The sequence below is a fragment of the Sceloporus undulatus genome, chromosome 2, assembly GCF_019175285.1.
Source record: "Sceloporus undulatus isolate JIND9_A2432 ecotype Alabama chromosome 2, SceUnd_v1.1, whole genome shotgun sequence".
Classification (NCBI taxonomy): domain Eukaryota; kingdom Metazoa; phylum Chordata; class Lepidosauria; order Squamata; family Phrynosomatidae; genus Sceloporus; species Sceloporus undulatus.
In genome coordinates this window covers 266,887,150-266,959,238 of record NC_056523.1, presented here as the reverse complement: position 1 = coordinate 266,959,238, position 72,089 = coordinate 266,887,150, and the positions used below count along the sequence as shown (strand labels likewise).

At 40.0% G+C, this 72,089-nt stretch overlaps 1 long non-coding RNA gene across 3 annotated transcripts; it reads left to right on the top strand.

Annotated features, from left to right (window-relative positions):
- The first annotated feature begins 24,041 nt into the window (after window positions 1-24,041).
- Window positions 24,042-57,580, top strand: LOC121923956. 3 transcript variants are annotated; one of them, XR_006102497.1, is made up of 5 exons: window positions 24,042-24,357; window positions 25,921-26,031; window positions 27,875-27,945; window positions 53,937-54,159; window positions 57,217-57,580. It is a non-coding gene; the product is annotated as an uncharacterized LOC121923956 (long non-coding RNA). The 3 variants fall into 3 exon arrangements; XR_006102496.1 differs by lacking the exon at window positions 25,921-26,031 and having other exon boundaries at window positions 24,042-24,337; XR_006102495.1 differs by lacking the exon at window positions 25,921-26,031.
- The last annotated feature ends 14,509 nt before the right edge of the window (window positions 57,581-72,089 follow it).

Below are 72,089 nucleotides of genomic sequence, written 5' to 3'. Positions count from 1 at the left end.
ATTTTTTAAAGAAAAATTAAAAAGAATAATTAAAAGATTTATTTAATTTTAAAATTTTATCATTTAAAAAGAGAGGTCTGTTTCTCCTCCCACTCCTCCCATCTTTTCCACTGAGCTCCAGAATTTTACTGGGACTCAGGCAAACATTACAACCTGCTTTTGCCAAAAGGCAGATATTTGGGAAGCATTGGTGTCACCTACCCCCTTAGGATGTCAACTTGTGTGGTCTATATCTCCCGCATCCCCCTAATGATTCCACAGTGTATAAAGAATTTGTAAAACCCAGTTTTAGTCAATAATTTGTAAGAAAGAAGCACAGAGAAAAGTTCTTACATTAATAATTATTTACACATCACTGGGATGGTGCAAACTGGACTAACCCACAGCAAAACTGTAAATATCAAGCTGTAAATTTCCAGTTTTATCAGTGTATCAGCCCCTGAAAAAAATCTGTGTATTTTATCTGTCTTTTGATTTTATAGGATAGGGACCTGAGACTGAAGAGTCACTTCCTAAAAGCAATTAAGCAAGAAAATTTGTAGATGACTGATGGAGAATATTAGCCCAGATTCAGATCTAATGATTCATACTCTGGCTCATATGGATTCTCATGATTATTTATGTATGATCTGTGTTTGTATGTGTGTAATTTTAAATAAATATTTATAAATGCTCATATATGTCTAGTATATGACTTGAGCAGGGCTTGGAAATGTTACCTATTTGGACTATAACTTCCAGAATTCCCTGTAACTTGTTTGGTTTTCCAAGTTCTGAGTTTAAGAATTGGAAGTTTTGTTGCAATGCTTTGTCCAATGAACTAGTGTGCCACATTTTACTTCTGAACTTGTGAAATTCTCTAAAATACTAAATAGGAAAAAAGTGTGCTGATAGAATCAGTGTGTTGGACCTCTGTAGAGTGATGGTGATTCAAATTTCTTCTCAGCTATGAAGCATATTTGAGTGGTTTTAGGAAAAGCAATTGCTAGTTCCAGCCAGAGTAGATCTGTTGAATCTGTTGCTCAGTGATAAGTCAACACGTACATGAATCCTATTGATCTAGTGGGTTTTAAGTCACTGTTCCTATACGCCAGTCTTAGAAAAGAATCGGCCAAAAAGAAGAAGAAGCCGCTACCGCTACCAAAATAATATTTCTAACAAATGAGGAATTTTTTCTGTCAATGTACCATTTCTGAAAATATTTTTCCACCCAGCATAAATTTTAAATAAATACATAAATAATGGGTACAGTCCATAGCAAATTTCACCAATGTACTTCCATTGAACTAGGGTTGCCATATTCCAGTTCTGCAAATCTGGGCAGCCTATTTTGCACAACAGGCAAGTTATGCATATTAATTGTGGCATTGCTTATCTATCTGGTAGGTTTCTGTATATACTGGAACCATGTATATACTAAGCACTGATCTCAGAGAGACAGTATTGTGTAACTGGAATTGAAATCTTTTTGATCATAAAGCTTACTTGCTGACCTTTGGCCTTTTGCTACCTCTCAGCCAAACCTATCTTACCTGGAAGTTATGGGGATAATTGGTGAGAGAACATCCGTGTAAAATTGGCCAGGTACATTGCTGGTGAAGTTCTAGGTGGCACTTCTTCATACGTATGAATTGCTGCTCTTAAAAACACAATGATCTTCTCTTACCCTGTTGCAACTTAATGTGAAAATAGGATATACTGTAACTGTCCTATGTGACTGAATCTGAAAGGCCTTCTTTGGCTAAAGAAAAATACATACAGTGGTGCCTCGGGTTACGAAATTAATTCGTTCCGTGGCACCGTTCGTAACCCGAAAAGCCTTCGTAAGCCGAATTGCCATAGGCGCTAATGGGGAAAAGCCGCGATTCCGTGCGAAAAAGCCGAAAAAAGCACCAAAAGTTTTTTCGTAACCCGAAAAAACATTCGTAACCCGGAACAATGTTTTCCTATGGGATTTTTTCGTATCCCGAAAATTTCGTAACCTGGGTATTTCGTATCCCGAGGTACCACTGTACAGTATTTTGAAATAAGTGCCTACACAGTGTGGCAAACATGTTTTGTTCTCTTAACAGCAGTTTCTCCTCCCATTTGATTTGAATCTATTCTATGTCCACCACTCTACTGAGCTATTGTAAACTTCTTCTTGTGCTGCTATATAATGGATAACAGGGAAACAAACACCACCACAATGAGGAATGGTACTTTTTGCCTAAATAAATAAATATATACATCTACATGTATGTATATAAGTCAAAGGCACAATGAAAAGAGGAAGATTACAATATAGATAGATTCATTCAAAAAAGGAAACCATGGCCCTGAGTCTGCAAGACCTGAGTGTGGTATTTCATAACTGGGACTCATGGAAATTTCTCATCCATAGATTCTCTATACATCAACACTGACTTGAGTCAAATGACAATAGTAAGTCTCTCTCTCTGCGTGTATACATATTATGTGTGTGTGTGTGTGTGAGCGCATGCATGCAAACATATACATAAAAATACAGATATTTCTGTGCATATTTGCTATGCACATGCACTTAGCCAGAATATCTATTTTACTTAGTAAGGCATATGTCTGAGCATGCAATTTTAATCACTATACTGCAGTGACAGTCATATTGCGCTCCAAATTTTTTGGACTACAAGTCCCATCTTACCCCATCATTGCCTATGTTGGCAAGAGCTGTTGAGAGGTACAGGGTCCATGAAATTCCTTGCTATACCATAAGCTCTTGCTAGCAAATTAAGGGTGGCAGTGGTGGAACAGCTAAGCCCTCTCTTAGTTTTAAGGCTGTATTTGGCTCCTATCTTAGACTGATGTGATTTAGGTTGCATCTGCATTGCAGAAATAATCCAGATAGATACCACTCTTAGGTCCCATTCACACTGAGAAATAACCCGGTGTGGAAACCAGGTTATTTCCATAAATTTGTCACAATTGAATCTCTGTGGCATTTTGTCCCAATTCCCATTCACACTTGAGAATGGGATAAAATGCCACAAAGAGATTCAATTCAGGCAGGGAAAGAGGAAAAGGAGGGAGGACAAGGAGGATGTCGGCAAGTGCGGGGGGAGGAAGAGGAAGGAGGACAGACATGACCTCCATTTTCAAAACAATCCCATATGATCCAAATATCTTTGGTAGTGAGTTCTCACTACCAAAGATATGGATCATTGAGGCGAAATCAAAAAGATGGGGTAGCTGACCAGGTGCAAACTGCACTGGGTCAAGTGTGGCTTTTGGCAGCCCCCCCCCCCCCCAAACTGCACACAATTGGGGAGAGTGTGAACACCATGGAAATAACCCAGTTTCCACACTGGGTTATTTCTTAGTGTGAACAACCCCTTTACTACCATGGCTCAATGCTATGGAATTCTGGGAGATGTAGTTTTGTGAGACATTTGTGAGAGATTTAGCCTTCTCTGTCAGAGGGTCTGGTGCATCAGCAAACTACAGTTCCCAGAACTCCATAGCATTGAGCCATGGCAGTTAAAGTGATGTCAACCTGGATTTCTGCAGTGAGGATGGAACCCTAGCATATTTGGTGACCGCTGGCAACTAAAAGACTATGTACTTTTTGCCTTCTATCTAGATTCCGAAGGAATAGAGACATACTTGTGTTTTCTTTTTTTTAAAATGAAAATTCAGAATCCAGGCCTGCTAATATTCCAAACAGATACTGGATAGAAAGCTTAGAATCCCAATAAAATCCAGCCAAACCCTATGGAACCCCAATGAATTGAATGGGAGCTGCAAGATTGCTTGTGGCTCTTATTTATTTCTGTGCAAGTGGTCCGGGAGCGTTCCCAAATGGAATTAACCTTCTTATTAGTCTCTTACTTGTCTCACAAGATCTCTGCTTTAAAGCAAACTTGTCAGTTTGTTTAATCTTAAGGCTGCTTTTTTCATTCTTTTCACTTGCTTGTTTATTTAGCACATCTTGTATTGACAAAGTGTTTCATTTTCTTCCTTTAACACTTTGCTTCAGTAGCCTGTAAAAATACATCTGGGAGTGAAACTCATGATAGCCATCAACGTTATCCCAGGAATGTTATCTCTCTCATATATATATATATATATATTACTTAAAGGAAGAATACATGCGAAAAGTGATATTTGTACAGCTTGGTATCCCCTGATTGAGGTGCTCTGCCAAAGAGGTTAGCAGTTTGTGCGTTATAACGGGAAAGAAATGAACATACAGAGCTGTGGGCACAGCTGTCTGGAGATTATTCATCTGACAGCACTGGATTATTCAGATGACAGGACTGAATTTGGATGCATCTGCACTGCAGAATAATCTGGTTTGACACCACTTTAGCTGCCATGGCTCAGTGCTATGGAGTTCTGGGAACTCTACTTTGTTGTGGCACCAGAGCTCATTTAATTTATACCCCACCTTTCTCCTTGCATAAGACCCAAGGCAGCTACTTAAACATCTAGAAACTGTACTGTATTTGGATATAGTATATATTTTAGAAATCTTGGGGTGAATCTACACTCTATAAACAATAAAGTTTGACATGACTTTCACTGCCTTGGCTCCATCTGACAGAATTCTAGGATTTGTAGTTTGCTGTGGCACCCACACTCTTCAGCAGAGAAGGCTAAAAACCTTGTAAAACTACAAACCCTAGGTTTCCATAGGCTGGAGCTACAACACATTGGTGTCAACCTGCATTACTTCTTCAGTGTAAATGCACCCTCAAAGATTTTTTAGGTATAAACTGGCCCAGAGATTTTAAATGTGTCTTTGTTTCCAGCACAGAGAGGCCTGCAGAATTCCTAGCTCTAATATGTGGGAGCAAGAAAATGTGTGGACCTGTTGATATACATCCAGCAGTAACAGGGACTTTAATATTAATTTAAAAGATAGGTTTGTAATTGTTTTTCCATATTTAAAGTTATTTCCCTAATGTTATGCTTGAGCAGCCAAATCTACAGGAGTATCTAGTGTCAGGTAGAAGGCTGCTTTGTAATAATTAAACTAAGCAGTCGGCCTGTATTTTATGCTGCATGCATACTTGATTTTTCCAGGCCCAATGGAAGAAATCAATGAGACTGTGGTTTTACTACCTTTGCATAGAGATAGCTCCTGTCAGTGTGGTCTCCACTGTAATTATTTATTTCTCTCTGTGTTTGAAGATCCAATGGGAAATTGATCCATGGCTTTGCATCAGTGCATCCACAATATAAAAATGCTGTTTAACTGTTAAAATTCCTTTAAAAAAAACCAAAGCAAAAGCCCAAACAACCAACTTGCATCATTTCACTATAACTTTAGAATGGATACAGGCATGAGGAAGGTTTTTCAGTTTGTACTGAGTGAAAAAATTAAAGAGTCATGGAAGTGACAGGAGTATCTTACTGACAGCATGCTCCAGTGTAAGATATTTTCCACTGAAAATGATGTTTCACCTACAAATATTTGGCAATACATTTGTGTCATCAATGCTTGACATTAAAAAAACAACCTGTGTCCCTAATCAATGGGGTGAAAATAGGAAAAAATAAATAAAAGGAAGCATAATTTTAGAAACTAATAAAAAGCCTGAGGAGGCAGATTTCAAGAAAACATTGTTAAGTAGCAATATGTATTGGAAATTACAAGGGCTGACCAAGTTTTTATGTGGGATCTTCAATTTGTTAAAGTTCTGTTGTGATCCTGAATTGTGCCTCTCCTATATAGCTAAATCAATATTAGCATATTTAAGATGAGAAATGTGAGAATATGTTTAAGTGTTGTTTTTTTAAAAGGACCATAGCCAATACTACATATCTATGTTCAGTTCCTGGCATCTCAGCAGAACCAGGAAAGAGTCCTCTCTGAAACCCTAAAATTGCTTCAAATCAATATATCTTGTATGCCTTAAAGTTGTTTCTGATTTACGGCAACCCTAAGGTGAATCAATCATGGGTTTTCTTGGCCAGATTTGTTCAGATGAGGCTTGCCATTGCCTTCTCCTGAGGCTGAGAGTGACTTGCCCAAGGCCACTTAGTGGGTTTTATAGCTGAACCAGGAGTTGTAGTTCACCACTCAAACCACTCCACCATACTGGCTCTGTAAACAGCCAAACAAAAATAACAACATCAAGGTATCTAAATGTAAAATTACATGACAATTATATGACAATGCACTCAAACTGAAATATGATATCCTAATAATATTATAATGCAATAACTCATTTTATTACAATATTACACATATGTATAGCACTCTCATTTAGAGAAATATATACATTGATAACAAACATGAAATTTTACCTATATCATTATACAAATCTGTTATCAGAGAAAAAAAATATGTTTAAGTTCAAAAAGTTGTTATAAGCTCACAAATATAAGAGTCTCTGATGACTCCTAATCCTGTATATTCCTCTGTTTTGTTGACTCAGGTGATTCTCAACATTCTCTACAACTCCTTTTTTTTAAAAAACTCTCACACACAGCAGCATATAGACACTTCTGAGCTAGATAGTTTGATCTGATCTGAGATGACATCCTATGTTAAGCCAGTAGATCTGATCACAGAGTTCTTTCATGTGAAAGTTAAGACAGGACTAGATGAGTAAATGAAAAAGGGAAATATGCAAGTCATCTTCTTCAGCAAGCAGGAATCAGGACACTTACCCAGGTTAGGAAAAGTTACCTTTTAGACTACAACTGCCAGATTCTGTAGACTGCAGTCACAAGGGTAACTTTTCTGAGCTATGCCACTGTGCTCAGCAATACCCACCACCAATTAGCTTCATTTTTTTCTGTATCATGGAGACCAGTGTCAGAAGTTAGTGTTTATGACACTGACCACCAAAGTATTCTTTACATTTTGAAAAACGGCCATTGTCAACCAACACTGTGGGTGTCATGCTTCTGTCAAGTTGGTATATGAGACGAGCGCTTTCTTTTTCTGTGCTTTTGTCATTCAATGCCAATTCAAGATTCTAGAAGTCAGGCTAAAATGTACATGGCGTGGCTGTTCACATACCAGAATATTTTCCTTCACTAGTCTATTAAATAATTGTTGTGATAACATAACTAGGAATAAAATCCAGTTGTTTTTGTGCAGTAAGAACAGTTCTATTTAAAAACTAAAGCCACGAGTTGCAACTCTATAACTGCAGACTGTTATATAAAGAGGTGTCATTTCTACTGTATTTTGCTGTTGTTTTTCCAGAACGGAGGTGTGCTTCAATTTCTCACCACCCAGTAACACCAACATGTTTATACAAAAGGCTTTCATATTTCTTTCCCCACTTGTAATAACGGTTTACCTACAGGCTTCAGCTGATCAGCAAAATGGTTCTAATGGGGACAGGTAACCCTCCTGCCTGTAAGAAGGTAGATCAAAAGGGGCATGACTGTCCAATACGTTTCCTTAGGATAAGTAATGTAACTACGTGGTAATTTGAAAAATCCAAGGCTCAGTTTGGTCTGCTGAGGAAATGCAGAAGAAAAAGTATCCAAAGACTTAGTTTACAGTGGTAATTTAGAAAGAAGACCAGTCTGGTTTGGGGATGCTGGTGGAAGAAACTCAAGCTGGTGTATGAATATGTGTGGGACTTGGAGTGGATTCTGATAGATCCCTTCTGAAGTCCATCCCGATTGTTGTGTTGCCCCCCCCCCCCCACGAATTTACAGTTGGTTTTTGTATGGAAAATTTAGATCCCAGTCAGGGTAATCAGATGTCATAATCGCAAAGGAGGACATTGCACCGTAAGATGTAGGTCATTTGAGAAAAATGGAGGGCATTGCCAAATAAAAGCTAAAACATTTATATAAATATAAATTCATGCTCCTTAGTCATGTTCAAAATGTAGGACATTTTGGAATTCCTCCTGGACAGAAGGTTAAGGACATGTTGTGGAAAAGGAGGACTTCTGGTCACCCTGCATCCCAGTACATAATACAGTAGTAGTGGTTGTTATGTGCCTTCAAGCCAGCATTATCTTATGATAACTCTATCAAAGGAATTTCTTTGGAAGGTTTATTCTCGGGAGGTTTGCCATTGCCTTCCTTTCAAGCTAAAAGAGTGTGACTTGACCAAGGTCATTGAGTGGTTTCTATGGCTGAATGAGACTTCAAACTCATAGTCCTGGGCAAAATAAAGTAGCTTCTAGCCACTTTGAAGGTGGGGCATTTATATGATGTACACCTTCAAAGTGGGTGGAAACTGAAATGAAGCGATGCTCTGGGGCTAAAAACCAGAACAAAAAGAAGCTGGGACACTCGGGCTTAACCTGGAAAATGTGCATCTTCGCGCCTGCATTTAAATCTCCTGACGTGATTGTGGGGCTGTGGCAAAGCCAAGAAATGAAAGTGCAACAACTTCAATGGATATAATTACAATATACACAAACTAGACAACCCAACAGGGAAGCATGGGGTGAAGGGGGGTGAAAAGGGCATGTAGGGGGGTTTCTATGATGTGCTTTACCAATGTATCTGTCAGCACATTGATGCCCTGGATATGGGGGGGCATCACATGTGTGACTGTCTGGCCAATTAAAGGGGTGGCTGTGCAATGGGATGGCATCTGGGCAGATGTGGGAGGTACTTGGAGGTCGCAGGTGGTGTGTTTGTGTGATGGTGTACTTGTATGGTGGGAGGCAACAACAAGAACAACAAAAAACCCAGCTGTGTGGCTTAGACCATGCATGTTCAGCCCCACTTAGGAGCAGGCAGTGTGGGCAGTGGGGTTTTGACCCATTTTTGGAAGAAACAGGATGGAGCCATTTTTTTCCTGCCCATCTCTTCCTGTCTGTATAAGAAAGTTTTAGCCTGCTGAAAGAGGGGACCATTCTGGCCTCCCTGGGAAGGGAGTTCCAGAGTCTAGGAGCAGCCACTGAGAAGACCTTATTTCATGTCCCCACCAACTGTGCTTGTGATGGTGGTGGGACTGAGTGAAGGGCTAGTTCATACAAGGAAACACAGGCCCTAAACAGATCGGCTCTTTGTGCTGGCCTGGGCCCCAAAGTAGGGCTAGTTAGGGCTGAGTGGTTACATGCGCCTAGCCCTACTTTCTCCACCAGTGCACCACCTTGGCGTGCCCAATCATATGGGGCACGCCATGATGATGCACAAGTGTCAAAGTGCCCAAACGGCACTGGCCAGAAGGGGTGTCATCATGGTACATGAGCGGCCTATGGTGCCCCCTCAAAGAAGCTGCCTAGAGCAGCTTCTTTTTAGGGAACAGGTCAGTGCCACAGCTGCCCACCTGTATAGCCCCACCGTCTGCCAAATAGCCTGGACCTGAGCCATATGGTGCTTTATAGGTCAAAACCAGCACTTTGAATTGTGCACAGAAACAAATTGGCAGCCAGTGTAGCTGTTGAACGCATTCATATAGTTGAACACATTCAGCTACAGTCCTCCCTTCCCTTATGCAGGGGATCCGTTCCAGAGCCCCCCATATAAGGGGGAAATCGTGTACGCTCATGCCCCATTGAAAAAAATGGGGCGCATGCATGTGGTGCCACAGGGCGTGCACCATTCATTCTATTGAACTGCAGCTTCAGCGTATGCTGAAAACCGTGGAAGGGAAGCCCATGTATGGTGCGGGCTCACTGAATTTGCACTGCCTCTTGGGCAAATGCAAGTATCAGCAATGTCACCAAAATTTTACATGAGCATATGTGTGACAGTAATTGTGGGTGGGAAATACTGATATACTTAAGTTTTTTGTGAAATTTTCCCTTGGACTCATGCTGTTCTGAGTAGGAGTTCAAGAATTGCTAAGGTTTCCTCCCCCATTAAAGCCTGTGAAGGTAACTGCTGACAGAAGTATTTTATGCATACTAAATTTTATTCTGAAATCATAATGTATTTAGTACTTTGATGTAGTTAGGGGGGTTATGTTTAGCAAAGGAAATACAATGAATTATTTGTTTAAAGCCTATTCCCTTACATATGGAATATGACCTCGCAGGGTCAAACTACTGCTATGTTACTACACAAACTTTGAACCTTACTGTGCAGGGATCGTTTTTAAAACTTTATTCTCTATAGGAAGCACAGAGCACATTTACTCTGAAGCTGAGGAGAAATGATAGGAGACTATGAAGATAGGTTTTTGTGAGTGCTGTTGAGGGAGACAGAAAGATTTGATTTTCTTTCTCCCTCACAAATGGGAGTGAAGGTTATGATAGATACTATATTCAATGATAGCATGCATGTGAATAAATGGTGTACCCTTAATCTGAATCAAGCCTGCTGCACACCAATAAAGCAGGTTTAAACCATTATCTCTTAAAGCTAATCCACCTCATCCGTAGCTTTAAAAAGAGAAAAAGAAATTAATTGTATGCCAACTGAATTGTAATTCTTTATATTCCCTATGCAGAAGGGTAGGGGCTGATTTAGATGGGAAAAATATAGTGAGGACCTGATCCAGACTATGCTTAATTACAAGCAGAAAGAAAGAAAGAAGGAAAGAAAGAAAGAAAGAAAGAAAGAGGCTTTCTTTCATGCTATATACAGTCAGCCTTCTTTATTCACGGATTCTGCATCCACAGGTTCCACCGTCAAAGGATGCCACCAACTATGGCTTCAAAATATTTTTTTAAAAGAAACATGAAATAAAATCCAAAACCTTGTTTTCATGCCCCCCCTTTGATAAGGAACACCAATTTACTTCATAATTATCTGTAATGGGATTTGAGTATCCATGGATTTTGGTATCCACAGGGGTGGTCCTGGAACTAAATCCCAGTGGATACCAAGGGCCCGCTGAATTGATGTAGTTTCTACAACAGAGGAATAACCTTAGACAGCATGCATGCAGCTGTAGATTTTAGACAGATAGACAGAAGCTTGCAGCTGCATTCTAGCTTAGGGCTGTGCAGCAGACTTACCTTATGTTATACTGTACAAAATTTGAGAAGGGAAGCCCTGTTAATCACTTGCAGCAAAAACTACAGAGTCACTTAATGAAGATTTATTTGGCATCATGCTTTTGTGGACTGCTGTTTGCTACATCCAATGGATGATGTCCATAAAAGTTCATGCCAAATAAAACATCTTTATCATTAAGGAGCCACACAAGTCTTTGCTGGATTTTCCCCCTCTTATTGTCTAGTTATTCAAATTATACCTATTGATCCTTTGCCCCTTCTCATTAGATCTTGTCAGCAAATATGCCTGACCTTTATTAGTATTTTATTAATTTCCAAACTTCTATGAGGGCGTTTTTGGTTGGTAGGCAGAGGTTGTGTGAGCTCTCGTGAGGAAGAATGTGATACAAACTGACTAAAATAAAGGCAGAAATGCGTAAGTACCTACATATTGTAGTGAGCTTGGGTTTCAGTATATAAAACAAACAAACAAGATAAACATAAAACAAAGTAATATTTAGAAAACACTAGGTAAAAGCGATGGGAAGTTGTAACTTCAGCTGATCATACTTGAAGCCTTTTGCAAATTTCTTAGAGATGACCTGTACTGATTAGGCCAGAAATGTTTCTGGAGCTGACTCCTCTCCTTTGTTTTGATTTTAATCCCTGCAAAAAGTTGTGCTTCGTTTAAATGGGTCTAACAAGGCAGAATAAAATTACAGCTTCTATTTGTAATCAACACTTTAATCATATAAAGTGGTGGGGTTTTAGTAATTCTCCCATTTCCCTTCCCCCATTTTATTATAATTCAGAACAACAGAAAAAACTGGATGACTCAAAAACTAGCTCCTTAGTTTGTGGCCTTTGGTTATTTCTAAGAGAAGATCTATATGGAGATGAAACCTTCCTGAGAAGTGTGCACCTTCATGTAAATTAAGTACTTGCAGGCGGTTTACAGACTGCCCTTTTGGGGTGGCCTGTTCCCGCCCCTTTCCCCGCTGGATCGGGGCCTCAGCTGCCACAACGGCAGCCTCTGAGGCCCCAATCCGCCGCTTTCCAGGCTGCAGGGAAGCGGCAAAAGGCCGCTTCCCCGCGGCCTGGAAAGGGGTGTCCTTATATGATTCCAGTTTCCACCCTGAACACATTGCAAAATCCATAGTTTACAGTCAAACCATCCAACACAATCACATCAGCTCAGACCCAGAAGACAGGGAAGCCAAACCCATGGAATTACAACAAGCATTCCCGAAGCTACTGTACCCACCATAGGAAGTAGAAAAACAAATCAACAAGGCAAGACTCAGGACTAATCTATTACAGAATAGACTAAAGACGGGAAGTGCCAGAATCCCACTGGTCACATACAACTCCCAACTCAGACATATCATCAATGAACTACAACCCATTCTGGACAATAACGCTATTCTCTCAAGGGCTCTTGGTGGCAAGCCTTTACTTGCCTACAGACAGCCTCTTAGTCTCAAGCAATTATTTACTTACAGGAGGATACACAACACTGATGGGGAGATGGGTACAAGACCCTGCCACAAACCTAGATGCCGACTCTGCCCACACATCTATTCAGGAAATGTCATCACAGAACTTGAGCACATCACCCACAATATTAGAAGTACTTTCATTTGCTCATCCTCTAATGTGATATATGCCATTCTCTGTTAACAATGCCCTTCAGCACTTTGTTAACAATGCCTGGGGCAAGCAGGCCAGTCCCTCTGGCAGAAGATAAATGGACATAAATCAGACATTAGGAATGGGAATTATCACATCCCCTTTCTCATGCCCAGCCAGTAACACACTATATTTCAATAATTCCCTCCAGCATTCATCTGGTTATCTATCCACCTTGGCTTTAGGCAACATCTTTTCTCCTGCCCTTATCTCCCAATGACCATCATTAAAATGGACATGTTACCTTATCACCATAGCCATACGTTTTGTAGTTATATTGCTGTTAGATATACAACCAGCTCATTCATAGGTATAAAGGCCATTTCCTAGGTACTTCACTCCGTGCACCTAGTGAAGTAGATTTAAGTCTACAAAAGCTTACACTGCCAACTTCTTTCTTTCAGTTACTCTCAACAAAATCCTTTAGCATACCTAATTGGTTTAATTTCACATTGTTAATTTGGGATAAAAACTTTGCTGAGAAATGTTAAACTGCTCTTTTTCATGATGCACGGACCAATCCTTATTCATTCCATGCTATTTCTGCCTCTGGTACCATTTTATTTTGGTTTTTTTGTTACAAAAGTAATATCCCCAAAACATCAACTTTGTTAACTGATGCATATCTCTGTTCTCAAAATATGGCAAAATGTGGTTACCACCATCCAGAGCCAATCTGGAAAGTGCCAAGTTGGGTTAAACAGGAACAGAACATTTTTTGCTCCCATCTTCATGCTTCTTCTGGAGAATATATAAGTAAATGGTTGACAGAACCTGAGAATCCTACCTTAAAGAGATTGATGAATCGCTAACTAAGAATCCATCCATTTGTCAGGACTCACTGGCTTATTCTAACTGGAAACAGACGGCTTTTGTATTTGCCAACTTAATACTTACCCTTTTTGTGATCAATGTCTCTTGTACTTTCCTGTACAATTATATCATCAAAGCATAAGAAGGAAATGTTTCACAGATACAGGCAGAAATACCAGTGTGTGTCAGAGGATGTATTCTATTGTGAGAAAATGCAATATTGCTGTGACAACATTAAGGGAAAAAAAGGCAAAATATTTACTTCTCTGATGTGTATGTCTGTGCTTTCCTACAGTTAAATATTTAAAAAGAAACAAAACTAAATAGTCATTATTAATAATGGTTCACTGGACTAGCATCTCCTAACTGCCCAGTTCTGTGCCCAGAAATAGAAACTGAAGTAAATTTTCCACTTATTACCACAGAGCAGCATGACATCCCTTCATTCCAGATTTCAGGCTGCCTATCCACACAGTGGGAGAGAGATTCATTTTAAATTAAACATGCCGAGAACCTGACTTCAAAGGGAACAAGGCAAAATTGTTGCTTCTATGCTGGCAATTCTCAGAGATGGTCTTTCGACCCATATATTTACTGGGAGAAATTAATTGATCCTCTCACTTAGCCAGGGCAATTAAGTTGCAAGAAAGGACCCTTGGCAGCAAATTCTGCTGAGAAGGAAAAATACCTGTTGAAGTTCTTGTTTCCAAACTATGTCAGAAAGACAAAATAGGGGACATCTAGGTCAAATTTTTAGCAAAACAAGCAGTGATGTGAAGGATATGACAACTTGCACATCCTCTGTAAGAAGGTTTTGAGCGTGATAGCTGCATCAGCTAACTGTTATATTGTGGAAGGAGAGACAAGTGGCCTGTTTCAACTTGCCACCATGAGCTTCAATTAATGTTAATTAATTATGGAGCCCTGGTGGTGCAGTGGTTAAATGCCTGTACTGCAGCCATTCACTCAAAACCACAAGGTTGCGAGTTCAAGACCAGCAAAAGGGCCCAAGCTCGACTCAGGCTTGCATCCTACCAAGGTTGCTAAAATGAGTACCCAGACTGTTGGGGGCAAATTAGCTTACTTGCTAATTAGCTTACTTGCTGTTCACCGCTATGATCTTTGGAATAGCAGTATATAAATAAAACAAATTATTAAATTATTATTATTATTATGTGGTTGCTACAGAGTCACCCACTACTACTGTTGCATCCATGCTTACAATTAGTGTGAGAAATACACACCCACACCATATGTAACTAAAAGTAATTGACCTCCTTCAGGTATTTGGTTGATATAGGTGCTTTCTGCACCGCCATTTGGGACGTCCTCCGGACGTCCCATTTTAAAAAAGGGGCGTCTCTTATAGACGCCCCTGGGCCTAGTACGGACTCCGTCTGTACAAGATGGCGCCGGCCCTTCTACATGGCCGGCGCCATCTTTGCGTATCGGACGCTGAGCGTCCGTACGCGTCGCGCCGCTTGTGACGTAGCGAGCGCGCCCCTGGCGCCTCGCTACGTCGCAAACGCGACGGAAAAAGAAGCTCCATTTTGGAGCTTCTTTTTCGGTCCGCGCGGGAGTCGGGCCGTGTGAAGGCTCCAGCTCCCCCGCGGACCTACTGGCGGCGGCGGCAGACCGGTCTGTACCCCGCCATAATTTGTATTTCTCAAGCTTTTCCTAAAGTGGCGGGGGGAGCACCTATGATCTTTCTAAAAGGCTAAAGGCAAATTGTTGCTAAAGCTGTGTATTAAACATGTAGAGCCAGCAAGGCTTTCATAAGATGCAGCCTTTCTGTTGGACCAGTGATACTAGAGTTCAATTTTTTTGTTTTAAAATTATTCTCCCTTTTTGTTCTAATAATAATTATTTTTGATAATGTTTTATTTTTTTTATTTTTATTGAGTTTTAAAAAATATAACAACATATATGTAAGGTTGTATTGTAATTTACAGTTGTTAACATTTAGATTATCCAGATGTTACATGACTTCCTTGTTGGTATTCCTATAAGTTCAGGTATCTTTGTCATCTTTTCTGTACCTTGCCACTCGGGTATTACAGTATTCTTTAAAATTAAATTTTCAATGTATATTACGTCTTTTCTTATCTTGTTTTTCTACATATTTAACTATATACTCAATTTATTTTATGAAAATCCTTTTCTTTATTAACAAAAAAGAGTCTTGTATATCTTTTTAGCTCATTTCCCCCATAAATCTATTTGATTTAGTTTGCTATTTTTCATAAACCATATCTCTCTTTCCAATTCTTTCTTATACTAAGTCCAAACGGAGTTTCAATGTTACAATTTAATGATCTCAGAGAAAATAATTTGTAAGCCTTAATCATATGCTGATTTTAATTTCTCCACATTTCCTTCATTCAAATTTTGAAAGTCTGGAGCGATATAGAACTCAAAGTTTTGTATTTGTTTGCTTTTATTTCAGTTATTTCAAATCATCCTGGAGAATATCTTCAAATAAATTCCATTCCTTTCTTATTTTTTGTGTTGATTTCTGATTAATTATAAGAATCAATTTGTCCATATATTTCATTTCTTCAACTTTCACTTTCCAGTCGTCTATTTTTGGAGGTTTTTCTGTCTTCCATCCCTTGGCAATAATTAGTCTTGCAGCTGTAGTTAAATATAAAATTATATTTTATGTTTTGTCACCACTTCTTTTATTATTTTAGCTGTCATATTTAGTAAGAATAGTTCTGGTGTAAAGGGTATTTGTGTCTTCAATCTTGATTGTATAATTTTATGTACTTGTCGCCAGAATTGTTGAACTGTTGGACAAACCCAACACATGTGGTATAGAGATCCTGCCTCTTTTTGGCATTCCCAACATTGGTCACTCAAACTTTGGTTTATTTTCTTTAATTTTGTTGGTGTAAAGTACCATCTGTTGGAGATTTTCAAAAAGTTTTCTTTCACATCTTGCGAGGCTGTAAATGAATTGGATTTCTTCCATGTGTCTTCCCAATCTTCTAGAGGTATTGGGTATCCTATATCTCTTGCCCAACTTATCATTGAGTTCTTGATATATTCTTTTTCTAGTTCCTTTTGTAAAAACATTTCATAGAGTTGGGAGATTTTTCCTTTATCTGGTGACCACAGAATTTTATCAATTTCGTTTGCATTAGGTTGGATTTCATTTTCTTTTATATCTTCTTTAAATCTGCTTTTTATCTGTAAATAATTAAACCATGTTAATTTGATGTTACCTTTCTCCAAATCATCTCTTTCTGGGAAATAGTATTCTCCTTTACTATTTTTCTTTAATAAGTCTTCATATTGTAGCCATTTCCCTTCTCTGCCTCTTTGAAAAAAGGCCTCTTGGGTAGAAATCCAGAGTGGAATTTTATTATAAAAATTATTTTTTACATGGATCCAAATTTTTATGAGATATTTTCTGATCAGGTGGTTGTTAAAGTCTCTGTTGATTTGAAATTTGTTATACCAAGCATATGTATGCCATTCAAATCGATTTTCTATACCTTCCAAATCTAATAGTTTGTGATTATCCAGTTTTAACCAATCTTGTATCCACATCATACCACATGCTTGATGATATATTTTGAAGTTTGGTAATGCGTATTCTCCTCTCCTTTTATCATCTTGTAATGTGGACATTTTAATTCTTGGTATATTGCCTTTCCATAAAAAATTCTTATCTCATTGTTCCATTCTGAAAATATCTTTTCTTTCGTTATTATTGGAAGATTCATTAGTAAGTATAATACTTTTGGTAGAACGTTCATTTTTACCATTGCAATTCTTCCAAGCAGTGATATGTTAATCTTGTTCCATCTGATTAGGTCTTGTTTAATTTCTTCCCAAAGTTTTTTATAATTATTTTCGTAGAGATCTGTGTTTTTATTTGAAATCCAGATGCCTAAATATTTAGTTTTATTTGTTATAGTACAACCCATGGTATTAATCAGTTTCTTTTGTTCTTTTTTCAAGATGTTTTTAGTCATTATCAATGTCTTTTCCTTGTTCATCTTAAAGCCCGAGTATTCTCCAAAGGCTTGGATTTCTTGAAATAGTTCTTGAATATTGTTTAAGGGATCTTGAAGTGTTACAACAATATCATCAGCGTAGGCTTTGACTTTTGATTCGTTATTCTTTATTTTTGTGCCTTTTATTTTCTTATTTTCCTTTATTGCCTTTATTAGAATCTCAGTTGTGATGATGAATAGTAATGGTGAGATTGGGCAACCTTTTCTTGTTCCTTTATACAGCCTAAATTCTTGACTTTTTTCACCATTGATCAGAAGTAAAGCCCTTTGATCTTTATAAATCTGTTGAATACCCATAATGAAATGTCCTTCTATACCTATTTTCTTTAAACAAGCAATCATAAAGTCCCATTTCACCTTGTCAAAGGCCTTTTCTGCATCAATATAGACCATTCCAAGTTTTTTTCCTTGTTAATATGATAATATTCAATTGTATCAACTATATTTCTAATATTATTTCTTGTGTGTCTTCCCGGAAGGAAGCTGTTTTGATCTTTTTGAATGTATTGTGAAATAACAGTCTTTAATCTTACCGCTAATATGTTAGTGTATATTTTATAGTCAACATTCAAGAGCGATATGGGTCTATAGTTAAATATTTCCTTTGTATTTCTTTCTTCTTTTGGTATTAACGAGATGTCTGTATATTTCCATGATTAGGGTATTCCTTCTGTTTGAATTCGATTTAAGGTCTTTTGCAATGGTTCCACTATGATTGCTTCAAAAGTTTTGTAGTAAATCGCAGAGAATCCATCTGGCCTGAGAGATTTATCATTTTTAATTCTTTTGATGGTCTGACTTATTTCTTGTTTTGAGATTGGTGCATTCAATTGCTCTTTTTGCTGCTTAGTTATTTCAAAAAGTGACTTCTTATCTAAGTATTGTTGCATTTCTGCTCTATGAGCTTTAGATGTTTCTTCTTCCTTATTACTTTTGATAATGTTTTAAAGGTAGATTTCACATTGCCCTAAGCAATAGCATCATGGGGTGTGTGTGTGGGGTGTGCAGACCACACCAGGTGACACCCCAGAAGGGGGAGGTGACACTTGGTCAGCTCCCCACACTACCCTGGTGCCATCTGCATACGCTGCTCCATGTGTGCATCTATATGCCGTACTGTGCACGTGCTGCTCCAGTGCGCATGCATAAGCATTGCTCTACACCCCCTTCATGCACTGCTCTGATCCACACACAGGAAGCTCTGGCCCACACATGTGCTTCCCCATGTCGTGTGCACACTTCTCAGCCCCCCTTCCGCATGCACTCCCATGCACCCAGTGTGGATGGAAACCCTGCCAGAAGTCCAGACCCCAGAAGTCCCCCCCCCTGCACCAGGTGACACCTGGTGTAGAAGTGCAACTGACCCTAAGGAGGAGGATTTCTTTTCCTGCCAGTTGCTTCAAATGTCAGAGTGGGGTGAAAGCCTGAAAAGAATCATGGGAAAGTGCAGCATAGGAGAACTGTGGATTATCTGGACCCATTTCAAACTGGCTTCAGAGCGGGCTACGGAGTTGAAACAGCCATGGTCGCCTTAGTCAATGATCTCCGTCTGAGCGCCGACAGGGGAAGTGTGACCTTGTTGGTACTCTTGGACATCTCAGCAGTTTTCAATACCATCGACCACGGTATCCTTCTGGAATGCCTGAGAGAGTTAGGAATCGGAGGCACTGTGCTCCAGTGGTTCCGTTCCTACCTCTCGGGTAGATTCCAGATGGTGAAGCTGGAGGACGCTTGCTCCTCTAGGAGGGAACTGACATCTGGTGTCCCTCAAGGAGCTATTCTGTCCCCCATGCTGTTTAACATTTACATGAAACCGCTGGGAGAGATCATCCGGAGATATGGGGGCGAGGTGTTATCAGTATGCTGATGACACTCAAATATGGTTCTCTATGTCTCTGACTGACACAGTGTTTAAGGACGGCATCTCTCCTCTGAATGCTGGCTTGAAGGCGGTAATGGGCTGGATGAGGGAAAACAAACTCAGAATGAATCCAGAGAAAACGGAAGTACTAGTGATAGGCCCCCAAGGTTCAAGGAAGGAATTTTGTCAACCCGTACTTGATGGGGTCACACTTCCCCTGAAGGATGAAGATCACAGTCTAGGAGTACTTCTGGATTCGTCCCTGCAGTTGACATCTCAAGTAGATGCGACGGCCAGGAGTGCTTGCCATCAACTTCGGTTGGTATGCCAACTGCGACGCTACCTGGACCGAAGGGACCTTGAAACAGTGGTACACGCTCTGGTAACCTCTCGTCTAGACTTATGTAATGCGCTCTACATGGGGCTACCCTTGTACCAAGTTCGGAAGCTTCAATTAGTACAATTGGCAGCCAGACTGGTCACCGGTTCTTCAAGGTTTGACCATATAACACCTACTTTGAAAGATCTTCACTGGTTCCATACAATACAAGGTGTTGGTTATGACCTATAAAGCCCTATATGGCTCCGGTCTGAGTTACTTGAACCTCTCCCCATACAATCCGCCCCGTACCCTTAGAACATCAGGCAAGAAGTTATTGGAAACTACGAACCCCAAATATGCTTCCACTTCACAAAGAGCCTTTTCAGTAAGGGCTCCGAGACTGTGGAACAGCCTTCCTAAGGACATCCGATTGGCGCCCTCACTAGAGATATTCAGGAAAGCAGTGAAAACCGAACTATTTCACCAAGCATATCCAGATATGTTATAAGATAATGACTGACATGCCCCTGGATTGAGATGCTGCTTAATTCCCGATTGTATTGTATTATGTATTGTATGGTTATTCTTAACCATTACTTAATATGTTGGTTTTAATCTTTATAATGGGTTAGAGAATTTTAATTATATGTACTGTGATTTTATTAGTCTGTAACCCCGCTTCGATCCAATTGGGAGAGGCGGGGAAACACAAATAAAATTGTTGTTATAATTATTATTATCACATAATGGGCAGGATCCAGCATTGGATTTCTGCTGGCAAAATTGAAGAAACTAGCAGAACCATCCCAAACGTAAGTCAACAGAACTGGATCTAGATAGCTGTGAAACCTATGAAACCAGAGTTTGGGTGATATGAAAGATTTCAAAGGTGAGGGGAAGGGAAGAAATTTCCACTGTGATTGCCAGTGCAATATTACACTCATCCCAATGACTTTGGGCCTCAACAGATGGGTGGCATCCAGCCGCCCTTTTAATGGCCGGATCAGTGCTGCAGCAACCACATGCTGTGGCACTGATCCAGCCTCTAGGGAGCAAAAAAAGGAGCCAGAAAAACTGGTTCCTTTTTGCTCCCTTTAAAGGGCATCACAGCTGTGGTGACTTGGCTTTGTGATGCCCTTTTGGCGCTGCATCATCTATGCAGTGCCAGGGCTGCACCATGATGCCTCACACCATCTAGAAGCATGTGTGGCATCATGGCATGGAGGAGACTCTACCATGACTCCACCCACAGGCCAGAACTTTGTGTCCATCTGTACCCCGCCTTAGTGTACAAGTATGTTGCTGAATTGTTACTGAATTATTTTCACAGAAATATCTTAGTTTTTTTTTTAATTAGTCTGAGATTACTTTGCCATCCAAAATCCTTGGCTATTGTCAACACTGGCAAAGTTTAATGGCAGTTGAAGTCAAAAAGATCTGGAGATATGTCTTTACTCCATTTCTCCTCTGAGCTATATCTTTAATTCAGCTTTTTGTGTTAATAGATCTCTATGCTGCAGAAGCTTTACGTGTTACATTTCTGCTGAGGGGAATGCAGGTTTATGTAGCTATCATGTATGTGTATGTGCACCCACACCCAAACACACACATATGTTCTTACTATCAGTATGCAGAGAAATCTTCTAGCACGTTTGATGTAAACTAAAAGAAAGAGGTTGACAGCATAAGCTTTCATAGACTTAAGTCTACTTCCTCAGAGATTTAAATCTATGAAAGCTCATGCAGCCAACTTCTTTCTTTCAGTTAGTCTACAAGATCTCTCAACATACTAATTTTACAGACTAACATGGCTATATCTTTATGTTCTGATTATGTTTATGAGCTCAAAATTAAGCAGGCAATTTTTCTTTGCACCAATTATATATCCATTTTGAAAAGAAGTCATTCTGAACTGGGTATATTATAGCCCTGTGATAGTATTACTGAGGGCCGATAGCTTACAATTTTGATGCATTTATGAAGCTGAACATTATTAGGAAATTAAATTGATGAAATGAGATCTAAATGTCTTTCTTTAACTTCTTGTCTTGGAGCTTACAGTATGAGAGTGACAGCATTGATGCAACAGCATCCCCATGTAAGAAGCTATAATTCTGTCAAGAAAGGTGTCAAATGTAAGCAATACACATGAATAATGTATATATGGTAGTTTTTCCTCTTCCAGATTATATGTTCAAAGATTATATACAAAGAGCAAGCAAATGAAAATAGCTAGGGAAGAGAGATGCTTGTAACAAAATGCTGGGAGTGAGGGGAGAGAGAGATTCTAACTGCTAATTAGTCTTTGATCACATCTGTATAATCCTTTCCAGTGTTGAATTAATCTTTGCTAAGCACACTACAAAACAGACATGGCTTAATAATTGGAAATTCTCCCAGTGTGTATGATTGGGAAGCAGGGAGATATCCTCTTGCAGCTTAAAATGGTACCTAGAATAATAGAATCATAGGAAAGAGACCACAAGGACCATCCAGCCCAACCATCTGCCATGCAAGCATATAGAATCAAAGCACTCCTGACAGATGGCCATCCAGCTTCTGTTTAAAAACCTCAAATGAATGAGACTGCACTATTCTCCAAAACAGTCTTTTCCACTGTTGAAGGACTCTTAGGCATGTTACAGACCGCTGAAAATGGGCGGTCTGCTGCTGCTGCCGGTTGCTGCATCCGGGAACTACAGCGGCCAAACCACACGGTTCCCGGGCAGAGCCAGAAAGAAGCGCCAAAATTGCGCTTCTTTCTGGGCCCCGGAAGTGGTGCTGCGAGGCGCTAGTCACACACTCATGGCATCACTTCCGCTGCGTGACATCCGGACGCTATGCGTCCGCGACGTCAAAATGGTGGCCCCTGTGTGGACGGGCGCCGCCATTTTGTACGGACTCGGTCCGTACTAGGGTTGAGGGGCGTCAAGAAGTGACGCCCCTTCTCAACCCTAACACGCCCCTTTGGTGCATCTGTAACGCGCCTTAATGTCAGGAAGTTCTTCCTCATGTTGAGGTGGACTTCCTGTAGTTTGAATCCATTGCTCCATGTCCTAGTCCCTGGAGCATCAGAAAATAAGCTTACTTCATTTTCAATATGACATCTTTTCAAATATATAAACATGGAACCTCTTAACTTTCTCTTCAAGCTAAACATATCCAACTGCTAAGTCCCTCTACATAGGGTGTAGTTTCCAGACCCCTCGGCATTTTGGTGGCCCTCCTTTTGACATGTTCCAGCTTCTCTATATCCTTTTTGAATTGTGATGCCAAGAACTGGGCAGAATATTAATGGTGAGGTCTGACCAAAGCACAATAGAGTGGTACTATTACTTCCCATGATCTAGACATTATACTCCTATTGATGCAACCTAGAATCACATTGGAATTTTTAGCTACTGGATCATACTGATGACTCATGTTCAGCTTGTGGTCTACTAAGACATGTGTCAGCCAAGATAGGTATCAGCCATCCTACTGTATCTGTGCATTTCATTTTTTTAAAACTGAAGTGTACCATATTTTGGGGGGGGGGGTTCGGGCAATGTGGCCATGTTCTAGAAGAGTTTCTTCTTGACGTTTCGCCAGCATGTGTGGCTGGCATCTTCAGAGAATGCTTGCCTGGAAAACGTGGTTATATATTTCCAAGGAAGCATTCTCTGAAGATGCCAGCCACAGATGCTGACGAAACGTCAGGAAGAAACTCTTCTAGAACATGGCCACACAGCCCGAAAAACCCATAAAAAACTATGGATGCCAGCCATGAAAGTCTTCGACTTAACATTGAAGTGTAATACCTTACATTTCTCCTTGCTGACATTCATTTTGTTAGTTTGGCCCAGTTCTCTAATCTGTTGAGGTCATTTTGAATCCTTATCCAGTCCTCTAAGGTATTAGTTACCACTCCTAATTTGGTGTCATTTGCAGATTTGATAAACATGCCCTCATCCAATTAATTGATAAAGATGGTGAATAGCACTGGGCCCAGGACAGACCCCTATGAAACCCCACTGGTCACTTCTCTTCAGGGTGAAGAGGAGCCATTGCTGAGCACACTTTGAATTCGGTCTATCAACCAACTACAGTTCCACCTAACAGTTGCATCATCTAGCCCACATTTTACTGATTTTGTTGCAAGACTATCACAGTGGACCTTGTCAGAGGCTTTATTGAAATAAAGATATGTCACATCCACAACATTTCCATTATGTACTAAGCTTGTATCTCGAATTCAAAAAGGAGATAAGATTAGTCTGGCATGACATGTTTTTGAGTAACCTGTAGTGGCTTTTAGTAAGCACAGCATTCCTTTCTAAGTGCTTACAGAATGTCTGTTTAATGATCTACTCTAGAATCTTTCCTGGTATTGATGTCAGGCTGACTGGGTGATAATTGTTTGGTTGCTCTCCCCCAACCTACTGAGACTTCTCTTCTCCAAGAATTCTCAAAGTTTATTGCCAGTGATTCTGAGATTACTTCTGCCAATTATTTTAATACCTTTGGATGAAGTTCATCTGGCCCTGCAGACTTGAATTCATTTAGAATAGCCAGGCATTCCTGTACTACCTCTTTACCTGTTCTGTGCTGCATTTCCCCTACTGCATCATCTGCTCCATGTTCCCTATTTTGAGCACTGTTTTCTTTCTGGGAGAAGACCATGGCAAATAAGTTGTTGAGCAGTTCTGCCTTTTCCCTGTCCCGTTAGCATTTCACCATCTTCTCCATGTGGCAGTGTCAGGATATGAAAGTCAGAACAGTAAGTTGTGACTGGATGAAGATGTAGCAAATGGTAGGTGAAACCAGAACAAGGTAAGCCTGCAATTAGTTAATGAGAGAGCTATTGGCCAATTAGGCCAGTGGCTATATAGCCAATCTGCAGACTATAACTGCCTTGTAAGTCTGCTGGAAGTATTCTCTGTATATGCTCGCCATGCTGCTGCAGTGGTAAGATAATACTGACATGCTGCTGAACTAGGAGTTTTTACTGTGCTTCAATTTTTGTTGCTATGTATGGTACTATTTGTACTGTTTTGTTTTTGCTTCAGTTTTAAGACTTCTGCTGAGTAAAGCTTTTTTGTTAAACACCTCCAAAACTCTGCTGTTGTCTTTTTGCCTCAATATACACACCCCAACAGGCAGCCCTACCATTTCCTCCTTCCTTTTGCTAATGACATAACCAAAAAGCCCTTTTTATTGTTTCTAGAGATTGTCTATTGTCTCTTGAGCATGCCTGAGGTTGTTCTGTGCTTTCAGATGTTAACATTATTTTTCAAAGTCTAGTCATTGTCCCTTGACCACTCCAAAATAATGTATTACATATTGTATCATGTTTTATAATGTGTTATTTTTAAATTCAGCTTAAAAACACTGTAGTGTAGATAATTTGAGGGAAATGAGGAAAGAGACTGCATCAGAAAGAGATAGAACAGCCTTGTATCCACTGTGTAGGCACTGCCTCCAATGACACAAAGCAAGGACCACTTTCATTTACAATTGGCCATTCACATTTGTGGATTTGATTATTTGCAGATATGCTTTATATATTCTTTCTAGTAATCTCTGAATTCTCCAATGTGACTTGGTCAGAGGTTGACCACAGAGTCACAATGTAAGACCTAGAATTACTAGAGAAAATACTTTAGGTATTTGTAGGTCCTCTAGCATGATTCCATGGTCAACTGCAATGCATCAGTAACTAGTAATCTGTGATTGGATTTTGTTGTTGTTGTTGTTTTTGTGTGAATTGAAGAATGGGAATGGTTGAGTTTATATGAGTTGGTTGCTTACACTTTAAAAATTTTGCATATGTAGGCTGAGATGAGTTACTGGTGGAGCCAGTGGCCATTTTATATCACTGGTATGCATGGTTCATCTTCAGAATAAGACTTACCACATAATTCATTTATCTTTTATCTGGCTTTTATGTATTGAAATTTTTGCTCTAGTTCAAGTTATGTTCTAGTTTTTCCTTGGTGAATCCTTGCAGTACTTATTTGTTTTTTAAATTAAAATACATTTGAGCAAGTGCTTGCCCATGACTGGTATCGCCAAGTATTATTGACTAGATATGACTGACTGCTGAATGCACAGTGATATACTTCTGTAGGAAATAAAATCCAGAATAATGCATCTGTACTGCTCTTGTGTACTAAAAGTGAAAATGCAATTGCAGTTATAACTGCTGTCATAATTCTTTTCTTTACGCAATGATCCAAAGAACATGTAGAATAAAGTGGAAACTTTAAAGACAAATGGCTTTTAAAAAGAGCCTCTGTCATTCTATCTTACATTTCATACTCCTTCAATTTTATATGAATAAATTGAGTTTTTTCTTTCTGAGTTTGCTACAACAAGTTTTTTTTTTTTTTTAAGGAAGCAAAGGAGCATCTGTTTCTTCTGAAACTTCTTGGATGGTATTATCTCAATGTAGCTCAATTCCTTTATCAAGTACACAAACCCTATGATATGAACTCAGAATTACAGGTTAGATGTCACATTACTTATACTATGAATAGACTCATTCAGATCAATAGGGATTAGATCAGTCATGCCTTACCTTAGAAATGGATCCTTTTTGCTTATAATTATAAAAAAACTTTTTGGGGGTGTTTTTATATGGTGGAAAGTGTTTTTCCTGAAATGAGAAATCCTTTAATTTTTGTTATGTGTAAGTAGCACCCATATACTTTCCCCCCTATGGCTCTTTCTGAAGCTGAGGTATTTGCTGTCTTGTAGCAACCTTGGCAGAGCGAACAAGGGGTCAGGCCGTTTTTGGCTTTTCTTCCTTTTACTGAACACTTTGCTGAGCTGTATGGAACACTGAGCACTAGAAAAGGTGCTATTCTAAGATCCATTCATCTGTGTCAGTGACAAATGCTGTGTGTAACTGGAGGCTATAGAGTGTGGTCTTGTACTGGGTTGCTAGTTAATTTTAACAAATGCCTCTGATAAATCATTTCTGGTTGTTCTTTTAATGTCAAAACACTTTCCTTTTAAGTACAGTTAAAATGTCAGAAACATTTTTAAAGAATTTTAAAACATTTTCTTCCCATTGCAAGCTCTGTACTAAATATAGAAAAAAAAAGACAGTGCTTTTAAAGGTACTGTTATTAATGTCAGAACTGTCCCCATGTAGTGCAAGACTGTCAGTCTTAGCGTCCTCTGCCTAATTAGTAATAATTAGCCAAAGAGCAAATTCATCCTACTAACTCTGTTCTGGAGAAACACTGGAAGAGATTCTGTTGACGTCTTGCCACTCTCCTCTTTGCGTCTCTGAATTAATTTGAGCCTTTCTTTTGTTTTTTGTTTTTACTGTATATATGTAGTCAGAAACATAGAAGTAATTTAACTTTTTTTTCTACAAAGTTGTAGAGACATTTTTCTCTCTCTTTTCTGTCCCTAGTATCCCATTCTTGGACAAGGTGCTGTGGTGTGTGGCAATGTCCTGGCCCCAGGATAAAATGGATAATCCAGACCATTATATAGTTGAAAGAGATCAGGAATCTGGCTTCAGGCTTGGTTATGGGCAGGGACAGCTTTGGCAGGGAAGTAGTCTCCTGTCCCCATATTTCTAATGTTGCAGGGAGTGAGAAAGTAAAAATCTTTTACAACACATACGTTTTCATCCTTTGGTAATGTTGCCTTCCCCGTTCTTTGGATGCCTAAACTGTATTTCTAAATCTTCAATTGAAGTTTAAAGTTACTGCAATACTTGAATTCTCTTCCATGGAAGGCTAGGCTGGCCTGCTCTCTGCTTTCGTTCTGCTAGTAGGTGAAGACCATTCTGTTCAGACAGAATAATGGCTGCTGCCTGTTCTGCAAAGATCTTTTAATAGGTGTTTGTTGTACTTTCCTCATTCTTGTTATGTTTTTAAAATATTTTAATTCACTACTTTAATACTTTAGTAGTACAAATACAGAGAACATGAAAATAAAATTGCAGTGGTTTGTCCTTTAACCTTCCAAAGAAAAAGCTGGAGAGCTGCTGGTTGATTATCTTGTACTGAAAGTATTATAAGTCAGTAGTTGGTATATTTTGCAGTAGCTTTGCTTCTGGTGAGTTGCCATTTTAGACTTAGACTGCTTCCTAAAAAGTTCCTGCATGAGGAATGAAATGGCATGCTTGAATTCTCTTAATGCACCACATGCATATTTATGGCTAAGTGACGTAACTGCAATGTCTGTCATTCTTGATCACAGTTAGCTTGTGACATTGCATTAGCTTTTGTGTAGGCCGCCAAGGTAATTTAATTGAATTGGGAAGTAAGAGCAAGCATATCACTTAGCTGCCTTTTCTCTCCCTCTCTCTTCCCTTTATGATGCTCAGCCTGAAGGAGGAGACCTCAGAAGGAAGGCGAAAGCTTTAAGCAGGAGTTTGCTTCAGTGACAACACAACTGGTAAATAAGTAAACTTTAAAAAGTAAAAATAAAAATTGGTGAGCATATAGTTCCTTCTGAATAGTCTCTCTCTCTCTCTCTGTGTGTGTGTGTGTTTAGGGTCACTTTGATGGTGCTTGCCCTATTCTCCAGCTGTTGTGCTATGCCACAGAAATTTTCTTCAGCAAATGACATAATCCTAAACCAAGGATGACTAGTAGACCAGAAAACCTCTTGTCAGCTAATGATTTAATGCATTAACATCACCCTAATTCTATCAGGCTAATTTGATCACTTGTTCATTCATTCAGCTAAACCAAAAGGTACCTAGGAGTTTTCATCCTCCAGAAATCAACTAATATAACATTACCTTAGGCTAGAAATAGACATCCTAGTGCTCATCATATGCTTGGGATTATAGATCTCATAATCTGGCCATTGATTATGCTGACCAAAGTTGTAGTCCAAAACATCTGAAGGGCATCAGTTTGCCCATTCATGACATAAATTAACATTACAATAATTGGTTTCTGGAGAAGGGTAAAACACTTCCACAACTTTTCCCACAGCTGAATGAATAAATTTGTGTGATGGGCAGGGTGATGCCAATGCATCAAAACATCATCTGACAAGAAGGTTTATGTTCTACTAGCCATCCTTGGTTAGGCATAATATTGGACTATGATATAAAACTGAACTGGAACACAAGTGTGAAGTTCTCAGTATCCTTAAAATTATTTTTGTTACCTCTGAGTAGCATGTACATTCCCTCAATAATTCCTAAGAAATATATCTTCTTCACCATTATCTCCTTGCTACAGGAAGGGGAAATCATTAAATATTTATCATGTCTATGTTGTCTAACATTATCACCAAAGCCAACATCGCATTGTAAAGCCATATCTAGAAAATTCTGTCTTTCACCTTTCCCCTCTTCTATAGGTTCTGGGCAAGAAGACAAAGGATTTTTACATCTGCAAATCTGTGTACTTGCATAATCCTTTGGCATTCACTTCCTTGAGCACATGTGAAAATTCAACTGTTCTAAGCAAGGGTTTCAGGTTAAAAAGGCTTGACAGTATTGTTAAAAGCCTCAGCTCAGCTGTGTTGTACCAGGCTGTGATCCCCATCTGCCTTTACTGGGATACTTGTGGTGAAGTGATGCAATAGTCGTTACGTTACACACAGCCCCTTGGGCCATTTCAGATTACAGCCAAATCAATTCAATTCAAGTGAATTGGATTCAACTACCATTTGAGGATGATTAGTTTAGCAGAATCCCTGCTTCATCAAAGATGTGATGCTGAGATGACATATGCAGTTCTCACCCCAGTTACAGTAGGATGGGGCCATTAATGACTTGTGGAAGTCATTTTTAAGAAATGAAAGTGTTCTTTAGGAGATCTTGCTTCCTATGGTGTACGTGTACACTTCTGTTCTCCTACTGTCACTTCCTATTCAAATGAAATTCACAGATGGTTGACAAAAATATGAAAACCTACTTAAGAGAAACAAAAGTAGGATATACGTGCAAGTAGCAGGCTGTATCTCAAATTGATTTTAACTCTCTGGGGGTGGGATGGGGGAATCCCCAACCAAAATCAAAACCATTATCCACCTTTGTTGTTGTTTTGTGCCTTCAAGTCATTTCCAATTTATGACAACCCTAAGGCTATCATGGGGATTTCTTGGCAGGAGTTGTTCAGAGGAGGTTTGTCATTGCCTTCCCACGAGGCTAAGAGAGTGTGATTTGTCCAAGGTCACCCAATGGGTTTCATAGTTGAACTGGGAATTGAACCCTGGCCTCCAGAGTTGCAGTCCAACACCCAAACCACTATGCCATGCTGGCTCTCAGCCAGAGTTTAGCCATGATTTTTTGGTGCTTAACCATACTATATAATACAAGCACAATTTTTTGTGTGTTTCACTCCATTTAATAGTTTTCCTTCTGTAGTAATAGTGTCTGTGGTTGTATCTACATGAGTGATTGCAAAGAGGGATCAGATGGGACTAAGCAGTGTGGTCATGGCCTTCCCCCATATCCCTGGAGAATTCCCTATAGGGGAAGATGGGACATAAATAAAGTTCATTCCAACACTATCATCACCACCCAGATGTTCTTTCACAAATGCTAATTATCTATTCCTTTCTTTGTTCCCTTCAAGTATCTACTTCTATTTTTAAATTCTGCTTGTTTTAGTTTCCCTAATGGATTTAAGCACACTCGCAGGCTGCAGTTACTTGTGTGTGTGTTTATTTAGTACCTCTTACATTATTTTCCTGAGGTGACTTGCTAACATTTAAACCATCCCAGCTCTGTCAGAGATAGCTCAGCTGTGTGATGTGCCATGACTGAGTTCAGGCATTTACAAATCTTGCAACTTCAGGTGACAGTTCACTAAGCATTTGCATCATTATTATTACTTTATTACGGCCAATTGGCCAGCATGTAAGCATTTGCATCAATTTTTCTATGTTATTGTTGTACAAAGGAAGTTCTAAAAAGTATACACTACATAGATCTCACTGTCAATTTAAAATCTGAAAATTAACTATATGTGTGTGTGTGTGTGTGTGTGTGTGTGTGTGAACCTTTTGTGGCCACTCTGTATATCAAGGACACAAAACCTTTGTTGCTAGCCACTGTTGGTCTGTAACTCCTAGTAAAGATATATAATTAAATACTTAAGTTAGGATTGTACATGCCACTATATTTCCTATTTCTGTGCATGGTTGTGAAAGCTGGACAGTGAAGAAAGTGGATAGGAAGAGAATCAATTCATTTGAGATGTGGTGCTGAAGAAGAGTTCTACTGATACCATGGACTGCTACAAAGACAAATAAGGGCAATATATCTGAGAATATAACAGTTTAGCACATGCCCCATTCTGATTAGGGCTTTGCTTTGGGCTTCTGCTGTCTATAACCACATTTTCCTGGGTCTAAATGGCCTGTACCCCTACAAGCTGATTGGTTGAAATGGAAAATTTGTACACTTAATGTAAAGTATAGTTACTAATGGTTTGGGATGATGGGTACTGTAATCTTAAACAAGAGGAGAATGCCAGATTAGGTAAATCTATACTATGGAGGATGTGTCCTTAAGTATGTTCCCAACTGGATCATAGAACAACTCAGAGCTTGGAAAAAAAAAACTTTTTGGACTACAGCTTCTAGGATCCTTTTGTCAGTCTAGTCATATCAACTGTGGAATTTTGGGAGCTGCAATCCAAAGAAGTAACACTTCAGCCTCTGAACTGTTGCTATACTCCAACTTGAAACAGAAGGGATATGCCTATGAAGTCTGGTTAGAACTCTGCCTCCCACCAGTAAATCTTCTTGCAAATAAAGACTTCCACCCAGTGTTGGATGTAGTCATGTGGTGGATTTACATGTCACCTCCTATTTTGTGCATGTAAACTGTAAATATGCAAAAAATAGCAAAATAGTAGAATGAAGATGTGCAGAATGGGGGGCTGATGCAGAATGTAGCAGTGGGGCCAATGCAAGCCATCATGTGAGTTGGATCCCTGCTAACTCAGATTAAGAGATTTAGGTAAATTGGGAAGTTATGCTACACAATACGTTAACTTTGAAGTGTGCAGCAGAGTCCTCTTTTCTGTTACCAATAAGCAGGCAGGGTTCCAGTGGCACCACTAGAAGAGTGCGTGGAGTGTGGACCACAGGTGACACCCCAGAAGAGAGTGACATCCAGTCAGGCCCTCCTTCCTCTGCAGAGTAAGGAGGGCCAAACACTCCTCTCTAAGCTCCACTGGTGCAACAAAGACATTTGGATGCTGCTGCTGCCCCCCAGCCCCTCCCCTGCACTGCGCAACTGAAGGCTTCTGATCTGGATCAGCTCCCTATGTGTGAACAGGAGATGTTCGAACTTCCTCAATTCATCTATTTAGCTGTCACCCTTAAAAAGGGCTAAAAAGAATAGGGAAAAACAGCATCCACTAACAACAAAAGTTGTTCCCTTTTTCATACTGGAGGTTGGGGAAAGGAATCTAAGCTGTTGGGAAAGGAAAGGTTTAAATTTATTCTATCTTCCATCAACGACAAAGCCCCATGCACCCATCAATAAAAAAAAAAAAGAGAGAGAGAGACAGCTGAGATGATTGCTACCTGTTTAATCTATTGTGTAGTTTCATTCTGAGGCAGTGTAGAATTGCATTCCATCCCGGTTTGTGGACTGGCAGAATTGATAGCAACGAGTCAGTTCTGACTCTGTGTTTGTATAAGGCATTTCCTAATTTATAAAAATATACTTAAGTTTCAGTTTGTTTATTGCCACATTAGGATTTTCATCTAATTTGGAGTGCATATTTGAGATGGTCTGACTTAAAGAATAGGCTATGCAGTATATGTGAAATTCACTTTACGGGCTCTGGAAGAACCCTGTTATTTCTTCATTCATACATAGTAGTGGTATGAAATATTTAGATGGGATGTGTTTTAGGAACATGACCTTTTAAAAAGTTTTGTTGCAACAATAAATAAAATTAAGTTTCTTGTTGTTCATAAATCATATGTAACTGGCTGGCTGGATTTTTAGCAAATCTAGAAGCATAGGTTATGTCTCACACATGAAATTGATTTGGGGCATGCCTGGAAGGGACCCAAATTGTTCTTTTCATTTAGACAGTATTGTGCATTTGGTGGCTGATCAGGGAGTTATGCCCACTCAAGAGCAACTGGGACTGATGCACAATGTAAGCAACGTTTGAGCAGCCAGATGTATAGGTGCTCATCCTTCAGAGCAATTGAAAATGAATGATGATTAACTACTATTATTAATTATTCTCTCCAGGAACATTGGGTACTTCCACTAGAATCTATATAAGGTATAGACACGGTGGCAATAGGTTGCATTTTTGTGTGTATCCACTTTGTATTTGCATTTTTCTAGTGACATCTTTATTTCTCTTTCCCCCAGGCAATCCATTGTTTAGCTCTTACTCAAGCTAATCTTCATTTCTGCCTATACTAAATAGATCAGGAAGGATAATGCCTTTCATTATAGCAAATGTCTGCTAGAGAAAAATGTTTAAACATTCTCCCCATCTGTTTAACTTTTCTAGGCAGCAAATGAATAAATCAATAAAAATCTGTTGATTTCAGATGAATGGCTCGTTTCAAATTAATGCACTGTTTTCTTGCATCAGGTCTCAGTTTGCCTCTTAATGGATTCTATTGTATTCTTACCATTGCTTTGCAATTCCCTAGAATAATGATTTATTTCTTGGGTGGGTTATACCTTAGTTATTAGTTGTAAAATTGCATATTAAGTGGCAAGTGAAAAAGCCCTGGTGGCACAGTGGTTAAATGCCTGGACTGCAGCCACTCACTCACAAACCATAAGGTTGCGAGTTCAATAACAGTGAAAGGACTCAAGCTCGACTCAAGCTTGCTTCATTCCGAGGTTGCTAATGAGTACCCAGATTGTTGGGGGCAATTAGCTTACAGTTGTAAACCTCTTAGGGAGTGCTTAAGTGCACTGATAAGCGGTATAGAAATGTACTTGTTATTGCTATTGCTATATTAAATGAATGGATTAACCCATTAATTTGTCAGGTCGCCAACATGGTTGGACTCCATAAATGGTTTGATTAATAGTGCACTTAATAAATATTTATTTTAGATCATTAGAATTTGTCAGAGAGTGGTTCTTAACTAGATACAGTAAGATGAAGGGGTCTGAGGAGAAGGTTTAGGATGGGAGGAAATGCATTACATATATCCATGCTGGAAGAGAAACAGTGAGCCCTAACTGTAATGGAGAGGTGGAATGTTTGTGTTCATGATAAGATGATTTATTTGCTTGATAATGAACAGTTGATGGCCTTTCAGAATTTCAAGACAGTTAGGGGTGAAAACTGGTTTCCTTACCCAATTAACATATACGGGAAATTATTGGTGTCTTTCTGAGTAACAATGGAACAGGGAAGATTGTGCATCACTACCACCTTCCTCTTCTATTTTTTACTGATTTGATTTTCTGTTCTTGCACATTATTATTTGGGGTATGCTGCAATGAATGCTTGTTCTTGTCCAGTGTGCTTATTGCTTACACAGTGCTGGGCAAAAGGATAATCAAGTAATGAGCATTTCACAAGCCCACTTCAGTTTTCTCGTCCCTTGGCTTCTCCCCTCCCAAACCCTTTTGCATTGCTTCCAGTCCCACCTTCCATGAGTCACATGCTTGGAAGAGTTTGGCTGGAACTGTTAGTGAGTGATATTGGTGCAAAGGGATGTAGTTATGCCTCTGTTCAGTCAAAACTTAACCAACAGATTGTAAGATGAGATTCAATATTTTAGGACAGTCTTTCCAAACCTGACAGTTTTCAGATCTGCTAGATTCCCTCCTTTCCCAGCCAACAGTTGTATTATGCAATTTGTTGTCCCTCTGGGAAAGTGCCAGCTCAAAGAAGGCAAATTTAAATAGATTAAAGGAGCAGTTTTAAAAGAGCCAGTAACAAAATCTGTCCTGGGGTCAGTGATGACACAACTATGCTGTCTATGGAGTTTATCACACAGGAGCCTAAGTGCCCAAATCTCGTGCAGAAACGGGATTTAACTTCCAGAAAAAGCCTGCAAAAGTGGGATCGTTTTCAGACACATTGGGGTCATTGAGCATTAATCTGACATTAACCCACACAGAAAGTGGACAAAATCATCCACTTTTTACTTTTGGGATTTTCCCCGAAGTAGAAAGCAAACAATTTTGTCCACTTTCCATGTGGGTTAATGTTGGATTAATGCTCAGTGCCCCTGACGTCATCTGAAAACGATCCTGCTTTTGCAGGATTTGTCCACTTTCTGTTCGGGATGCCCCCAATATCAACTGAAAAAAGATCTCGCTATTGTGGGATTTTCCCAATTTACATCCCGTTTCTGCATGGGATAAATTCAGTGTGATAAACTCTAATGGCTTGTTCTGATTTAAATATCAAATTAATTAATATAATTGAGTGAGTTAAACAATTCTGATTATCAAAGTAATTTCAGTGAAATAATCTCCCCATTTCTAGTGGTCAAATTTTCAACCCTAACATTCCAAACTTTGGAATAAATGCAGTCATAAAAGTTGAGAGGTTAGTCGCAACATGGCTAAAACTTTCAGTGTTGTGAAAATATTGGTCAGATGAAGATATGTAGCCAAGGAAACTGGAAGTCTTTGTTTAGTCAAAGACATATTATCAGAATTGTGTTTTCATAACATCCTTGTAATAAAGTTTAGAACAAGAGAAAGGTGACTGAAAGTCAGCAAGAGATCATGTTGTAAAAGGCAGCTTCCCCGAGTGCTCCAATTACTGAATCAATGCACAACATTGATGGCTAATTCTGTTCATATATGACTAGATGGTTTGGCTCAGTAGTGTATTACAAACTTTGAGGGTGCCCATAGTTCTAAGGCAGACAAAAACAAACCCATAAATAAAATTAAAAACTAAAAATGCAATTCTAAAAAAGTAAAAAATGGAATAAATCATTGGCCAATTTTATAATATCAACATATCAGTATGCGCGCGCGCACACACACACACACAAACACATAAAATCTGGGAAATTGTTCAGAAATTATAGGAGAGAGACAAAGGACCTTTTTTAAAAGGTGGTGATGGCTGTCATGACATTGACATACCTGTCTATATTTTTAGATATGCAGTGCAATGTTTACTGAGGCGTAAGTGCCTCTAAATCCAAGAGGAGTTACTAGAGAGAAAGTGTGTTTAGGGCTGCAGACTTAACTAAGTTGTAAGTCTCCCCTATATTCTGTTTATTTATTTTTATTCTAAGCATGTCAGAATCACTTCCCAACCCAAAAGGGGTCCTGAAGTAATGAAAAATAAAAACCAATTAAAACAATACCAAGATAAAAACATTTTAAAGCACATTAAAATACACTTTTAAACCCCCTTAGCAGTATAAAAAGTATTCCTGAATCCAGTTTTGAAACAGTTAAAACAGCAGTTTCAAACAATGAATACTATTATCAGACTCATTTTTTTGTCATTATGGGCATGGGAAGGGGGCGCTCAGGGCTGCATGTGATTGAGAAAAAACGGACTTTACCGCACAGCAAAGTGTCCTCAAAATGGCCCCGTTCTGTCTCCTGGTCCCAAGCTGCCCTTTGCTCCCTTCCCATGACCATAACACACAAAAAATGAGTCTGATAAGCTTCCAAATGGAGTAGGACTGTTTTGGCTGCCTTTGGGAAGCTTAAAAGAGATTGGGCCGCCTTAACTTGCATAGGCAAGGAGCTCCACAGTTAAGGCATTGCTACAGAGAAAGTCCAGTTACATGTATCCATTAATCTAACTTCATGAAATATTGGGATATGCAAAGGGCCTCTTCTGAAGTTTGCAAATGGCAGTAGAGCTTTCAGATATCTTGGACCCAAGTCATGTAGTGCTTGGTAAGAACACCAGGACCTTGCATTGAGCTTGGAAACAAATTGGAAGCCAATGCAGTTCTTGCAGGAAACCAGTCTGGCTGCTGCTATAATAAGTAGCTTTAGACTGCAATCCTATAGTCACCCAGTCCCATTTAATTCAATGGGGTTGGTTTCTTGGCAGAAAGAGCAGGGTTGCACTGTTAACAAGTGCCTCTGGCACAAAGCTTAGAAGTAATGAGTTAACAATCAATGTAGCTGTTTACTGCTAGTTACTTTTCATGGGCAACAAGGATGTGATGAGGTTATATTGCAAAAGTAATGCAGTGAGGAGGTGCAAAGTTAGGCTTTCGGTGTAATGATAAATGTATTTCAGCAATTTTCAAAAGTTACATTTAAAGAGTGTTTTACACAAGCATTGACAGGATTTTTCTGAAGTTTCCCCCACCCAATTTTCTCCTCAGTCCTAAAGACTTTTTAAAAAAGTAACTGAATATTAAAAGCATAAGTGTCAGAGCAACTAACACAAGTTACTGTTTCCAGGCCTGTAACAGTCAGTTACTCTCCAAACACCATAATGAACAAGGTCAATGTATTACTTTTAAAAGGTAAATTTCTATGTTCTGCTCATGCATTTTGAAAATGCAGACTGTATCTACACTGTGGAATTAATACAATTAGACACCACTTTAACTGCCACGGCTCAGTGCTATGAAATTCTGGGTTTTGTAATATTGTGAGATAATTAACATTCTCTGTCAGAGTTCTGGTGCCACAACAAACTATAAATCCCAGGATTCCATCGAATGGAGCCATGACAGTTAAAGCAGTGTCAAACTGCAATGTGGCAGCAGCCGTAATTACTCTTACAGGGAAATATTAGGTATATGAAATCTAAGGGACATCTTTTCCCTGTTTTTTGAGTATAAAAAATAAGAAAACCTTTTGTATCAATTTACTTTCCATTACCTGTCACCCATTCCTGTGCCAGATATTTAGATAAATAGGAAACGGTGGTGATATATTCATGTACTTTGTTCTGGCTCATTCTGTCATAAGAATCCAGAGCTGGCAATGAAAACCAAACAAAGCTAAAAACAAAACATCAGGTAACCCCCTGCTCTTTTCTCATTTAAATCCCTTTTGCTGAAGCATAGCTCCTTCAGTACGGTCTTGATATACTTCCAAAAGCTTTGCAGCCTTACCCTTTGCAAATAAATAATGATAATTATTTGCAAATTGTGATGTCCGTGTCCTTCCACTTTCCCCTTTATTTGAAATTCTAACTGGCTCAGGCTTGCTGTGCAAGCTGCTTTCTTTTTTGCTAGCATCCCCATGATATTACAGTGGCACACCTAAGGGCTGTTTTATATGTTATAAAAATTGTGCCAATGTTATACCAACAAAATCAAGACAGTTTCTTCTGTCCTTGTCCATATTTTATGACTCATTGCAAGAATTCAGTGCTAACAAGGGTCCCCACGCTGCATATGGTTAAGAGAGAGAGAGAGAGCATATTTATATAGTTTAATGTAAAATTTTGACATTGCAAAGCAAGTATACTTGGTACCCAAGCAAGCACAAACTCATATTATGTGTGAAACAACCCTAAACTTTACAGTGGGTGTGGGTGAAATGTTCCATTGGGACTTTATACCTTTCTGCTAGAAGGACACCCTTGTGTGTTATGTGGACAATTTTTAGGCCCTCCTCTTCTTTTCTAGCATGGCTTCTTTTTGTGTGAGGAGTAAAGATGATTTCAGTTTAAGATCTGGAGATTATGCTTCCTGCCTGCTAAAGAGCTTCTCTTCCCAGCAGCTTTGCAGGCCCTGCACTTCAAATTCAATTACCTTTAAAAACAAACTCAAGAAATAGTTATGGTAAATACCATATTTTAAGTGGTGACTAGGATTATGAGTGAGGGATTGAAAAGATAATAGATAATTTGCATGGCTACAAACATTCTTCTGGTGGTAATAATCAAGGTAGGAGGAATCAAATTAAAAGACAGGTGCTGAGAAAGATTTTTAATTCATTAGTCTGCTTTTATATCTATGACATCCACACCAGGTTTTTATCATTGGGCAAATAAACATGACAGTCATGACAGTTACTTCAGCCCAGAACCTGAGAAACTTAGGCCCCATTCATACATTTTTTGTAATGGGGAGATTCAGTCAGATCTGATGTTGCGATTCTGAACTGAAATTCTCACTATGAACTTTATCGCACAGGCCCTGGAACGGGCCTGTCACGTTCAAAAAGGTTCTCAAGCATTCCTGAAAATCGCACCCTCTGGGACACATTGAGAACGCGATGGGAATGTCCGGCAGCAGCGGCAGCGTTCTCCCTGTGCGGTAAACAGCGTTCTATGCCGCCTCCCATTCTCATCACGTTCCCTTTTAGAACATGACAGGTGATTTTGAAAAGACATGGGGAAAAAATAATTTCTGGAAAAAATGGGTTAAGGGTGATTTGCCCCGGCCCCCCTTGAATTCACATCAGAAAAAAACAGGACAAGTGTGAATGACCCACTTTTAAATTGGTTTGCAAACCCGTGTATAACATAGTATGAACAACCACTTACATTTTAGACTATGCTGGTTGAAGGAATCTGGGAACTGTAATCCCAAAAGCAGTTTTCTCTGCTTCAGACTGACATTTCACTAGACCCCAGGTGTGTTGATATGGCAGAAATGAAACAGTTTGGCATCACTTTAATTGCCATGAATTTATTCTACAGATTCCTTTGTAGTTTGGTGGGGCGCCAGAGTTCTCTGACAGGCCAGTCTGAATACCTCACCAAACCATAAATCATAGGATTCCATGGGATGTAGCCATGACAGTTAAAGTACTGTAGTGTCAAACTGCTTAATTTCTGCAGTGTAGATGCATACTAAATTCTTGTTTCTTTTGTGTTGAACTGGCAGTTTCAGATACAACTGTCCATGTAGTGTTAAGATTATACATTCTGAAACAGAATAATCTTATTCATCCCAGGTAAGTGGTTAGGTTTGTAATATAAATATATTGCAAACATTGGTAATAAAAAGTGGTTGACTTTCACAGGAAATGATGCTACATTTCCCCTTACAAGTGGATGATGCTCCACTTGTGCAGCTATATGCAGAGATCCTCTGCACATAGGTCCTCTGAATTGTAATCTAAATTGCCTAGCAGACATTTTGCCAATGTAGCACAACAGAAAAGCTGTGCCCAAAACATGGTGTCACTAGGAACAAATGTTTTGAGACTGGTACTTAGCACTGATTCTTTAGAAAACTGATCCTCCCGAGTTCCATAAATTGAATCTATTACACAAATTTAGCCAAACTTTCTCTCCTCAATACTGCTGTTATTGACAGAAATACCTGCTATTCTCTAATAAATTTATCTGATTCATAGAGCTGTTGACCACTACAGTATGGAGGAATCCAAGAAGGCTGGATACACAGCATAATGAAGCTAAGAATCCAGGAGAGGTGGGCTGATAATGCTTGAAAAACACATTGCTTGTGGGTGTGATGACCGCTAATTTCCACCTCCTCCCAGGCTGCTGGTGATTCAGACTCCCTACAAATATGCCTGGTCAGTTCACAGTGTGCTGGTATAAAGCTGAAGCAAATCCTGTCCAGTGGGAAGTGCCAAAGAAGAAGTTGGGGGTGGTGGTCATCAGAGCAGAGATGGGCTATAAATGTTTTGGAATATTTTAGTCATGCAGAACCGGGTTCCTTTATTTTTGAAAAGTAGGTGCTTTTTAATCACAAGCCAATTATCACTAACATCTTCCCCAAAATGTAACAGGCTTTTAAAAAAAAAATTAAAGAAACCCACAGGGAAACCCACAGGCCTTCTGAATTGCATCTAGTTGGTACCCAGCCTTCCCACAAAAAGAGGTGGGAGTTGGAGAAACACAGTGTAGAGAACTCTGATGTGTTAGTTTGTGTTCATTCATGTTTCGTGTGGGCACACTTTTGGGTGGTAGAAGCAAACACACTGGTGCCATTTCTAAGCAACTGAAAGTAAATGGAAGTTGGTTCATCTACCTGTCAAGCTGCTTCCTCTGACGCCAAGTTCATGACCAATCATTTCTCTATTCAGGATATATCTACTGTGAGGGAAGTAGCACAAACACATACCATCCTGAGTGCTTTTTAAAGCCAGAAGGCAGGTTTATATATTGACAAATGTTGTCTTGATATTGCTCCATTCTACCTACTCCCCCATGTTGAAGGAGTCATGGATTTTGAGTCAGTTATCTGTGAAAAGAAAGGAGGTTTATTGAACATCTGAAATACTTGTTAAATTAAAAATACACACCAAGTAGGAGTGATTAAGTGGAGGCTCAAGGTGCCAAAGTACATGAGACACTTAAGCATGGCATTAGCAATAGATTTTGAGGGTGGTGGTGGTAATGATGATGATAGTAGCATAAGGCTGTCTGTGTGTGAGTGTGTGTGTGTGAGAGAGAGAGAGAGAGAGAGATCAGGAACAGTGTGCAGGAAGAGAACATCTGAACCTTTTCTTCCTTGCCATGCTCCCAACAAAAATCATACAAACTCCACTGCAAACACACCATTGCCTGTTTTAGGAGAAAAGCCTTCATTGGTTCTCATTGAAAATTCCCTCCCAGGGATAATAAAAGGCAAAGTAACCAGACTGGTGGACCATGTCCAAAGAGGAAACATTTAAACATCCCCATAATTTGAAGTCTTGATGATAATTTCTCCCCTGCCTGCTATATATATATGTTTAAATGACATCCATGATTGCAACTAATGGCTGGAATCCTGTTGGTTAATCCCACTGAACTAGGTCCATTGAATCAATTCAAAGGCTCTACTGGAGTCAGGACTAATGTTTAGGTCAATCTGTTTTTAACATCAAATGCAATTTAGTCCCCAGGAATGCATTGGTAGTCTTTATACTAGCCCACCCCACAGTGCCTTAGACTACTTCTTTCTAGTTAGTTTTAGAAGTTCACATTTCTTGTTTTTATTGCCTACATTAAAATACCATATTTTCTGGCATATAAGACGACTGGGTGTATAAGACAACCCTCAACTTTTCCAGTTAAAATATAGAGTTTGGGATATACTCGACGTATAAGACTATCCCTCTTCCAACGCACACCAAATAAAAATTTAAAAAACATCAGATTTGATTTCAATATGATAATTTTAATTCAAATGTTTATGACATGCAGGTACTTTGCAGGAAAACTTGTTGTACACAAAGCCTGCTTGGATTGGTCAGCTCTCCCTGCCTGACTGGGCCTCCCTGTCTCCAAGACTATCAGAGCGGTATTGCAAACATGGCTCTTTTTTTCATACCCTGAGCGTCCTGGATGCCTGCAGCTTGCTCCGCCCTTCAGTTACATATGCAGCGACCGCAGATTCTCCAGTCCAGCTTGGAAGTTTCAGCACCTGCCCTATAAGACGGGGGGGGGGGGGGTTTGGGCCATAATTTTGTAAATGTGGATTTTAATATGTTGTGAGCCACTTTGATTGTCTTGCAACAGAAAATCGGGATATAAATAAAAGATTTATTATTTATAAGATGACACCAAGTGTATAAGATGACCCCTGACTTTTGAGAAGATTTTCCTGGGTTAAAAAGTAGTCTTATATGCCAGAAAATACAGTATTTACTTCTCCCCCTTGTCAAACATTTCCCATGGAGGATGCTAATCTCTGCTTTACCCTTGCTACATATCTACCTGGACCTAATTGTCCACTTAGCAACATTCACTGAAAGTGACCAAGCTGCTAGACCTGAGACACCTTAGTCAAAGCATCTGTTCAGCCAGCAAGTAGGAAATGTGCCCACCTAATGCAGGGTTTGAAGAACCCTAGCTGCAGTGCAAAGAGCCCCTTTTGAAACTAATGAAATTGCAGTTTTTAAGAGCATATTAGAAATTTTAGATAGGACTAGGTTTGACTGATAAGATAAGAGACTGGGTTCCTCTCCCTTTAATGGTTGTGTAGAAGACGGAATTTTAGCAGGTGATGAAAACTTGCTGACCCCCCCCCTTTTTTTTTTTTTTTTACATAACCATACAAGGGAACAGGAACCCTGTCCCTTATTTTAATTGACAGCCATATATATTAGCAGTTAAGGGAGCAGTTCTTAACAGAACCTGATGGTGAGGGTAGGTTGGATTCCTTTTGAGTAGGGTTAATGTTTGACCTTGGAAGGAAAAAGATTTTGATCTACAAGGCTGTTTATGCAGAGTAGTTTGGAGAGATTCTCCAAGGTCATTTCCAAAGTGTAAAAAACAAATGATCCAGAGAAGCTCACCAAGGTTGATGGGCTTATACTATTTGAATGGTGGTCAGGCACATTAAAGATCTGTTTTTGTTTTTTTACAAGCCCTGTCAGTTTTCCATTTTCAAAATGCAAATGATTTATGAAATTAAAACCATGCTCAACTTCTTTTCCACTGGTTCTCTGGTTCGGATGTACATTGACAAAACTATCAAGATGTGCCACAAATATGCTAAGTTTGATAGTGAACATGCACAGAAAGAAAAGCTCTTTGTACCTATCTTTCCTGCTTCTCCTAAATTATTCAGGAATTGGGGATTCAGTTTTGTGCAGCTTGGCTGACTTCACATTCTGTAATTGCTTGAGATGGACAGTGTTTCAATCACAAGCCAAGGGGCTTTTGACTTCTGGTGAAAACTCTTGTTCTTTATGCTCCAGTATGAAAGGGAGAAATATATATATCAGGACCCTTTCTCATTTTTCAATGGATTGAAAGTGGTTCTGATTGCTGTTCATTATTCATGCATGTTCTATAGGCCTTCCTAATTCTTTATGCAACATATTTTATTTAACTATATTTCATTTTATTTTATCTACCTTCTTTCTACCAACATGGAAGAGGTTTGCAACATAAACTAAAAAAAAATGGCTAAAAAGCTGTCATAATATTAAACATAGATTAATTACCCTATTAAAATAGCACTAACACAAATCAGTTTAAATACATTCAAAACATGAGGACAAGGACGCATGTACATTACCTTCCATTAAAAGACATGTCTGCAGCAACCAGTTAATAGCCCAAAGCCTGTCTAAATGAAATGATCATTGCTGGCTGGCAGAAGGAAAATGTGTGTGTGCATGAGTGCAAGCATGAGCATGCGAATAGCCACTGAGAAAGCCCTCTCATGTGACTGTGATGGGGTTGGGACCAGGAAAAAACCTTCCAGGGGTCCCAAAACTTGGGCAGACTTTCAGACTTCGTAGATCATAACTATGCTCTATAGATTTTTATAATCCACAAATTATAGATCTACACCTCAAGTGCCTGATGAGCTAAATTTTGACAGTTGTGGAGAAAGAAGGATAGCTGGAGATAGACAAGGAAACAATAACAACAACAGACAACAAAACAACAACTGGCCCCTAGTTTTATGCATTTAGCAACACCTTCAGACATACATCTGCAGGAGATATTATTTTGCCTTGAGAAATTTAGTCTGATTGATCTAATGGCAGCTAAACAGATCTCCTATTTTCTGATTGGTTCGTAACTGCTAACAGACAAAAGAGTATGCGAATGAAGGGCAACAAGGAGATGAATCTAAACTACTGTACTTCTGCTTCATTCACTTGGGATTAAGGATGTAGTGTGAAAGCAAATATAAAATCAACTCTAAATTACCTATTATTTCACTGTCTTCTTCCCATAAAGAAGTAAATGTGCCTCAAACAGTTGTGTTTTTATAGTCAGGCAAAGAAATTGAGTTGTTCTTCCACTATGTAAATAATATTACCTCCCCCTCCCCCCCCCCATGGTCAGGATTAATTGGGATGAGCTGACATGGCTCCTAGATACCTATGATGAATAACTGAAAGATATTGTAATTTCCCCCACTTCACTAGCATTGTACAAAACCAGAGACCTGCAAAGAATGATGTTATCTTGTAGCAGGCATTTATCAACTGGGATTTCCTCATTCCCTCATAGTGACAGTATAAATTAAATTTGCTTGATTTTTATATGTATCAGTATGCTGTTGGTAATGTTTTAATATTAAGTTTTCACAATTATGCCATTGCCATATATTCATTTTCACAAAATACAATACATGCGGTACTTTTAAAAGCTCTTGCTACCCACTACAGCTTGGTACCTGTAGATTCTTACTATTGTGTTAAGTTGTATTATAAAGTTGAAATATTTTATATTTAATACTATATTCTGTTTTATTGTTGTGGTTGTTGACTGAAATAAAGATTCATTCATTCATTCATTCATTCATTCTGTCAATCATCTATTCATTATATTCAGGTCATTTCTTAATTTAAATGTATTTGTGTTTTAGTGCAGCATATGGGACCTCACAGTATAGTCCACAGAAAAACATTACATTAACTTTCTTTCTATTCCAGTCCCTTCAACTGTGCACATATGCATAATGAAATTCTGATTTTTAAATAAACAGAAATTATAGTCCCAGTATCTCTTTGCATTCTGTTTTTATGGAGGCATTGCCCTCTGAATTTGTATATTTTACTTGCTTCCCCCAATAAAGAGAAATGGTGATGCCAACTCATTTTGGCCAGGATCCAAAATACTCTAAAGACTTGCACTTACCTGGTCAAACAGAAAATGTTAGGCAGATAAATTTTATGGCTGCGGGGCTACAGTTTAGTGGTAGGGCTCTTCCTTTATGTGCAGCAAGTCCCAGGTCTTGAGATTTCTTCCTGAAACCCTGCCTGAAACCCTGGAGAGCTGCTGCTGGTTGGTGTCGACAGGACTGGATTCAAATGGATCCATGACCTTACTTTATACGAGGCATTCCCCCTGTGGTCCAACTCTCCATTGCCAATTTTGGTAATTTCCCTTGGGTCTAAACTAGACATGAAGAGTTTGTTTTAAACTTGAGGCTATCCCTATCATGTATGAAACAGGAGGTTGTTGTTGTGAGCCTTCCAGTCATTTCTGACTTATGGTGACCCTATCACAGTGATTTCTTGGCAAGATTTGTTTAGAAGAGGTTCGCCATGACTTTCCCCTGAGCGTGTGACTTGATCACAGTCATCCAGTGAGTTTCATGCCTGAGAGGGAATCGAACCCTGGTCTCCAGAGTCATAGTTTTTCTCCCTTCCCTCGCAGGACCTTTTATTTTCATCAACTGAACTCTGGCCCCTGAGCTGAGTTTTATTGGAAGGAAAGTCTGTTTGGGAAGAGCTGTGAACTGAGATGTGCGTACATGGAAGATTATGAGTTCCTCTGGGGTTGAAGCATCATAATTTGTTTCCTCCAAGATGAGCTTCAGCATAATGGACTAAAAAGCTGCATTCAACCTTTCCCTTTTCTTATCACACTTTCTTCCTATTCAGTAACAGCTGTCACTAGGCACAATAATACATATCAACCAGAGGAATAATAATGTGTTTCATTTGGGAATGAGAAAACCAGTGTGTGTGTGTGTGTGTGTGTGTGTGAGAGAGAGAGAGAGAGAGAGAGAGAGAGAGAGAGAGAAATTATACTTAGCAGAACCAAAAAAACATATCAACATAATTTGTAAACTTCTCTAAAGCATGTTGGTCCAAAAAGTTAATACTTCATTAGCAGAATTTTTCTCTTATGCCAGAGAAAATGGGAATGAAGTGTGGTTGCTTCTGCTCATGTGTCTGTGACTTGTATGTCACCAAGGTCCACTACGCATGAAGACATATGACAAACAATGGTTGTAAAGCCCGAGTACAGTTAGGTTATCTTTATGCCACACATGGGGTTGATCCAAGACATTTTGTTCTGAGGCAGAGCAAAAAATGGCACCTTCAGTTGAGCTAGTCAAGCTATTTTGGTACATGTGGCAATCAATCAATCAGTCAATCAATCCCATAAGTACATTTCCCCACCCCCAGATGTAAAATTATGATAACAAAATAAGCACCTAACAATTTATTGCCCTTTTATGACATCCACAGTCTGCTGACTGAGAGATCATCACAGGGGAGAGGAAAGTATCCTTCTCTTGTGCTTAATTTGTATTATTAGCACAATCAGTGGAAAATTATCACACCCCTGCATGCTTTTCCCATTTTTCTAACATCTGTAAATAGTAATGGACCCGTCATTGGGTACTTTGCCTAATGGCAGAGCTGGCTTCTTCAATGGCAAGGTGGGGCAAGAACCTGGGCAAGCCTGGGGTACAGCCAACCAAACAGAGCTCATGGGACACTGGGGGGGGGGGGCTGTGGGAGAAAGGACACAAGCTAGAGGCTTGTCTGATAAGTATTTAGATAGGATCAGTCAGGAACAGATCCAAGGTCACTTATAGGGTGCATCTGCACTGTAGAAATAATAAAGTTTGAAACCTCTTTAACTGCTATGGCTCCATCCTTCAGAATTCTGGGATTTGTAGTTTTGTGAGGCACCAGCACTCTTTGGCAGAGAAGGCATCCTGTTTTGTGTTAAATCAATGTAACTACTCACATTAATTCTCCGAAAAGTTCTCTTTGTTCCTGTACTCTCTTTACCCTGCAAAACAACACAGCAAGCGCAAAGACAAAGGTGTAGGAGAAAGGAGCTATATGCAAACACACAATCTCTCAGCATGTACACACCATCATTTTGAGGAAATAGCCCTCCTCTCTGCTGAACTCAAAAGGTATCCAGTTTGTCCATCATGTCACTGAAAAGAAAGACACAAAAAGGAAAACGCTAAGAAGGATCTTATACATCCCCACATTGATTTCAGCACAAAATAAAAGAAAAAAGTCTAAATGCAACAGTCAATTGCCGTGCTGAGAAACATACCACTTTTCTTTCCTGAGTAAGGAGATATGTGATTGCACACAACAATTCACACACTTGGTCAGAGTTCATATATCCTTCCATTTCCATCTTGGGGCAAAGTGGCCCCAATCAGTGGTGTTTTGGAGCTTGGTGTCACCTGTGTGTTTGTGTGGGTGGGTGGGAACTGCAAACTCCCTCTGGGGTGTCACCCAGTGCAGTCCAGACTCCCAGAGGTCCTAGTGATACCATTGGCCCCAACTGGCCAAAGAAGCACATGCACAGTTGCTTAGCTATCCTATTCAAAAGAGGCGTCCAAGAACAGATTAAGCCTGAACTCTCCCTGGAAGCCAAGATGACTAAACTGAGGTTGTCATACTTCAGCCACATCATGGGAAGAGAAGAAACGCTAGAAAACAGAATAATGCTAAGAAAGGTGGAGGACATCAGAAAGAAGGGAAGATAGATAGACTCAGTTAATGAGACTATGGCCATCAGCTTACAGGACCTGAGCAGGTCAATTGAGGACAGGGGGGCTTGGGTATGTCTCATTCACAGAGTCACTATCAGTCAAGGATGACTCGAGGGCACTTAACAATAACAGCAGAGTTGCATTGTGCTGGCTCAGTAATATCCATAAGGGAACGGGGGGCGGGGGGAGTGGGTAGAGAAGAGATGAAAAGAAAAGGTGCTTTTGCTAATGTGGGACCTTGGGAATAATAACCTCTGATGTGTGTGCATCATATGAATAGAGAATTTAAATGTGGGAACACCAGTATGGTAGCAAGCACAATTAGTATTATTTTTACCCCATTTGGATTTGCCCAGTGCCAACCAAAATCCTATGTGCCACGTCCTCTGTCAGTCCAGTGGGTTCTAATATTACTTTTAATGATTAGCATAATGGCAACACATCAGGCTAAACATTTCCCTACCCAAAGCTAATATATGTGGATCAGATTTTGGTGCTCATTCACGCCATATGTTCAGCCTTTTCTATTAACATTCCAGTCTCCATAGTGCATAATGGTGTCCCCTCCCCACCCCGCTCTATCTCTGTGAAATTGGAAATATTGACACCCCACTTTTGCTTGTGGCAATTGAGGGAGCCGGGACACATGATGGAGGCGGGGATTATCGCATGTTAAATCACCACCTAATCACCACCTGCCATCAGCCCGGGTCCCAGCTGCGCTCTGCCAGCACTTTTTAGAAGCTGGAAATCTGGTGGAGCATGGCTTGGACCCAGGCCCATGGTGGGCAGTAATTAGGCAGCAATTTAGCATGCAATAATCCCCACCTCCATCCTGTGTCCCGGATACAGTCCAGGAGGCTTGAAATGCTTTTAAAATTCATATGATAAGCTTGCAAGAGTGGATCATTTACCAACTGTATCTGTAGCTCAGTGGAGAACAGACAAATGTCCTGTTTGCTAGATCCATCTTGTGCTTAATTCTCTTGCTGTCTTCCTTTTGACCTGTGATCTCCCTGTTGTAGCAGGAAGCCTGTTATTTAACACTTGTTCTCTGTAGAAGATCAAACTTGTCTGAACAATGAACAGGGCCTCAGAAAGAAACTGCATACATCACTTCTTAGTTTTGTGTTAAATCTGACTTCTCTTTCCTTTTCTAGATTCTGTGATGTGCAAGAAAATGAATTATGGCAGAATAAAAGATTACTCACACTATCCTTTCCAGATTTCTGCTGTAGATTAAAACATAGTATGCTACACCATGACAACAGGTAGCTTCCATGTTAGTAAGGATGGCAAATGAAATTATTTAGAATAAGAGAATCATAAAATCATACAATCTAGAGTTGGAAAGGAGTACACAGGCCATCTACCCAACCCCCTGCCATGCAGGAACACACAGGGAACCGTCTATTATCCCCTCTGTTGTAAATCACCCGGATTCCCAGTGATTGGGCGGCATATAAATAAATCCTATTATTATTATTATTATTATTATTAAAACACTCCTGAAAAATGCCCATCCAACTCAGATATAAAGAGTGCAGCAGCCTTCAAGGCAATTTATTCCATGGTTGAATTGCTTTTACGGAAAAACCTTCTTCCTAATGTTTAGGTGGAATCTCTTGTAATTTGAGTCCATTGGTTCATGTTCTAGTATCTGGAGCAGCAGAAAACAAGCTGGTTTCATCATCTACATGACATTTCTTCAGATATTTAAATATAACTATCATGTCACCTCTCAGTCTTCTCTTCTCCATGCTTAGTTGTTCCTCAGCCAGCTTGGTTTCCAGGCCTTGGATCATCTTCTCTGGTTCCAGCTTGTCAACATCCTTTATTGAATATCCTTTATTTCAGTAGTGGGCCCTTCAAATGTTCATTGCCTTGTCATATGTCTTCATTTTAGTGCTAAAAAAATCTTTGAGTATTTCCCTTTTCTTCTTTTCATTTGCACCTGTTCTTTCCACTGCACTGTCTCCATTGCTAAAGGGAAGAATCACCTAGGATAGGGACATGGCATCACTAGGGGGGTGCGGAAGATTCAGGCTGCACCAGGTGTCAGTCACCTCAGAGGAGGGGTGACACCTGGTCACCCACACACACCTTGGTGCTGTCGCCTCGTTCTCCTCATGAGAACAGTATCATGAAGAGAACAATGTGACAGCACTGAGAGAGCCAAGCCCCCCCCCCCCCCCCGCTCACTGCTATCACCTCAGCATGGTGTGTGACAGGGAGAGAGCATGCCCAGCCCCCCTTCCTGCCACACACTGTTCTACTCACATGTAGAGCAGGACATGGCATAGAGGTGGGTGGTGCCCTTTTGGCCCTGCCCAGAAGCCCTGTCCCCGTCACCGGGTGACACCCTGGGCAGCAACGCCATTGGGTATGGATGGGCATATTCTGCACCCTGGAGGATTGCACTAGCTGCTTTTGCACTCCTTCAGAGCTCCAAAGAGCAGCAGTGCATGATCATGGCCACCAATCTGGGCAAACAGAAGTGATGATATGTCACTCTTAGTTGTCTTTTGGTCTGTTGTGAGGTACTGAGTTGTGTGTACTTTTCCAGTGTGGGAGAATCTCCTTCTAACAGCATATTTCAACCATTTTCAGTTATTTTTCTGCTGAAAACCTGGGGTTTCTTAGTGAATTTTGGAGAGTGCTGAGGGTTGGTGGGATTTTTTGGGAATTCCTAGAGGCACAACTGAACCCCACAAAGGCCTCATGTTTGATTTCTGTCTGTGACGTAGAGGATCATGTCAAGGTAGGAGATAGTGGAGGCTGCTCCCTCTGCAATTGGGAGAGGCCCACTGGACATCTCTTTCCAGTTTTAAGACTTCTTTGTAAAGAGAAGTTACTCCAGCTGAGTGACATTTAGGGAAGTGTGAGGCTGGGATAGTACTCTTGGGCTGCAAGCTGGGCAAAACTAAGAAAAATTGCTTTTTAATCTATATCTGGCCATGATGACTTGGGAATTTGAGAAGAGGTAGTTCAAAATGGCAATGTTTGATGCAGCTGTATGCATACCTAGCTTTGTATTCCAGGAGTTTCTGAGAAATTGCAAAGATTGCTTGGATGCACATAGTGAGCAACTCTTCATTAAGACATCACTCTGAATTGTAATGGTCTGGGCATGCTCTTAATTAGATAGTGAGTTCTAAAAGGGGAATTTTCACCCTGTAATGTGGCTAACATTAAAAATAGTAAAGCTGGGGAAAGCTACTTTTTTGGACTATAACGGACAAACCCCCCCCCAACAGCCCCCCCCCACCTTCCCAAGTTCTGGAAAATCACAACCCCCATTGTGGGCCTTTATAATCAACTCTCTCTTTTGTTTTTCATTATGCAGCAAACCAACCAAGAGGTCAATAAAACTTCCCTCGCTAAAATTGAAAGGTATTCCCTCGGTAGAGTTCTTTTAATCATCTAAAGTAGTTGTTCTGCCAGAGGTTTGACAGTAAATCTTGGTGGTGCCTTAAAGCCTGTAAGGCTTTGCCCATTTCAGAACTATGTAATTATAATGTTCTACGGATGGAGGTATAAGTGACAGATGTACAAGAGGCTGGTACAAATGTTGCCAGCCTCAGCATTTACGTAGCAGCATAATTTATTGCCCTCAGTTCAATGTGAAATGGAAAACTCAGTTTTCATTGAAGTATATGAAATCACATGTATCTTGATCTCTGCAATGCTTGCATATCAACACTGCATTTTTTTTTTAAAGAAAGGGATAATATTAGTACATGTGTGCTCTTTGACTAGTGAGAAGGTTTAGGGCACTAGCGTTTACTCAGGATTCAGTTTCTATGGAAAGAAGTCACTGGACACTGTGAGGCTCCATATCATTAATACAGCAAAGCTTCCAGGGCCCACTCTGATGCTTTCTTCAAAGTACTAAGGTTGAATTAAAGGACCTTCAAGAGCTTGGGACCTATGTACACACTGGACAACCTGTCCTTACAGGCACCAGACAAGTTTTTGATATTGTTAGAGGAGACCTACCTAGCTCATATACTGGCCCGCATTGACTAAGCAAGGGCCTTTTTGATTATGCTATTCTTGCTAAGAAACTCTTTCCCATTGGAGGAACATTAAGCTTTCTTGGCAACTCAGCTTCTCCCATTGTTTTAAGATGCACCTCCTCAAACAGGCCTTTGGGTTGCTCTGGAGGCAACAGTGGAGATCTTTTGATGCATGTAATTGGGTTGAATTAAATTGCAGATTTTTTGATAGCATTCTTTTGTGAGGGTTTCTATTTTTAGTTTTCTACTTTTTATTGTAAACTACTCTGTAATCTTTATGAAAAGTGCTATATTCAATTAATTGGTTGCTCTATAATGTGCACTAATGTTTAATGCAGTGTTCCCAAAGTGCAGCCCACAGGATTCTTGTGGTCCCAGGGACTCTAGAGGTTCAACATTGTTGTTGGAAAAACAACAATTGTTTTCCCCAAATGTCCCCTAGAGGATGTGGAAGGACTTTTTGTCACATTTTAGCTCCAACCCTGGGCCATTTTAGGCCCAGAAAAGTAAAGACCAGGAGAACTATAGTACTGTGGTGACCAGTTGCATTTGACCATCACATGCAGAATCCACTAGAATTTTAGAATCCCATCAAAACCAGCATGCAAACTTCTGTTCCCTTTCTTTCCAGATAAACATTTCACATTTGTACTGAATGCCTAGAGTTTGATGTGTATGTACATGTATGTGTGTGTGAGAGTGAGATACACTGAGTTTCCAGTCCTATGTTTGTGAGGAGTAGACTTTTCCCACACACCTCTTTATTCCTTCTATCTTTAAGTGCCTACTTTCCTAAAATACTTTGTGAGTGCCAGTGCTTTGCTAATGAAGCAACTAGATGCAAAACTTTGCTTGAGATGCATAATTTCCCTAACAGTAATACTAAATTTCCTGCCTGTAAATTTGGTAGAGCAGAAATGCAAACATCCTCCCACCACTTGGCTGTTAAAAGTGTTTGCAGTTATGGCAGATAAATATAGATTATAAATATAGAGATTGTTTCCCCCACTTCGCCATATACCCATCTGAGCTGCTACTTTGAGATGCCCATAGCAATGTTTGCACATCACACTGTAAGGACTGGAATGCTTCCTAAAGAGTTGCAGCCTTTGCTTAGCTTTTAGAGTTTGAGCTTATAGTTGTTCTGTGTGACACACACATCTCCTGTTAAAGCTTTCTTTGTCTTCTCATGCATTTTCTGGCCAGGTGTTTTTGCATATTTGAATCATTTTGATTTAATATTATGGTATCTTGTATCTAATATATACGGATCATTGGTTATGAGGAAGAAAAAAACAATGGTGCTCTGCTTACTACTTGGTAATAGCTGTACTATCAATTGAAATTTTCCTCCTCAGTAATGCTGAGAATATTTATAATCATCCTATAACATTGCAGTAGCCACTGCTATCATAGCCACTGGTGTGGAATGTGGGAAATTGCAGTCCAACAAAATCTGTAGGGCTCCACTTTGTGTACCCCTGAGTTTGAAAAAGAATGCAGTGATAAAGAACCAGAGCCCAGTGTGGAGAATTAACTTTGAAAAAGTTACTTAGAATTCCTTCATTCTTTTCTCAGTCTTCTGATTTTTTCCAGAAACCAAAGGGCTTTGCGAATGTTTTGATGTAGGGGTATTGCATGGATACAAGTCATTGTCTTCCTTTTTACATAAGAATAAATCAAACAAAGACATTTTGACTGAAATGATATAGTCACTCTGTGACAAGGCAGAAAACGCAGATGCTTAGTCTTCTAATTTAAAATCCTGAATTCCTGCAGACCTGGAAGAGTCCTTATAAACAGCTGGCTGATTTATTGCCCTACTGAAAATTATGAAAAGCTCTTTCTTTCACATTTCACTTTACTGCTATCTACTCTGCTGCTTTGTAGATGGTCCCTAGACCTCTCACTTTTGTTTCTTTTTAAGGTGAAAATATGAGTTTCTTCTTTTTTTAAAAAATAATAATAATAAAAATAGATTGTTATCTTCAGTTTGTATTCCATGTGGGACCTAACCAGTGTCATTCCTGGATGCTCTTCATTTTTCAAATCAAGAATAGGGAATAGTGGTAAGGATAACAGAAAACATGCCCTTATTTGTCAGAGTAAGTATCTGGGTTTAAAAAATGCACTATATCCATCTTCTGCTCTAAACAAAGGTCTTTTAAACAAGGAAGAAAAAGAAGAAAACTTGAGCATAAGTGGCATGGACCTTTCTCCTGACTTTGAAGCCAGGGATTTATGCTTTCATAAAACATAAAACAATGCAGAGGGGGAAGGCTGAAGGCTGATGTTTGGCAAGAAACACTGTAAAGAAATGCAGACCTGTCAAACTTGCTCACTCATTGGCTTTGTATCCTGTAGGAATGTTCTTTAACAGATGGCGGCTACAGCAGCCTGTTCATTGTGGTGCACTGCAGCACTGTCTCTGCTATGCGTGAGGACTCAAAAAGCTACCCCAATGACCTTCAGGTTGCAAGGGAGTGAAATGCTTTACATTTCTAAGTGGAGAAGAAGCTCTTTTCTTGGCTGCACTAAGATTCACAGTTGTTACCAGGAATGAGGATAACGATGATTAAAACACAAAGTAAGAATGAAAATAAATGCATTGTATGGAATCATGCCATTGGTCTGCTCAATCCAAGATTGGCTTTTCTTTCAGCAGCTCTGCAGGGCCAGGTCAACATAGGCCAGAAGACTCTGGGATCAACCTGAAGTATTCTGGCCCCAGAACTGCCCCAACACCCCTCCATTATCTGGACATCCCACTGTGATGCCGGGCAGCTGTTTGCACATGTTGCCACCGATGGTGCATGTTGTTTGCTCTGAGGTCAAAATGCAGTACCCAGTGATGATCATATGGCTGGGCACTTCATTCAGACCTCAAAATGAGTGTTGCGTACCCATGGCGCCACCAGCCAGAACAGCAGGACATGCTCTAAACAGCTGCTCAGCATCACAATAGAGGGCTCTGAATTTTCCAGGAAGATGTGGCATAAAAGATGATTTTTAAAAAAATGTTTTAAGGGTGTTATATTTCAAGTTCAGTGCTAAACTGCAGGATGTCACTGGGCATTGGCATCAGAATCAGTGATTGGCCTGTGCATCATCCAGACTCCTTACTTGGATGAATACTGGGGGAGGGGGGTGCCATTTTATTTGTCCTATTCAGACAACTTCCAGGTCAAAGACGGAATTCTTTCCTAGCTCTACTATTTGAGATCATTCTTTAAAAAGTTGTTGGTATATAGTTCCCAGGATCCCTCACCGTTAGCCTTCCTGTGTAAGGCTTCTGGGAGAAGGTATTGTGAGAAGGTGTAGTGGATCTCTCAATCAAAGTAAGTTGAATAGTTTACCACCCACCCGACACACAATATCTTGCAGAGTAAGATTTGCAGTTTCTTGCAGCACCAATAAACCTTCTCTGATGCAGATGGGTAAACATCTCACAAATACAAATCCCAAAATTCCATAGCATTGTGCCATGGCAGTTAAAATTATGTCAAATTGCATTAATTCTGCAGTGCAGATAAAGGTAAAGGTTTCCCATTTGACAAGAATGTCTAGTAGTGTCTGACTGTAGAGAGTGGTGATCATTTCCGTTAACTGAGGGAGTAAGCTGAGGGAGACAGCATTGTCAAAGACGATTTCATGGTCATGTGGTCAGCATGACTGTACAGAACACTGTTACCTTGCAACCGAAGTGGTATCTATTTAATAATAATAATAATAGTAATAATAACAACAAATATTTTTTTATTTGTATCCCACCTCTCTATTAAAGATAATCGAGGTGCCTATCTACTTCTACCTTTACATGCTTTCGAACTGCTAGATTGGCAGAAGCTGGGACTAGTGACAGGAGCTCACTCCATCATGTGGAGCTTGGGTTTCAAACTGCCAATCTGTCAACCTTACGATCATCAGAGTCAGCATCTTAACTGCTAAGCCACCGCATTCCTGCATTGTAGGCCTCAAACAGACGGGGCCAATAAAGTGGGCCATGGCCATTCTGGTGCTGTTCATGTTGGGGCTGCAGTGACTGTATTTGCCCAGTTCCGATTCAGGCTGTCACCATGGTTTTGAACCAGGCCAGCAAAACAAGCTGTCTTTGTCCACTCCTTTTTGGCCCACTTCTTCTGCCTTGGAGTGGTGTTGGGAAGGCTTCTGGCCATGTTCAGGGTGTTTGTCATCTAAATGCCACAGCCCCAACACAAGGCAATGGTGGACCTTTTGGCCCATCTGTTTGAGTCCGTAGATACAACTCTACAGCCTAATTAGTAATCTTTGTAAAGTATATAAAATTAGTTTTACTCATGAACGCTTGTGTGTAATCACAGAGCAGATGAGACCCCCCAGAGAAGAAAGGAAAGGCTATGTGATGAAGGAAGAGAATGGATGTGGACAAATAGACAAAATGGCAGTTACTACATATGCTGTGCCTGTATGGCTAGAGACTGGCAAGCAATCAAACTATCAATGAGTATAGGCATGCAAAAGCTTGGAAACCCCTTTCTTTGAGTAATGCAGAAGATCACCAAGGTACAACTCTCTCTCTAGAATGGTCTAGGTGCTGTGAAAGAGGTTATGATGATGATATCCCACTCTGCTTCTCTTCCCTTGTTTTGCCTCTTCAGAGAAGACACCCATTTCTTTTTCTCCCTCTGCATGACATTCTTCAGGTTGGAAAGGCATGGGAGAACATAGTAGAAGCATCAGTTTTGCCAAACAGATTTTTCAAGCTTGGCAAAAGAGACACTTTTACGACCTTCTCCCATGCTTTTACAACCTGAAGAGAACAAAAGTTCTTCAATGTCATGTGAAGAGAAGGAAAGAAAATATGCGTCTCTCCGTTTGCCTGCTAGGTTTGGTTGTTTTTACAATGTGATAAGGCTCTTGGGCTCTTTAAAACAATGGTCTGTTCTCCATGTCACAAAGTGTCAACTTTGGATGTATAAGGAAAAAGTTCATTTTAGATATTTGCAGATTCTGCAGTCACTGTCAAAGAAATTGTGATCACTTAATTTAAATAATGCTTTATATTCAAAAAGTGTATATTTTACAGTCTTTACATTCACAAAGTACACATTTTACACTACACAAAGTGCAAAAATGCTTTACATTCACAAAGTGCACATTTTACATTTTACATTACATTACAAATGATGCTTTTACATTCACAAAGTCCTTCTTTGCTCACACAACAGACCTAGGGTCACTACTGTTCACACTTTTTAGACATGAAGAACTGAGACTAAAAAAGCTGCTTGAATGCTGAATAGGGATTTGAACTTGGGTCTGCATAAACTATCATCTTTTAAAGATATCTATCTACTTGTTGTTAACTGCCTTCGAGTTGACCCTGACTCATGGCGACCCTGTCAAGGAGTCCTCCACCGCTTTGCTCAGGTCCTGCAAATTCATATTTGTGACCTCCTTAATTGAGTCTATCAATCTAACTTGTGGTCTTCCTCTCTTTCTGTTTCCTGCCACCTTTCCTGACATTATTATTTTTTATAATGAGTCATGCCTTCTCATGATGTGACCTAAGTATGACAGCTTCAGCTTAATCATCTTGGCTTCCAGTGAGTTCAGGCATGATCTGTTCAAGTAACTATTTATTTGTCTCTTTGCCTGTCCACAGTATAGCTACAACAGGGGAATCCTAAAGAATGAGCCACTGGATTGGGACCTTCCTATTTGAGGTTTTGACCTTCAACAAAAGTAAAACATTTTTTCTTCTTAAATTTGGACTGGATTGGCATTTTTTACCTCAACACCACCTAAAGTTTTCCTGATGCAAAAGCATGAAGGCTTCTTGAGAAATCCAGGGTCCTCCACCATTTTTACTAAGAAGAGAAGAAGAAAATGAAGGCCTATGAATAACATCTTCAATTTTTTCTCCTGTTTGGTTTGCAACACCTTGCCCAGTGAAGAAGGCAGTGAAGCTTTGAAAGCTTGCAACATGTATATTGTGCATTTTCATTGGCCAATAAAGATATTACTGTTTGGTGAATTTTTGATTGAACATGGTATTCTTAGCACTCTTCTCCAGCACTTCATATCAGATGAGTTGATTTTCTTCCTATCAATTTTCTTCACTAGCCAGCTCTCTCACCCATACATGGTGATGGGGAGTACAATGGCTTGGATGATTCTAACTTTAGTTATCTCTTTGCTCTTTAGGAACTTTTCTATCTCTTTAATGGCTGTTCTTCCGATTCCTAGTCTTTGTCTGATTTCTTAACTGCACCCTCTACTCTGATCAATATTTGATTCAAAGTATGGGAACTCTTTTCCTGTTTTTATTTCCTCATTGTCTAGGCTGAATGTATGTGGATATTTTGTTGTCATTTATTTTTGTTTTCTTTATGTTTACCATTAAGCCTGCCTTTGCACTTTTTTATTTGACCTTCTTTAAGAATTGTTCCATGTCTGTGGTGCTTTTTGCTAGTAGTATGGTGTCATCCACATATTTTAGATTGTTGATATTCCTTTTTCCAATTTTTACTCCTCGTTTTTCTGAGTTTAAGCCCACTCTTGGGATGATATTTTCTGCATATAAATAGGGTGAGCAAATGCAGCTTTGCCTAACCTCTTTGCCAACTGGAAACCATTCTGTTTCTTCATAGTCTGTTCTAACCATAGTCTCTTGTCCTAAGTACATCAGAACTATCAGATGTACTAGCACTCCCATGTCCTTGAGAACCATCCATATTTTTTCGTGGTCTGTGCAATCAAATACTTTGCTATAGTCTATAAAGAACATGCTGATTTCCCCCTGGAATTCCTTTTCACTCACCATTAGCTATTGTAAGTTTGCTATGTGGTCCCTAGTACCTCTTCTCTTCCTGGACTCTGCTTGGTCCTCTGGGGGATTTCTTTCTTCATGTATGATCAGAGACTATGCTGCATAATTTTAAGCATAATTTTGCTTTCATGGGAAACTAATGCTATGGTTCTATAATTACTGCAGTCTTTTGTGTCTCCTTTTTCTTGTGTGGATGGGGATATATATTGATAGTTTCCAATCTGCTGTCCAACATTTTGTTTTCCATATTTGTTGAAATATATTGGTTAACACTAGAATTGATTCTATCCATGTGGATTGTAGCAATTTGATTTGAATATCATTTGTTCCTAGTTATTTATTTTTCCCTATTTCTCTCATTGCAGCTTCCACCTTGCTTTTAAGAATCTGAGGTTCATCTTCATATAATTCTTCATCTCATGTGCCATACATTTTTTCATCTCTTTTATATATCTCTTCTGTGTATTTCACTCAGTGTCTTTTTTATACCTTCTTGGTCTATCCACTAGATAGCTTTAAAATGAGATTAGAAAAATTAATGAAGGATATAGCTATCAGAATCATGACAGAGATAGGCCAACTCCCAGAGCAAAGTCAGCATTCCTTTGAATATAAGCAGAGAATAACAATAACAATGACAACAGCAGCAAATACAACAACTGAGAGCTATTGCCTCTATGGCCTGCTTGTGGGGTCCCCAGACAAATCTTATGGGTCATTGGGGAGTGGTTACTGGACTACATATGGCAGGCTTTTAGCATAATTCATTAGGAGTCTTCTTAGATCTTTATGCATTATGCTCAAGAGGGTGAGAGGAAAAAGTGGGTTGGATCCAGAGCAATTATGCTTAATTTAGATCCACTGAAATTAATGAGACTTGTCTCGTTGATTTCAGTGGGCTGACTGTAAGCATCACTAGATCTGGACTGAACCAGTGTAATTTGATATGGATCTATCTTCTCATACTGGGAGTGGGGAGGCTTGCCTTACATGACACACATTTTTATTTAGAGGAGAAGGGGAGGGGGAAATCATGTTTCTTGCCTGAAGATATTGATACAAGCAAGGCTTGTCTATGAAGCTGGTCAACAAGACAATTGCCATTACAGTTACTGCATCTGACAATCAAACATTGTGTAGTCTGAATCTTCACTTTTCATCGGCAGAGCTTAGACAAATGAATTTATTTGAACTCCATCTTCAAGAATTCTCCAGGTGGCAAAGGTATTGGCTATGCTGGCTAGGGAAATCTGGTAGATTTAGTCCCCCCCCCCCAAAAAAAAACAACAACAACCTTTTTCCAAGCTCTAACCAAGGGAAGAACAATTTCAGAAACCCACAAAGGCTGCCATTTCCCAGGCAGCCATTTCCCCACTTGTCTGATGTCTAGTAAAGACCCTCTGACAGAGTGATCCTAGAAGAAGAAGGCCATCTACATGAACATTCAGTGATTATCTACCAAGGAACAACTAGGTCTTGACCTCACCATTTGACATAGAGAAGCAACCAACTAAAGTGGCAGATCATGTTTGGAGGGGAAAATAGCATTGGTATCCCTCCATACAAGTACTTTTTTTCTCTGATGCACAGTGTTTTCTACTTCAGGAAGATAGAGCTGTGTGTGCCACATAGCCTGTCCTGCTCCCTTTAAAAATAGGTTTCTGGCCTTGGGTATGGGATGTGGGAACAGGAATACTATCCAGTTGCTAGCACTGGGGTTAAACTTAGGTGCCAGACTCTTCCATAAGTGGAATGGGGTTGGGTACCATTCTGACCTTTGCCTTAGACAAGAAATTGGCTTAAAGAGGTCTTCTTGCCTACTTTAATAACTTACCCAGTCATCCTTTGTGTTGGCCCACTGTTCCATTTGCCACTCACAGAATTTATGAGGAAAACGTCTGCCATTTCTGACGTAGGTAGATCCTACTGATGGCCAGTTTGGCATGTAATGTGTGCCTACCAGGGTAAACTACCAGTTGGCAGAAAGTTGGCACAACCTGCCAGCTGGCGCAAATTCAACCTACATCAAGGATAATATGAAGTCTTTGGGGGCAAAACGTGTTTTCTGAAGGTTAAATACAGATTTTAAAATGTGTTATTTATACAAAGACCTGTCCAAATAGGAACAAATGTTTAGTATTCTGTTATAGCACCGTTTAAGATCAATATGGTATAAGGAATTTTATGTTATGTAACCTTCTACTCTTACTTTTTACATTACTATGTGTTTTGTTTAGGCAGTACCCTCATGGATGAGACCCCTTTCAAACCACCTAAATGAGGATAGAGAAACAAAGTAAAGAGCACTAGACCTAAATATCTTAAAGGCACCAGAACTTGGAAGCTAAGTAGTGTCAGCCCTGGTTAGTACCTGAGTATGAAACTGCCAATGAATACCAGGTGCTGTAGGCCAGTGGTACTCAATCTTTTTACCCTTGGGACCTCCCTTTAATCTATATGCAGACATCACCCCCCTCCCTTGATGTAATATCTGAATATAAATATTTTGTGAAATCGAAGGCTTTCATGGCCGGCATCCATAGTTTTATGTGGGTAGCCCGAAAAACCCACAAAAAGCTATAAATATTTTGTTTATTTATTTTATTTATTTGCACATTCATATATATTCCTATTTTAACATTTTATAGGGAAATAATGTCATTCAAATTAGAACAGTTTTAGTTAAGTAAATTCAATATTCAAGTCCTGTGTAAATTTTACACATAAAATAATTTGGGGAGAGGAGGAGAGGAGGCATCAGAGTTTCTACATCTCACCCCCCCCCCTTGAGCAATTCTCACACACTCCCTGGGGGTCACACCCCACTATTTCAAAACCACTACTGTAGGCTATATTTTACAGGAAGGAACTGGTAAAACTATCTCTGAGTATTCCTCATCTAAGAAAACCCTATGAAAAATTCATGGGGTTGGCCATCAGTTGACAGGCGACTTGAAGGCACATACACACATAGAGAAAGCACTGGGAATAAAAAAGAAGTAACTTTGATTTTATATTTAGTCTCTCCCCAGGCCTCTGCACTTTTGATGATAACTGACAAATATAACACAAAGAGAAACAAAATTAAATGAACCAACCATCAAGAGTAGATTGTATGAGCCTGAGAGATCAATTGTAATTTAGCACAGAATGACTTATGCTAAGCTGCAGATCTGGCATATGTAGAGAGAGAGTGAAAGCTGCTGTTTCTTGGCATCCCTACCTATTGGCTGACCCTGCGAGATGCCAATTCTACAAGTTGAGGAGAACAAGCTTAAATTAAATCGGCAGGTTTCTCTCTCCTTGGCACAAGGTGAAGTGGAGCCTACCAGTGCATTTATTTTCAGTGCTATGCATGTTATTGATATAGAAGGAAAGAACATTAATTAGTTCAAGTGCCAGGAGAAAAATCTCACAAAATGATGTAACTGGTTTCAGTTGGGTTGGCCTTCGTTTATGAGACAATGCAATTAGGTTTTTCATGCCAAAGATCTTTTTTTTAAAATGTATTTTCCCCTCAAGTCTGTCTAAGGATATTCTACTACAATAAATGAATATCTGAGTGTAAAAGATCTGAAGGGCAAGCCAAATGTGACGCCAGTCCTGTGTGGCACTGAAACTTTTCCTTCCTATTTTAGCAATATTTTGAAAGCATAACCAGTATAAAAAGGCTAGTCAACTGTAAAAAGTCAGAAGTCCTGGGGGTTGCATGGATTGCCAAAAATGCCACCACCACCCCCTTTTTAAAAAAGCTCTCAAATATGCCAGAAATGCACATCTAGTTAAAAAAATGGGTATTAAAATGGTGAATAACAGGAAAGTAATGATAACAATTTAATAAAATAGGTAAGCTATTAAATTATATGAGTGAGATTTACAACAAATGGAATTGAGATTACAATAATTTAAGTACCGGTAGATGTGATTAACAACAACATATCAACAATAGAAAGCCAATAACAGAGGGAAAGACAAACTGGCAGATGATGGAAAGGAAGTAAGGTATGAATGCAGAGGGTATAAGAAAATGATTGAGGGTTAGAGTAAGTGAATCGAGGGTGAGAGAGGATGTGGAAGTGAAATGAGGGTAAAGAAGATAGAGAGAAGGAGGAGAGAAAACTAAAAAAGAAAGGAGGAAAGGAAAAGAGTTTGAGGAGGAAAGTAGTAGAGAAGGAAATAAGAGATGGTAGAAAGCTGATGGAATAGAAAGGGGGAAGTATTGATGGCCATCATTGTTAAACAGATCAAACTAATAGAAGATGGTTAAAGTATAAGACTGTATAGATAGAGGAGAGCTTGCTTGAAATTATATGTTTGTGTATAATAGGCATTTGTGTATTGTGTGATTGAAAACTTTTGATATTGTTTGTTATGGTTTTTCATGTCTTTATGAAGTGATTTTAAAGATTTAATAAAAATTTTAAAAAGTTGAATAACAACAAAAACAATAACTACAGCAATAAATTATATCCCACCTTTCCCCCAGTATGAGTCTCAAGGTTGCTGACAACATGGCTCTCCTCTGGTGCTGTGTCTAGATGACACGGCGCCAAAGGAGCACCAAACAGCTGCAGCACCGGCGGCTATAGTACCCTTTCTGGGGTGCAAAAAGGAGCTGCTGTTTGCGACTCCTTTTTGGATGATGGAAAGGCAAGATTAGGGCTGAGGTGTGTGGTTGCCACAGCCCCAATCCAGCGCAGAGAGAGGTGGCTGCAGGCGGTCTGTACCCCCATAGAGAAGTATAGTTGGTGCTTTCTTGAAATTTTTCATGCCAAAAAATGATAAGCAATGCTCATCTTTGTATAAATGTTTCCTTGTGTAAATTATATTGTCCTCATGTAAAATAAGTAATATTTCTCTAAGAAATTTAATATCCCAGATTTCCCGTAACTGAAATATTCAATGGTTCTGACACTTTCATTTACCAAACTATATATATAATCTGGTTTCTAATAATAGTTTTAATGTTAGTTGTAAATCTATCAATTCAATTTTCATTTTTCAAATAACACAGTAAAATAGTCATAAGGTGTATATAAACTATAGAAATAAAAGTAGTTTGACCCCACTTTAAGTGCTGAAGCTCCATCTTATGGAATCCTGGGATTTGTAGTTTTACATGGTTTTTAGCCTTCTCTGCCAAAGAGTGTTGGTGCCTCACCAAACTACAAATCCCAGGATTCTGTAGGATGAAGCCATGGCATTAAAGTGGCATCAAATTGCATTACATCTACAGTGTAGATGCACCCTTAGAGTTTGCTGATAGACAGTTTGAGGTTGGCTATTAAAAGGTCCCATACCCAAAGGAGTGTTTGTGTGCATGAGATCCAGCATGCTCCACCTGGAGCCAGTAAATATAAAAGGAAAATAAAATCAACCAAATCAAAACAAACAAAAAACAAACAAATATTTCTTGTATTGGGATTGTTTCCTCACTCTGGTGAATACCAGTTTCCTCCCAACGGAAGAAACATCATTTCCCCCTAGATAGGGCAAATCCATTGACAATCAGAACATGTCATCTCTGCTTTGCTGCATCATGATTGGCTGAAAAACAGCATAAGACTTTTTTTTTTTGGTTTGACCTTGGCTGGGACAAATAAAAATCTAATACAGTCTGCCCTTGCGTAAGGCGAATTCCACCTATGCTTGAGCCCCATTGGAAACAATTGAATGGGATGTGCCGCCCCTTGCGCCCTGTGTGCGCCCCGCGGCTTGAGTGCATACGCTCAAGACCGCGTAAAGCGTGCCCACGTATAATGTGGGTGCACTGTAGATTGCTTGGGAGAACTACTTCTTTTTAAAGAAAAACAAAAACTTTTTTTTGCATAGGGAAACAGCTGAAATGTGGGAACATTCAGTGGGATACAAATAAATATAACAAACAAACGTTGGCCTAAATCATGTTGTTTGTCCTGACTAGAGCAGGCCTATTAAATCAGTGGGATTTATGTACAGCTTGGCTCACCATTCAATAACTGATTGAATGGGTCTACTCTACTAACAATCAGGATACAAACCATTATCAATAAATCTGCAAGTGTTGGTGTGCAAACATTGTAGGTTTGCTTCTGTGTGGATTCTGCAATAAAACTTGACTGGGGAACTAAACTGTCTCATTTGAAGCCCATGGGGACTGACAGCAACCAATATAATATTGCACTCAGGTGCAGTTCACATTGACATGCATCTAATTTATTTTTTAATACACAAGTAGGTGTATAAAAGCAGTACTAGGAAAGAAGATATTCCCATAGGTCTTGTTTTTGATCAAGACTGAACATGCTTTTTGTCCTTAACATACTTCAAACTCCCACATAGATCACACTGAGAATCCGTGAAGCTCTGTAGGCAGAGCATGTCTGACCCACACATGAGTTTTTGCAATTGTTTATTTGAAAATACGTTAATGGTAAACTCTTTTCACCTACAAAGCAGGAAAGAAGGTTAGGTTTTTCAAGCACTTGTCAAGAGCAACACAAATGGGTTTAACATTCTGTCAGCACAATAGCTTTCTAAGATATATTCAACTAAGAGATATAAAGACTGCCTGGCCCAAGATCATCCAGTGAGAGTCATGGCTGTTGCTGTTGTTATTAACTGCCATCAAGGTGACCTCAACTAATGGTGACCCTATGAATGAGAGACCTCCAAGCTCCCCATCTTCAACAACCCTGTTCAGGTCTTGCAGGACCATGGCTTCCTTTGATTGAGTCTATCCATCTGGAAAGCAGTCTTCCTCTTTTCCTACTGCCTTCTACCTTCCCATGCATTATTGTGTCTTCCAGTGAGTCATATCTTCTCATGATATATCCAAAGTATGAAAGTCTCAGTTTAGTCATCTTGGATTCCAGGGAATGTTCAGGCTTCATTTGCTATAGGAGTGGCTGGTTAGTGGGCCACAATAGAGGCCAGGTAGACCTTTAAAGAACAAAAAGCCAAACCCTGCTCCTGAAGGTACAGCGGAAAGTGTAGAACAGTGGAAACTGCCACAGGAGAAGGATTTTGATGATGTTCTAATGTTGATGATGTATCGGTAGAGTTCTTTCTGAATATCAGTGGAACAGCTGTGATGCAAGACAATGTTATGGCATTATCCTTCATGCCAAAAGCTGTAGCATCTTGAGATTAGGATGGAGGACTTGCTTCTAGGAGTGTGGCACTTGAGGAAGTAACATTATTCTGCCCAGGAGAGGTGGAACCAAGTGAATCACATTTGCCTGAGCCAATATGGTGGAAAAAGAACTGCATTGTGTCTGTCTCTGGCAAGTTTCACCACCACTTTTCACAAGTTGCAGAAAGAGAGAAAATAGATACATTAGATAGCCATCTGAGGACTTTATCGCACACGTATTTTTAAATGTTTGGGGAACTGAAGGAGGACACTTGTGTGCGTGTGCGTCCGGAAGAAAACGGAGTTTATCGCACACGAATATGTCCTCCAACAGGCCCTGTTCCGGAGGGGGTGGGGTGTTCCTGCCAAGCTACTCTAGCACAGTCCAAATTGACTCTTTGTGTGAGGCACAAAGACCACAAAGAATAAATATCTTTACACTTCAGGACCTTGTCTAGTTCCTTCATGGTTGCCCTTTCAAGTCTAAGTCTTCTGATTTCTTGACTTTAGTCTGCATTCTGATTAATGATTGATTCAAGATATGGAAAAATATTTAACTATTTCAATTTCTCCATCGTCCACTTTAAAGTTATGAAAATAATCTGTGGTCATTATTTTTGTTTCCTTAATAGTCAGCTGTAAGCCTGCTTTGCACTTTCTTTCTTGAAGAAGAAAGAAGCCATTCCAGGTCTTTGCAATTATCTTCTAGTAGTATGGTGTCATCTGCATATCTCAATTTGCTGTTGTCCCCTCCTCCAATGTTCATGCCTCTTTCCTTTGAGTCTAATTTGACTTTACATATGATATGTTCAGTGTTCAAGTTAAACAGATAGGACAATAGAATACAACCTTGTCTGACCCGCTTGCCAATTGGAAACCATTCCATTTCCCTGTATTCTGCCCTGACAGTAGCCTCTTGTCCACAGTGCAGATTACACATTAGATCACTCAAATTTTGTGGCACACCCATTTCTCTAAGAGCAATCCATAGTTTTTCATGATCTACACAATCAAAGGCTTTGCTATACGTTATAAAGCAGAGGATGATTTTCTTCTGAAATTCTTTGGTGTACTACATTATCCAACTTATATTTTCAATATGAACATTAATGCCTCTTCCTTTTCTGAACCCAGCTGGGATAGCTGGTATTTTTTTTGCTCCATATATGGTAAAAGTCTTTGTTGTATAATTTTGAGCATCACTTTGCCTGCATGGGAGACTAATGCAATAGTCCTTTGGTTATTGCAATCTTTGGTGTCCATTCTTGGGGACTGAAATACATATTTTTTCTAATCTGTGGGCCATTATTTTGGTTTCCATATTTGTTGACTGATTTTACTTAGAATTAGAGTAGATTCTGTCTCTGTAGCCTGAAGCAGTCCTATTGGTATTCCATCTGTTCCTGGTGATCTATTTCTCCCAGGTGCTCTGAATGCAGCTTTCACTTCACTTTCTAAAATTGAAGGTTCATCTTCAAGTGGTTTTTCCTTCATTTCATTTCTTTTATATTGTTCTTCTGTGTCGTGGCTGAGCATGGCAGAATATATGCTAGCCATAGCACCGGAGCCTGGCCTACATGAGCCTGTTAATAGTATTTTGGTGAAACCATGGTTTTGGTTTTATGGTTTCAAACAAAAATCAAGAGGTTTAGTCTTTCATATTTTTTGTGTTATAGATACTTCTTTTTCTTCTTTTAAAAAACTATTGTTGATGTTTCTGTTGTTGCACTAGAGAAGCTTTTGACTGAATGTCGGTTTTCTATTTCTGAGCTATAACATGGATATGTTTTTGTCCGCCATTGAGAGCAAGCATTTGGCAGTTTCTTGAAATGGCTCCCTATCATAACAGCATTATCCACACAACAGCATTTTTCAATTCAAAGCATTGGCAGTGCCAGTAATACCAGAATCCATTTTTCTTTTTAATGTCAATATTTCTGTCTGAGAGTTGGAAACTATTTGCAAAAAGCTCATCCATTTTTTTCTTCTTCAGAGCTTGACTGTTTTGTTTGATTGTATGGAGATTACTTGTTGTTCATGAAATAATAGCAGACCATTTTAATGCCGGTGACTGAATCTCTGTGCCCCTGGGTCGTAACTTCAACTCTGGTGTTGACATGCGTGTGATCTTAGTTGGTTCAAAGACGATGTGGGTCATCTTTAGTGCATTGATGTGCACAGTGCAAATAGTGTTGAAACCCCTGCAGAGGGAAAATATTTCATCCCCAGAGGTTTTTGCAAGCAAAGAAGTTTGATTCAAAGAAATGGGAGTGGAAGAAAAATAGCCTTAAGTGGGACTTTCAGGTGGCACTTCATTGTCCTTTTGAAGTAAGTTGAAGATACACACACACACACACACACGTATACAAAGAGAGAGAGTGAGAGACAGAGATAAAATAAACAGGCTTTAACATTTTCTGAGGATTGGTGTGTGCTTTTCTGCTATACTTGTCCTTATTAATAGAACTTAAAGTGACCATTCTGAATAAAGGAATGTCTGGAAGTATTTTAAAGTGGGAGAGGGGCTCAACACTGGCAAGCAAGTTGTTCTTAATTTTGCCTACTTGTATATACTTGCCAGGGGCAGGCAAATTACTTAAGCCATCCGTTATCATTTTAAAATTTGAAGACTAATTAGTTAGAAGGGCCATCCAAGTGTTCAGGGTTGTGAAGTTGAAGGCTTTCATGGCCAGAATCCATAGTCATTGTGGGGTTTTTGGGCTATATGGCTGTGTTCTGGAAGAGTTTATTTCTGATGTTTTGCCAGCATCTGTGGCTGGCAACTTCAGAGAAGATGCCAGCCACAGATGCTGGTGAAACGTCAAGAATAAATTCTTCCAGAATATAGCCACATAGCCTGAAAATCCCACAAAGAACTATGTTCAGGGTTGCTTACTTCCTAGTATAAATTCACATAGGATAGATCTCAGCCTTTAGAATCATAGAATCATAGAGTTGGAAGAGACTGCAAGGGACATCCAGTCCAACCCCTTGCCATGCAGGAACTTTCAGTCAAAGCATCCCTGATAGATGGCCTCTGCTTAAAGACCTCCAAAGAGGAAGACTGCACTACACTCCGAGGGAGTGTGTTCCACTGTCGAACGTACGTCAGGAAGTTCTTCCTAAGTGGAGGTGGAATCTCTTTTCCTGGAGCTTGCATCCATTGCTCCGGGTCCGTGTCGGGGAGCAGCAGAAAACAAGCCTGCTCCTTCGCTGAAATGACAGTCGCTGTCAAGATAAACAGGGCTACAATCACCCACCCTTCTCTCCGTCTCCAGGAAACATCCCCAGCTCCTTAAGTCATTTCTCAGAGGACATGGGTTTCCCAGACCTTCACGCAGCTTGTAGTCGCCCCCTTTGGACACGTTCCAGTTTTTCAACACTCTGTTTTAATGGTGGTGCCAGACGGGACACAATATGTTCCAGGTAGGGCCTGACTAGAGCAGAATCAGTGGCACTATTAATCTCTGATCTAGACACTATACTTCTCTTGGGTGCAGCCTAAACTGCATTGGCCTGTTAGCTGCCGCATTGCACTGTTGACTCGTGTTCAAGTTGGGGTCTACTTGGACTCCCAGATCCCTTTCACATGTAGTTTTCATTCAGCCAGGTGTCCAATATGATCTTATTGAGAAAATGGCTGTTTGGTGAACTTTGCAAATATTTTTGTTGTTTGTGTGCCCACAAGTCATTTCCAACTGACCCTATCATAAATAATAATATAAAATTTTTATTTATATACCGACCGTCTATAAAACCAGGGTGGTGTACGTAGTTCAAAAATACATAAAATACAATCACCTACAGAAAAACCAATAAAAATACAACAAGCCAGCTTGCCATCTCTGACGTGGAGGAGAGGGAGAAATTAGTTGGGGCTTTACATCAGGGAATGCTTGTTTAACTAAAAAGGTCTTCAGCCGTCTTGAACTGGGCCAGGGAGGTGGCCGAGCGGAGCTCGATTGGGCAGAAATTCCAAGGGGAGGGCCGCGATGGTAAAAGTCCTCTTGGAGTAGAGACTATCTAGCCCCTGGAAACCCTCAACAGCTGCTGCCCAGATGTTCTGAAGTGCGGGCAGATGTATGGGGAGAGGCGGTCCTCGAGGTATCCTGGGCCCAGCCATTTAGGGCTTTATAGGGATGACCAACACCTTGTATTGCGCCCCAGAATGAATAGGCAGCCAGTGCAAGTCTCCAGCACTGGTGTTATATGACTGGCTCTGGATATGCCAGTAACCAGTTGGGCTTGCCATATTCTGCCACTAATTGTAGCTGTCCAAGTATGGTACAACGGGTTGCCCCATGTAGAGCGCATTGGAAGAAATCCAAGCGAGAAGTTACCAGAGCATGTAACCAGTGGTTCAAGGTCCGCTGGCCCAGGTAGGACGCAGCTGGCATATCAGCCGAAGCTGATAACAGGTGCTCCTGACCGGCGCATCCACCGAGATGTAAGGTGGAGCGACGAATCAAGGAGGCACCCCCAGACTGCGTACCGAGTCCTTCACAGGAAGCGTGATCCCGTTCAGGACAGGTGGAACCACCGCCGTCCCTGGGCCAGGAGAACCTATCACGAGCACTCCGTGTTTCTCTCTGGATTCAGACTGAGTCGGTTTTCCCGCATCCGCCTCTTACCGACCCAGAACAGGCCACGAGAGGGAGAGAGCCATCCCCGGTAGCACTAGCAATCAGTCGGAAACATAGAAGACTATTTGGGTGTCCACAGCGTACTGGATAAACCCCGCGCCCCATGCTCGCCGGTGAATCTCTCCCAGCGGTTTCATTAAATGTTGAAAAGCATGGGAGACAGAATGGCTTCCTTAGGGACCCCAGATGTAAGGGGACCTCTTATCGGAGCACACGTCTCCCAGCTGCACCTCTGGAACCTCCCGAGAGGTAGGATCGGAACCACTGAAGCGCAGTGCCCCCGAGTGCCCACCTCTGCCAGGGCTCCAGAAGGATACCATGGTCTATGGTATCGAAAGCCGCTGAGATGGTCCAAGAGCACCAACAGGGACAAACGCTTCCCCTGTCAATGCCCATAAATCAACGAGAATTCATCGACCAAGGTGACCATGGCAGTCTCAACCCCATAGCCCGCCCGAAAACCTGGTTTTGAAATGGGTCCAGATACTCCGTTTCATCACCAAGATCGATTGAAGCTGGATTGCAACCGTTGTTTTCTTGGCAAGATTTGTTTAGAGGAGGTTTGTGCCATTGCCTTCTCCGGAGGCTGGGAGCATGTATGCTTGCCCAAAGACAAACCCTGGATTTCATGAGCAGAGAAATTAAATCCTGGTCTCCAGAGCTGTAGTCCAAGACTTAAACCACTATGTAATGCGGACTAAGCTTATAATTATTATAATATTGGTGTTTTTATAAATAACTTATATCGTCCAGTAGTTGGGAAGAGAGACCATAGTTAAGCTGTGCCTAATTGTACCGCTCAGTGCTAATTAAATAAAGGGTCTCATAGCTCTGTTTGAGTATTTTTTCGTTAACTTTTCCAAGAGAAACAACTCAATCTCTAAGGCATAAGACCCAGAGGCCTCTCCGGCAATTTTAGCAGCGGTGCGTTTATCCTCGATGGGGCCGTTACTGTGATTTGTATTGACAGGGAGGCAACAAATAAAAATGAATGACGGACCATCACACCCCCCTCACATTAGTTAGGCAGAATGGCATGTGTTCTTACAAAGAAAAATACCCGGAGACCCGTTGGTGCTCTGGTCACTGGCCAGCAATGCATTTGCACCAAGGGAATGTAGGGCAGATCCTGTTGGTTTACTTATATTTAATGCAAGGTTTCATAGAGGGCAACTAAATTAAAAAGAAAGAAAGAGATCTTGTGTCTTGTATCCGCCAGCCCGGCGCATCACGTTCTCCTCTCTCTCTCCCGCCCGAGGAGGAACCGGAGATGAACGACTCCATTATGTGTCCTAGCTAATTTATTTTCGATTAGAGAGAAGTGTTTAGGCTTAGACATCTGCGGCCTGGCCCCTATTCATATGATGAGATGTAACTGGGACTACATCCTGTAACTTGGGCTTGTGTTTCAGGTGGAACTGAGAAAAACCTCCAATTGCCCACTCCAATGCCGGCCCCTCACATTGCTGGTCATGATAATTCCTAGGACGGGTTGCGATCTGCAGTGGCCTTAGAAGCACCGTCAGTTGAGCACTGCCTCAAGAGGGTTTTTTTTTTTGGAGGGCATTATCGGTCGAACTAGCTACAACAGTAGATCTCTAATTGGTAGTTATGTCTGAGGACTGGTATCAGGCGCCTCTTTTTTAAATACTTTTTAAAAGTGGGGCAGGTTAAAAGTGAAAATACCAATGTGGTTCAAATTACACCAGCACTCCACAAGATTCTTCATCCCGATGTTCTCAACGGATGATTGTTGCTGCAGACAAAACAATTTTGAAGGGTCGCCATAGGAAGACGTTGAGTTACATCTTAACTCTTAGGCAGATGAAACAGGACGAGTGGGTGGTGAGAAGAATAAATGTATTAGTACGTGAATGGTGACTTGTGAGGGACTGAGTGCCCAAACTAAAAGGCTTTCTGGCACCGGGTGTTATTCCATGCTGGAGCAG